This window comes from Scomber scombrus, chromosome 11 (genome assembly GCF_963691925.1).
Source record: "Scomber scombrus chromosome 11, fScoSco1.1, whole genome shotgun sequence".
NCBI classification, from domain to species: Eukaryota; Metazoa; Chordata; class Actinopteri; order Scombriformes; family Scombridae; genus Scomber; species Scomber scombrus.
Window position 1 is genome coordinate 5,846,622 of NC_084980.1, and position 70,447 is coordinate 5,917,068.

Genomic DNA, 70,447 nt, shown 5'->3' on the forward strand with positions numbered 1-70,447 from the left:
GTCATTTCAGAAAAATGTGTTTTTGTTTATTTTTGGAGAATTTTATTGTGAAAAATCGTCAATAGCGTTAATATTATACACTGTATACTCACCAAAATCATGCTACACAACAAGGGTCACCTGATAATCATACTACAACAGTTATTTCAGGAGAAACAAAAATTGCATATTTTTGGGGAATTTTATTGTGAAAAATCGTCAATAGCGTTAATATTATACAGTGTAGGATGACCAAAATCATGCTACACAACAATGGTCACCTGATAATCATACTACAACAGTTATTTCAGGAGAAACAAAAATTGCATATTTTTGGGGAATTTTATTGTGAAAAATCATCAATAGCGTTAATATTATACACTGTATACTCACCAAAATCATGCTACACAACAATGGTCACCTGATAATCGTACTACAACAGTTATTTCAGAAAAATGTGTTTTTGCATATTTTTGGGGAATTTTATTGTGAAAAATCATCAATAGCGTTAATATTATACAGCGTAGGATGACCAAAATCATGCTACACAACAATGGTCACCTGATAATCATACTACAACAGTTATTTCAGGAGAAACAAAAATTGCATATTTTTGGGGAATTTTATTGTGAAAAATCGTCAATAGCGTTAATATTATACAGTGTAGGATGACCAAAATTATGCTACACAACAATGGTCACCTGATAATCGTACTACAACAGTCATTTCACAAAAATGTGTTTTTGTATATTTTTGGTGAATTTTATTGTGAAAAATCGTCAATAGCGTTAATATTATACTGTGGAGGATGACCAAAATCATGCTACACAACAATGGTCACCTGATAATCGTACTACAACAGTCATTTCAGAAAAATGTGTTTTTGTTTATTTTTGGGTAATTTTATTGTGAAAAATCGTCAATAGCGTTAATATTATACAGTGTAGGATGACCAAAATCATGATACACAACAAGGGTCACCTGATAATCATACTACAACAGTCATTTCAGAAAAATGTGTTTTTGTTTATTTTTGGAGAATTTTAGTGGGAAAAATCGTCAATAGCGTCAATATTATACAGTGTAGGATGACCAAAATCATGCTACACAACAATGGTCACCTGATAATCGTACTACAACAGTCATTTCAGAAAAAAATCTTTTTGCATGTTTTTGGGGAATTTTATTGTGAAAAATCGTCCATAGCGTTAATATTATACAGTGGAGGATGACCAAAATCATGCTACACAGCAATGGTCACCTGATAATCGTACTACAACAGTCATTTCAGAAAAATGTGTTTTTGTTTATTTTTGGGGAATTTTATTGTGAAAAATCGTCAATAGCGTTAATATTATACACAGTATACTCACCCAAATCATGCTACACAGCAAGGGTCACCTAATAATCATACTACAACAGTTATTTCAGAAAAATGTGTTTTTGTTTATTTTTGGGTAATTTTAATGTGAAAAATCGTCAATAGCGTTAATATTATACAGTGTAGGATGACCAAAATCATGATACACAACAAGGGTCACCTGATAATCATACTACAACAGTCATTTCAGAAAAATGTGTTTTTGTTTATTTTTGGAGAATTTTATTGTGAAAAATCGTCAATAGCGTTAATATTATACAGTGTAGGATGACCAAAATTATGCTACACAACAATGGTCACCTGATAATCGTACTACAACAGTCATTTCGCAAAAATTTGTTTTTGTATATTTTTGGGGAATTTTATTGTGAAAAATCATCAATAGCGTTAATATTATACAGTGGAGGATGACCAAAATCATGCTACACAACAATGGTCACCTGATAATCGTACTACAACAGTCATTTCAGAAAAAAAAAACCTTTTGCATATTTTTGGGGAATTTTATTGTGAAAAATCGTCAATAGCGTTAATATTATACACTTTATACTCACCCAAATCATGCTACACAGCAAGGGTCACCTGATAATCATACTACAACAGTTATTTCAGGAGAAACAAAAATTGCATATTTTTGGGAATTTTATTGTGAAAAATTGTCAATAGCGTTAATATTAAACACTGTATACTCACCGAAATCATGCTACACAGCAAGGGTACCTGATAATCATACTACAACAGTTATTTCAGAAAAATGTGTTTTTGTTTATTTTTGGGTAATTTTATTGTGAAAAATCATCAATAGCGTTAATATTATACAGTGTAGGATGACCAAAATCATGATACACAACAAGGGTCACCTCATAATCATACTACAACAGTCATTTCAGAAAAATGTGTTTTTGTTTATTTTTGGAGAATTTTATTGTGAAAAATCGTCAATAGCGTTAATATTATACACTGTATACTCACCAAAATCATGCTACACAACAAGGGTCATCTGATAATCATACTACAACAGTTATTTCAGAAAAATGTGTTTTTGCATATTTTTGGGGAATTTTATTGTGAAAAATCATCAATAGCGTTAATATTATACAGTGTAGGATGACCAAAATTATGCTACACAACAATGGTCACCTGATAATCGTACTACAACAGTTATTTAAGAAAAATGTGTTTTTGCATATTTTTGGGGAATTTTATTGTGAAAAATCGTCAATAGCGTTAATATTATACAGTGTAGGATGACCAAAATTATGCTACACAACAATGGTCACCTGATAATCGTACCACAACAGTCATTTCAGAAAAAAAACTCTTTTTGCATGTTTTTGGGGAATTTTATTGTGAAAAATCGTCAATAGCGTTAATATTATACAGTGTAGGATGACCAAAATTATGCTACACAACAATGGTCACCTGATAATCGTATTACAACAGTCATTTCAGAAAAAAAAACTTTTTGCATATTTTTGGGGAATTTTATTGTGAAAAATCGCCAATAGCGTTAATATTATACAGTGTAGGATGACCAAAATCATGCTACACAACAAGGGTCACCTGATAATCATACTACAACAGTCATTTCAGAAAAATGTGTTTTTGTTTATTTTTGGATAATTTTATTGTGAAAAATCGTCAATAGCGTTAATATTATACACTGTATACTCACCAAAATCATGCTACACAACAAGGGTCACCTGATAATCATACTACAACAGTTATTTCAGGAAAATGTGTTTTTGCATATTTTTGGGGAAATTTATTGTGAAAAATCGGCAATAGCATTAATATTATACAGTGTAGGATGACCAAAATTATGCTACACAACAATGGTCACCTGATAATCGTACTACAACAGTCATTTCACAAAAATTTGTTTTTGTATATTTTTGGGGAATTTTATTGTGAGAAATCGTCAATAGCGTTAATATTATACACAGTATACTCATCCAAATCATGCTACACAGCCAGGGTCACCTAATAATCATACTACAACAGTTATTTCAGAAAAATGTGTTTTTGTTTATTTTTGGGGAATTTTATTGTGAAAAATCGTCAATAGCGTTAGTATTATACAGTGTAGGATGACCAAAATCATGATACACAACAAGGGTCACCTGATAATCATACTACAACAGTCATTTCAGAAAAATGTGTTTTTGTTTATTTTTGGAGAATTTTATTGTGAAAAATCGTCAATAGCGTTAATAATATACAGTGTAGGATGACCAAAATCATGCTACACAACAATGGTCACCTGATAATCGTACTACAAAAGTCATTTCAGAAAAAAAATCTTTTTGCATTTTTTTGTGGAATTTTATTGTGAAAAATCGTCAATAGCGTTAATATTATACAGTGTAGGATGACCAAAATTATGCTACACAACAATGGTCACCTGATAATCGTACTACAACAGTCATTTCAGAAAAAAAAACTTTTTGCATATTTTTGGGGAATTTTATTGTGAAAAATCGTCAATAGCGTTAATATTATACAGTGTAGGATGACCAAAATCATGCTACACAACAAGGGTCACCTGATAATCATACTACAACAGTCATTTCAGAAAAATGTGTTTTTGTTTATTTTTGGAGAATTTAATTGTGAAAAATCGTCAATAGCGTTAATATTATACACTGTATACTCACCAAAATCATGCTACACAACAAGGGTCACCTGATAATCATACTACAACAGTTATTTCAGGAAAATGTGTTTTTGCATATTTTTGGGGAATTTTATTGTGAAAAATCGTCAATAGCGTTAATATTATACAGTGGAGGATGACCAAAATCATGCTACACAACAATGGTCACTTGATAATCGTACTACAACAGTTATTTCTGAAAAAAAATATTTTTGCATGTTTTTGGGGAATTTTATTGTGAAAAATCGTCAATAGCGTTAATATTATACACTGTATACTCACCAAAATAATGCTACACAACAAGGGTCATCTGATAATCGTACTACAACAGTTATTTCAGAAAAATGTGTTTTTGCATATTTTTGGGGAATTTTATTGGGAAAAATCGTCAATAGCGTTAATATTATACAGTGTAGGATGACCAAAATTATGCTACACAACAATGGTCACCTGATAATCGTACTACAACAGTTATTTAAGAAAAATGTGTTTTTGCATATTTTTGGGGAATTTTATTGTGAAAAATCGTCAATAGCGTTAATATTATACGGTGTAGGATGACCAAAATCATGCTACACAACAAGGGTCACCTGATAATCATACTACAATAGTTATTTCAGAAAAATGTGTTTTTGCATATTTTTGGGGAATTTTATTGGGAAAAATCATCAATAGCGTTAATATTATACAGTGTAGGATGACCAAAATCATGCTACACAACAATGGTCACCTGATAATCATACTACAACAGTTATTTCAGGAGAAACAAAAATTGATTATTTTTGGGGAATTTTATTGTGAAAAATCGTCAATTGCGTTAATATTATACACTGTATACTCACCAAAATCATGCTACACAACAATGGTCACCTGATAATCGTACTACAACAGTTTTTTCAGAAAAATGTGTTTTTGCATATTTTTGGGGAATTTTATTGTGAAAAATCGTCAATAGCGTTAATATTATACAGTGTAGGATGACCAAAATCATGCTACACAACAATAGTCACCTGATAATCATACTACAACAGTTATTTCAGGAGAAACAAAAATTGCATATTTTTGGGGAATTTTATTGTGAAAAATTGTCAATAGCGTTAATATTATACACTGTATACTCACCGAAATCATGCTACACAGCAAGGGTCACCTGATAATCATACTACAACAGTTATTTCAAAAAATGTGGTTTTGTTTATTTTTGGGTAATTTTATTGTGAAAAATCGTCAATAGCGTTAATATTATACAGTGTAGGATGACCAAAATCATGATACACAACAAGGGTCACCTGATAATCATACTACAACAGTCATTTCAGAAAAATGTGTTTTTGTTTATTTTTGGAGAATTTTATTGTGAAAAATCGTCAATAGCGTTAATATTATACACTGTATACTCACCAAAATCATGCTACACAACAAGGGTCACCTGATAATCATACTACAACAGTTATTTCAGGAAAATGTGTTTTTGCATATTTTTGGGGAATTTTATTGTGAAAAATCGTCAATAGCGTTAATATTATACAGTGGAGGATGACCAAAATCATGCTACACAACAATGGTCACTTGATAATCGTACTACAACAGTTATTTCTGAAAAAAAATCTTATTGCATGTTTTTGGGGAATTTTATTGTGAAAAATCGTCAATAGCGTTAATATCATACACTGTATACTCACCAAAATAATGCTACACAACAATGGTCACCTGATAATCGTACTACAACAGTTATTTCAGAAAAATGTGTTTTTGCATATTTTTGGGGAATTTTATTGTGAAAAATCGTCAATAGCGTTAATATTATACAGTGTAGGATGACCAAAATCATGCTACACAACAATGGTCACCTGATAATCATACTACAACAGTTATTTCAGGAGAAACAAAAATTGCATATTTTTGGGGAATTTTATTGGGAAAAATCGTCAATAGCGTTAATATTATACAGTGTAGGATGACCAAAATTATGCTACACAACAATGGTCACCTGATAATCGTACTACAACAGTTATTTAAGAAAAATTTGTTTTTGCATATTTTTGGGGAATTTTATTGTGAAAAATCGTCAATAGCGTTAATATTATACAGTGTAGGATGACCAAAATCATGCTACACAACAATGGTCACCTGATAATCATACTACAACAGTTATTTCAGGAGAAACAAAAATTGCATATTTTTCGGGAATTTTATTGTGAAAAATCGTCAATTGCGTTAATATTATACACTGTATACTCACCAAAATCATGCTACACAACAATGGTCACCTGATAATCGTACTACAACAGTTATTTCAGAAAAATGTGTTTTTGCATATTTTTGGGGAATTTTATTGTGAAAAATCGTCAATAGCGTTAATATTATACAGTGTAGGATGACCAAAATCATGCTACACAACAATGGTCACCTGATAATCATACCACAACAGTTATTTCAGGAGAAACAAAAATTGCATATTTTTTTGGAATTTTATTGTGAAAAATTGTCAATAGCGTTAATATTATACACTGTATACTCACCGAAATCATGCTACACAGCAAGGGTCACCTGATAATCATACTACAACAGTTATTTCAAAAAATGTGTTTTTGTTTATTTTTGGGTAATTTTATTGTGAAAAATCGTCAATAGCGTTAATATTATACAGTGTAGGATGACCAAAATCATGATACACAACAAGGGTCACCTGATAATCATACTACAACAGTCATTTCAGAAAAATGTGTTTTTGTTTATTTTTGGAGAATTTTATTGTGAAAAATCGTCAATAGCGTTAATATTATACACTGTATACTCACCAAAATCATGCTACACAACAAGGGTCACCTGATAATCATACTACAACAGTTATTTCAGGAAAATGTGTTTTTGCATATTTTTGGGGAATTTTATTGTGAAAAATCGTCAATAGCGTTAATATTATACAGTGGAGGATGACCAAAATCATGCTACACAACAATGGTCACCTGATAATCGTACTACAACAGTCATTTCACAAAAATGTGTTTTTGTTTATTTTTGGGGAATTTTATTGTGAGAAATCGTCAATAGCGTTAATATTATACACAGTATACTCATCCAAATCATGCTACACAGCCAGGGTCACCTAATAATCATACTACAACAGTTATTTCAGAAAAATGTGTTTTTGTTTATTTTTGGGGAATTTTATTGTGAAAAATCGTCAATAGCGTTAATATTATACAGTGTAGGATGACCAAAATCATGATACACAACAAGGGTCACCTGATAATCATACTACAACAGTCATTTCAGAAAAATGTGTTTTTGTTTATTTTTGGAGAATTTAATTGTGAAAAATCGTCAATAGCGTTAATAATATACAGTGTAGGATGACCAAAATCATGCTACACAACAATGGTCACCTGATAATCGTACTACAAAAGTCATTTCAGAAAAAAAATCTTTTTGCATTTTTTTGTGGAATTTTATTGTGAAAAATCGTCAATAGCGTTAATATTATACAGTGTAGGATGACCAAAATTATGCTACACAACAATGGTCACCTGATAATCGTACTACAACAGTCATTTCAGAAAAAAAAACTTTTTGCATATTTTTGGGGAATTTTATTGTGAAAAATCGTCAATAGCGTTAATATTATACAGTGTAGGATGACCAAAATCATGCTACACAACAATGGTCACCTGATAATCGTACTACAACAGTCATTTCAGAAAAAAAAACTTTTTGCATATTTTTGGGGAATTTTATTGTGAAAAATCGTCAATAGCGTTAATATTATACACTGTATACTCACCAAAATCATGCTACACAACAAGGGTCACCTGATAGTCATACTACAACAGTTATTTCAGGAAAATGTGTTTTTGCATATTTTTGGGGAATTTTATTGTGAAAAATCGTCAATAGCGTTAATATTATACAGTGTAGGATGACCAAAATCATGCTACACAACAATGGTCACCTGATAATCGTACTACAACAGTCATTTCAGAAAAAAAATCTTTTTGCATGTTTTTGGGGAATTTTATTGTGAAAAATCGTCAATAGCGTTAATATTATACACTGTATACTCACCAAAATCATGCTACACAACAATGGTCACCTGATAATCATACTACAACAGTTATTTCAGGAGAAACAAAAATTGCATATTTTTGGGGAATTTTATTGTGAAAAATTGTCAATATCGTTAATATTATACACTGTATATTCACCAAAATCATGCTATACAGCAAGGGTCACCTGATAATCATACTACAACAGTTATTTCTGAAAAAAAATCTTTTTGCATGTTTTTGGGGAATTTTATTGTGAAAAATCGTCAATAGCGTTAATATTATACACTGTATACTCACCAAAATAATGCTACACAACAAGGGTCATCTGATAATCGTACTACAACAGTTATTTCAGAAAAATGTGTTTTTGCATATTTTTGGGGAATTTTATTGTGAAAAATCGTCAATAGCGTTAATATTATACAGTGGAGGATGACCAAAATCATGCTACACAACAATGGTCACTTGATAATCGTACTACAACAGTTATTTCTGAAAAAAAATATTTTTGCATGTTTTTGGGGAATTTTATTGTGAAAAATCGTCAATAGCGTTAATATTATACACTGTATACTCACCAAAATAATGCTACACAACAAGGGTCATCTGATAATCGTACTACAACAGTTATTTCAGAAAAATGTGTTTTTGCATATTTTTGGGGAATTTTATTGGGAAAAATCGTCAATAGCGTTAATATTATACAGTGTAGGATGACCAAAATTATGCTACACAACAATGGTCACCTGATAATCGTACTACAACAGTTATTTAAGAAAAATGTGTTTTTGCATATTTTTGGGGAATTTTATTGTGAAAAATCGTCAATAGCGTTAATATTATACGGTGTAGGATGACCAAAATCATGCTACACAACAAGGGTCACCTGATAATCATACTACAATAGTTATTTCAGAAAAATGTGTTTTTGCATATTTTTGGGGAATTTTATTGGGAAAAATCATCAATAGCGTTAATATTATACAGTGTAGGATGACCAAAATCATGCTACACAACAATGGTCACCTGATAATCATACTACAACAGTTATTTCAGGAGAAAAAAAAATTTATTATTTTTGGGGAATTTTATTGTGAAAAATCGTCAATTGCGTTAATATTATACACTGTATACTCACCAAAATCATGCTACACAACAATGGTCACCTGATAATCGTACTACAACAGTTTTTTCAGAAAAATGTGTTTTTGCATATTTTTGGGGAATTTTATTGTGAAAAATCGTCAATAGCGTTAATATTATACAGTGTAGGATGACCAAAATCATGCTACACAACAATAGTCACCTGATAATCATACTACAACAGTTATTTCAGGAGAAACAAAAATTGCATATTTTTGGGGAATTTTATTGTGAAAAATTGTCAATAGCGTTAATATTATACACTGTATACTCACCGAAATCATGCTACACAGCAAGGGTCACCTGATAATCATACTACAACAGTTATTTCAAAAAATGTGGTTTTGTTTATTTTTGGGTAATTTTATTGTGAAAAATCGTCAATAGCGTTAATATTATACAGTGTAGGATGACCAAAATCATGATACACAACAAGGGTCACCTGATAATCATACTACAACAGTCATTTCAGAAAAATGTGTTTTTGTTTATTTTTGGAGAATTTTATTGTGAAAAATCGTCAATAGCGTTAATATTATACACTGTATACTCACCAAAATCATGCTACACAACAAGGGTCACCTGATAATCATACTACAACAGTTATTTCAGGAAAATGTGTTTTTGCATATTTTTGGGGAATTTTATTGTGAAAAATCGTCAATAGCGTTAATATTATACAGTGGAGGATGACCAAAATCATGCTACACAACAATGGTCACTTGATAATCGTACTACAACAGTTATTTCTGAAAAAAAATCTTATTGCATGTTTTTGGGGAATTTTATTGTGAAAAATCGTCAATAGCGTTAATATTATACACTGTATACTCACCAAAATAATGCTACACAACAATGGTCACCTGATAATCGTACTACAACAGTTATTTCAGAAAAATGTGTTTTTGCATATTTTTGGGGAATTTTATTGTGAAAAATCGTCAATAGCGTTAATATTATACAGTGTAGGATGACCAAAATCATGCTACACAACAATGGTCACCTGATAATCATACTACAACAGTTATTTCAGGAGAAACAAAAATTGCATATTTTTGGGGAATTTTATTGGGAAAAATCGTCAATAGCGTTAATATTATACAGTGTAGGATGACCAAAATCATGCTACACAACAATAGTCACCTGATAATCATACTACAACAGTTATTTCAGGAGAAACAAAAATTGCATATTTTTGGGGAATTTTATTGTGAAAAATTGTCAATAGCGTTAATATTATACACTGTATACTCACCGAAATCATGCTACACAGCAAGGGTCACCTGATAATCATACTACAACAGTTATTTCAAAAAATGTGGTTTTGTTTATTTTTGGGTAATTTTATTGTGAAAAATCGCCAATAGCGTTAATATTATACAGTGTAGGATGACCAAAATCATGATACACAACAAGGGTCACCTGATAATCATACTACAACAGTCATTTCAGAAAAATGTGTTTTTGTTTATTTTTGGAGAATTTTATTGTGAAAAATCGTCAATAGCGTTAATATTATACACTGTATACTCACCAAAATCATGCTACACAACAAGGGTCACCTGATAATCATACTACAACAGTTATTTCAGGAAAATGTGTTTTTGCATATTTTTGGGGAATTTTATTGTGAAAAATCGTCAATAGCGTTAATATTATACAGTGGAGGATGACCAAAATCATGCTACACAACAATGGTCACTTGATAATCGTACTACAACAGTTATTTCTGAAAAAAAATCTTATTGCATGTTTTTGGGGAATTTTATTGTGAAAAATCGTCAATAGCGTTAATATTATACACTGTATACTCACCAAAATAATGCTACACAACAATGGTCACCTGATAATCGTACTACAACAGTTATTTCAGAAAAATGTGTTTTTGCATATTTTTGGGGAATTTTATTGTGAAAAATCGTCAATAGCGTTAATATTATACAGTGTAGGATGACCAAAATCATGCTACACAACAATGGTCACCTGATAATCATACTACAACAGTTATTTCAGGAGAAACAAAAATTGCATATTTTTGGGGAATTTTATTGGGAAAAATCGTCAATAGCGTTAATATTATACAGTGTAGGATGACCAAAATCATGCTACACAACAATAGTCACCTGATAATCATACTACAACAGTTATTTCAGGAGAAACAAAAATTGCATATTTTTGGGGAATTTTATTGTGAAAAATTGTCAATAGCGTTAATATTATACACTGTATACTCACCGAAATCATGCTACACAGCAAGGGTCACCTGATAATCATACTACAACAGTTATTTCAAAAAATGTGGTTTTGTTTATTTTTGGGTAATTTTATTGTGAAAAATCGTCAATAGCGTTAATATTATACAGTGTAGGATGACCAAAATCATGATACACAACAAGGGTCACCTGATAATCATACTACAACAGTCATTTCAGAAAAATGTGTTTTTGTTTATTTTTGGAGAATTTTATTGTGAAAAATCGTCAATAGCGTTAATATTATACACTGTATACTCACCAAAATCATGCTACACAACAAGGGTCACCTGATAATCATACTACAACAGTTATTTCAGGAAAATGTGTTTTTGCATATTTTTGGGGAATTTTATTGTGAAAAATCGTCAATAGCGTTAATATTATACAGTGGAGGATGACCAAAATCATGCTACACAACAATGGTCACTTGATAATCGTACTACAACAGTTATTTCTGAAAAAAAATCTTATTGCATGTTTTTGGGGAATTTTATTGTGAAAAATCGTCAATAGCGTTAATATTATACACTGTATACTCACCAAAATAATGCTACACAACAATGGTCACCTGATAATCGTACTACAACAGTTATTTCAGAAAAATGTGTTTTTGCATATTTTTGGGGAATTTTATTGTGAAAAATCGTCAATAGCGTTAATATTATACAGTGTAGGATGACCAAAATCATGCTACACAACAATGGTCACCTGATAATCATACTACAACAGTTATTTCAGGAGAAACAAAAATTGCATATTTTTGGGGAATTTTATTGGGAAAAATCGTCAATAGCGTTAATATTATACAGTGTAGGATGACCAAAATTATGCTACACAACAATGGTCACCTGATAATCGTACTACAACAGTTATTTAAGAAAAATTTGTTTTTGCATATTTTTGGGGAATTTTATTGTGAAAAATCGTCAATAGCGTTAATATTATACAGTGTAGGATGACCAAAATCATGCTACACAACAATGGTCACCTGATAATCATACTACAACAGTTATTTCAGGAGAAACAAAAATTGCATATTTTTCGGGAATTTTATTGTGAAAAATCGTCAATTGCGTTAATATTATACACTGTATACTCACCAAAATCATGCTACACAACAATGGTCACCTGATAATCGTACTACAACAGTTATTTCAGAAAAATGTGTTTTTGCATATTTTTGGGGAATTTTATTGTGAAAAATCGTCAATAGCGTTAATATTATACAGTGTAGGATGACCAAAATCATGCTACACAACAATGGTCACCTGATAATCATACCACAACAGTTATTTCAGGAGAAACAAAAATTGCATATTTTTTTGGAATTTTATTGTGAAAAATTGTCAATAGCGTTAATATTATACACTGTATACTCACCGAAATCATGCTACACAGCAAGGGTCACCTGATAATCATACTACAACAGTTATTTCAAAAAATGTGTTTTTGTTTATTTTTGGGGAATTTTATTGTGAAAAATCGTCAATAGCGTTAATATTATACAGTGTAGGATGACCAAAATCATGATACACAACAAGGGTCACCTGATAATCATACTACAACAGTCATTTCAGAAAAATGTGTTTTTGTTTATTTTTGGAGAATTTTATTGTGAAAAATCGTCAATAGCGTTAATATTATACACTGTATACTCACCAAAATCATGCTACACAACAAGGGTCACCTGATAATCATACTACAACAGTTATTTCAGGAAAATGTGTTTTTGCATATTTTTGGGGAATTTTATTGTGAAAAATCGTCAATAGCGTTAATATTATACAGTGGAGGATGACCAAAATCATGCTACACAACAATGGTCACCTGATAATCGTACTACAACAGTCATTTCACAAAAATGTGTTTTTGTTTATTTTTGGGGAATTTTATTGTGAGAAATCGTCAATAGCGTTAATATTATACACAGTATACTCATCCAAATCATGCTACACAGCCAGGGTCACCTAATAATCATACTACAACAGTTATTTCAGAAAAATGTGTTTTTGTTTATTTTTGGGGAATTTTATTGTGAAAAATCGTCAATAGCGTTAATATTATACAGTGTAGGATGACCAAAATCATGATACACAACAAGGGTCACCTGATAATCATACTACAACAGTCATTTCAGAAAAATGTGTTTTTGTTTATTTTTGGAGAATTTTATTGTGAAAAATCGTCAATAGCGTTAATAATATACAGTGTAGGATGACCAAAATCATGCTACACAACAATGGTCACCTGATAATCGTACTACAAAAGTCATTTCAGAAAAAAAATCTTTTTGCATTTTTTTGTGGAATTTTATTGTGAAAAATCGTCAATAGCGTTAATATTATACAGTGTAGGATGACCAAAATTATGCTACACAACAATGGTCACCTGATAATCGTACTACAACAGTCATTTCAGAAAAAAAAACTTTTTGCATATTTTTGGGGAATTTTATTGTGAAAAATCGTCAATAGCGTTAATATTATACAGTGTAGGATGACCAAAATCATGCTACACAACAAGGGTCACCTGATAATCATACTTCAACAGTCATTTCAGAAAAATGTGTTTTTGTTTATTTTTGGAGAATTTAATTGTGAAAAATCGTCAATAGCGTTAATATTATACACTGTATACTCACCAAAATCATGCTACACAACAAGGGTCACCTGATAATCATACTACAACAGTTATTTCAGGAAAATGTGTTTTTGCATATTTTTGGGGAATTTTATTGTGAAAAATCGTCAATAGCGTTAATAATATACAGTGTAGGATGACCAAAATCATGCTACACAACAATGGTCACCTGATAATCGTACTACAACAGTCATTTCAGAAAAAAAAACTTTTTGCATATTTTTGGGGAATTTTATTGTGAAAAATCGTCAATAGCGTTAATATTATACACTGTATACTCACCAAAATCATGCTACACAACAAGGGTCACCTGATAGTCATACTACAACAGTTATTTCAGGAAAATGTGTTTTTGCATATTTTTGGGGAATTTTATTGTGAAAAATCGTCAATAGCGTTAATATTATACAGTGTAGGATGACCAAAATCATGCTACACAACAATGGTCACCTGATAATCGTACTACAACAGTCATTTCAGAAAAAAAATCTTTTTGCATGTTTTTGGGGAATTTTATTGTGAAAAATCGTCAATAGCGTTAATATTATACACTGTATACTCACCAAAATCATGCTACACAACAATGGTCACCTGATAATCATACTACAACAGTTATTTCAGGAGAAACAAAAATTGCATATTTTTGGGGAATTTTATTGTGAAAAATTGTCAATATCGTTAATATTATACACTGTATATTCACCAAAATCATGCTACACAGCAAGGGTCACCTGATAATCATACTACAACAGTTATTTCTGAAAAAAAATCTTTTTGCATGTTTTTGGGGAATTTTATTGTGAAAAATCGTCAATAGCGTTAATATTATACACTGTATACTCACCAAAATAATGCTACACAACAAGGGTCATCTGATAATCGTACTACAACAGTTATTTCAGAAAAATGTGTTTTTGCATATTTTTGGGGAATTTTATTGGGAAAAATCGTCAATAGCGTTAATATTATACAGTGTAGGATGACCAAAATTATGCTACACAACAATGGTCACCTGATAATCGTACTACAACAGTTATTTAAGAAAAATGTGTTTTTGCATATTTTTGGGGAATTTTATTGTGAAAAATCGTCAATAGCGTTAATATTATACGGTGTAGGATGACCAAAATCATGCTACACAACAAGGGTCACCTGATAATCATACTACAATAGTTATTTCAGAAAAATGTGTTTTTGCATATTTTTGGGGAATTTTATTGGGAAAAATCATCAATAGCGTTAATATTATACAGTGTAGGATGACCAAAATCATGCTACACAACAATGGTCACCTGATAATCATACTACAACAGTTATTTCAGGAGAAACAAAAATTTATTATTTTTGGGGAATTTTATTGTGAAAAATCGTCAATTGCGTTAATATTATACACTGTATACTCACCAAAATCATGCTACACAACAATGGTCACCTGATAATCGTACTACAACAGTTTTTTCAGAAAAATGTGTTTTTGCATATTTTTGGGGAATTTTATTGTGAAAAATCGTCAATAGCGTTAATATTATACAGTGTAGGATGACCAAAATCATGCTACACAACAATAGTCACCTGATAATCATACTACAACAGTTATTTCAGGAGAAACAAAAATTGCATATTTTTGGGGAATTTTATTGTGAAAAATCGTCAATAGCGTTAATATTATACACTGTATACTCACCGAAATCATGCTACACAGCAAGGGTCACCTGATAATCATACTACAACAGTTATTTCAAAAAATGTGGTTTTGTTTATTTTTGGGTAATTTTATTGTGAAAAATCGTCAATAGCGTTAATATTATACAGTGTAGGATGACCAAAATCATGATACACAACAAGGGTCACCTGATAATCATACTACAACAGTCATTTCAGAAAAATGTGTTTTTGTTTATTTTTGGAGAATTTTATTGTGAAAAATCGTCAATAGCGTTAATATTATACACTGTATACTCACCAAAATCATGCTACACAACAAGGGTCACCTGATAATCATACTACAACAGTTATTTCAGGAAAATGTGTTTTTGCATATTTTTGGGGAATTTTATTGTGAAAAATCGTCAATAGCGTTAATATTATACAGTGGAGGATGACCAAAATCATGCTACACAACAATGGTCACTTGATAATCGTACTACAACAGTTATTTCTGAAAAAAAATCTTATTGCATGTTTTTGGGGAATTTTATTGTGAAAAATCGTCAATAGCGTTAATATTATACACTGTATACTCACCAAAATAATGCTACACAACAATGGTCACCTGATAATCGTACTACAACAGTTATTTCAGAAAAATGTGTTTTTGCATATTTTTGGGGAATTTTATTGTGAAAAATCGTCAATAGCGTTAATATTATACAGTGTAGGATGACCAAAATCATGCTACACAACAATGGTCACCTGATAATCATACTACAACAGTTATTTCAGGAGAAACAAAAATTGCATATTTTTGGGGAATTTTATTGGGAAAAATCGTCAATAGCGTTAATATTATACAGTGTAGGATGACCAAAATTATGCTACACAACAATGGTCACCTGATAATCGTACTACAACAGTTATTTAAGAAAAATTTGTTTTTGCATATTTTTGGGGAATTTTATTGTGAAAAATCGTCAATAGCGTTAATATTATACAGTGTAGGATGACCAAAATCATGCTACACAACAATGGTCACCTGATAATCATACTACAACAGTTATTTCAGGAGAAACAAAAATTGCATATTTTTCGGGAATTTTATTGTGAAAAATCGTCAATTGCGTTAATATTATACACTGTATACTCACCAAAATCATGCTACACAACAATGGTCACCTGATAATCGTACTACAACAGTTATTTCAGAAAAATGTGTTTTTGCATATTTTTGGGGAATTTTATTGTGAAAAATCGTCAATAGCGTTAATATTATACAGTGTAGGATGACCAAAATCATGCTACACAACAATGGTCACCTGATAATCATACCACAACAGTTATTTCAGGAGAAACAAAAATTGCATATTTTTTTGGAATTTTATTGTGAAAAATTGTCAATAGCGTTAATATTATACACTGTATACTCACCGAAATCATGCTACACAGCAAGGGTCACCTGATAATCATACTACAACAGTTATTTCAAAAAATGTGTTTTTGTTTATTTTTGGGTAATTTTATTGTGAAAAATCGTCAATAGCGTTAATATTATACAGTGTAGGATGACCAAAATCATGATACACAACAAGGGTCACCTGATAATCATACTACAACAGTCATTTCAGAAAAATGTGTTTTTGTTTATTTTTGGAGAATTTTATTGTGAAAAATCGTCAATAGCGTTAATATTATACACTGTATACTCACCAAAATCATGCTACACAACAAGGGTCACCTGATAATCATACTACAACAGTTATTTCAGGAAAATGTGTTTTTGCATATTTTTGGGGAATTTTATTGTGAAAAATCGTCAATAGCGTTAATATTATACAGTGGAGGATGACCAAAATCATGCTACACAACAATGGTCACTTGATAATCGTACTACAACAGTTATTTCTGAAAAAAAATCTTATTGCATGTTTTTGGGGAATTTTATTGTGAAAAATCGTCAATAGCGTTAATATTATACACTGTATACTCACCAAAATAATGCTACACAACAATGGTCACCTGATAATCGTACTACAACAGTTATTTCAGAAAAATGTGTTTTTGCATATTTTTGGGGAATTTTATTGTGAAAAATCGTCAATAGCGTTAATATTATACAGTGTAGGATGACCAAAATCATGCTACACAACAATGGTCACCTGATAATCATACTACAACAGTTATTTCAGGAGAAACAAAAATTGCATATTTTTGGGGAATTTTATTGGGAAAAATCGTCAATAGCGTTAATATTATACAGTGTAGGATGACCAAAATTATGCTACACAACAATGGTCACCTGATAATCGTACTACAACAGTTATTTAAGAAAAATTTGTTTTTGCATATTTTTGGGGAATTTTATTGTGAAAAATCGTCAATAGCGTTAATATTATACAGTGTAGGATGACCAAAATCATGCTACACAACAATGGTCACCTGATAATCATACTACAACAGTTATTTCAGGAGAAACAAAAATTGCATATTTTTCGGGAATTTTATTGTGAAAAATCGTCAATTGCGTTAATATTATACACTGTATACTCACCAAAATCATGCTACACAACAATGGTCACCTGATAATCGTACTACAACAGTTATTTCAGAAAAATGTGTTTTTGCATATTTTTGGGGAATTTTATTGTGAAAAATCGTCAATAGCGTTAATATTATACAGTGTAGGATGACCAAAATCATGCTACACAACAATGGTCACCTGATAATCATACCACAACAGTTATTTCAGGAGAAACAAAAATTGCATATTTTTTTGGAATTTTATTGTGAAAAATTGTCAATAGCGTTAATATTATACAGTGTAGGATGACCAAAATCATGCTACACAACAATGGTCACCTGATAATCATACTACAACAGTTATTTCAGGAGAAACAAAAATTGCATATTTTTCGGGAATTTTATTGTGAAAAATCGTCAATTGCGTTAATATTATACACTGTATACTCACCAAAATCATGCTACACAACAATGGTCACCTGATAATCGTACTACAACAGTTATTTCAGAAAAATGTGTTTTTGCATATTTTTGGGGAATTTTATTGTGAAAAATCGTCAATAGCGTTAATATTATACAGTGTAGGATGACCAAAATCATGATACACAACAAGGGTCACCTGATAATCATACTACAACAGTCATTTCAGAAAAATGTGTTTTTGTTTATTTTTGGAGAATTTTATTGTGAAAAATCGTCAATAGCGTTAATATTATACACTGTATACTCACCAAAATCATGCTACACAACAAGGGTCACCTGATAATCATACTACAACAGTTATTTCAGGAAAATGTGTTTTTGCATATTTTTGGGGAATTTTATTGTGAAAAATCGTCAATAGCGTTAATATTATACAGTGGAGGATGACCAAAATCATGCTACACAACAATGGTCACTTGATAATCGTACTACAACAGTTATTTCTGAAAAAAAATCTTATTGCATGTTTTTGGGGAATTTTATTGTGAAAAATCGTCAATAGCGTTAATATTATACACTGTATACTCACCAAAATAATGCTACACAACAATGGTCACCTGATAATCGTACTACAACAGTTATTTCAGAAAAATGTGTTTTTGCATATTTTTGGGGAATTTTATTGTGAAAAATCGTCAATAGCGTTAATATTATACAGTGTAGGATGACCAAAATCATGCTACACAACAATGGTCACCTGATAATCATACTACAACAGTTATTTCAGGAGAAACAAAAATTGCATATTTTTGGGGAATTTTATTGGGAAAAATCGTCAATAGCGTTAATATTATACAGTGTAGGATGACCAAAATTATGCTACACAACAATGGTCACCTGATAATCGTACTACAACAGTTATTTAAGAAAAATTTGTTTTTGCATATTTTTGGGGAATTTTATTGTGAAAAATCGTCAATAGCGTTAATATTATACAGTGTAGGATGACCAAAATCATGCTACACAACAATGGTCACCTGATAATCATACTACAACAGTTATTTCAGGAGAAACAAAAATTGCATATTTTTCGGGAATTTTATTGTGAAAAATCGTCAATTGCGTTAATATTATACACTGTATACTCACCAAAATCATGCTACACAACAATGGTCACCTGATAATCGTACTACAACAGTTATTTCAGAAAAATGTGTTTTTGCATATTTTTGGGGAATTTTATTGTGAAAAATCGTCAATAGCGTTAATATTATACAGTGTAGGATGACCAAAATCATGCTACACAACAATGGTCACCTGATAATCATACCACAACAGTTATTTCAGGAGAAACAAAAATTGCATATTTTTTTGGAATTTTATTGTGAAAAATTGTCAATAGCGTTAATATTATACACTGTATACTCACCGAAATCATGCTACACAGCAAGGGTCACCTGATAATCATACTACAACAGTTATTTCAAAAAATGTGTTTTTGTTTATTTTTGGGTAATTTTATTGTGAAAAATCGTCAATAGCGTTAATATTATACAGTGTAGGATGACCAAAATCATGATACACAACAAGGGTCACCTGATAATCATACTACAACAGTCATTTCAGAAAAATGTGTTTTTGTTTATTTTTGGAGAATTTTATTGTGAAAAATCGTCAATAGCGTTAATATTATACACTGTATACTCACCAAAATCATGCTACACAACAAGGGTCACCTGATAATCATACTACAACAGTTATTTCAGGAAAATGTGTTTTTGCATATTTTTGGGGAATTTTATTGTGAAAAATCGTCAATAGCGTTAATATTATACAGTGGAGGATGACCAAAATCATGCTACACAACAATGGTCACTTGATAATCGTACTACAACAGTTATTTCTGAAAAAAAATCTTATTGCATGTTTTTGGGGAATTTTATTGTGAAAAATCGTCAATAGCGTTAATATTATACACTGTATACTCACCAAAATAATGCTACACAACAATGGTCACCTGATAATCGTACTACAACAGTTATTTCAGAAAAATGTGTTTTTGCATATTTTTGGGGAATTTTATTGTGAAAAATCGTCAATAGCGTTAATATTATACAGTGTAGGATGACCAAAATCATGCTACACAACAATGGTCACCTGATAATCATACTACAACAGTTATTTCAGGAGAAACAAAAATTGCATATTTTTGGGGAATTTTATTGGGAAAAATCGTCAATAGCGTTAATATTATACAGTGTAGGATGACCAAAATTATGCTACACAACAATGGTCACCTGATAATCGTACTACAACAGTTATTTAAGAAAAATTTGTTTTTGCATATTTTTGGGGAATTTTATTGTGAAAAATCGTCAATAGCGTTAATATTATACAGTGTAGGATGACCAAAATCATGCTACACAACAATGGTCACCTGATAATCATACTACAACAGTTATTTCAGGAGAAACAAAAATTGCATATTTTTCGGGAATTTTATTGTGAAAAATCGTCAATTGCGTTAATATTATACACTGTATACTCACCAAAATCATGCTACACAACAATGGTCACCTGATAATCGTACTACAACAGTTATTTCAGAAAAATGTGTTTTTGCATATTTTTGGGGAATTTTATTGTGAAAAATCGTCAATAGCGTTAATATTATACAGTGTAGGATGACCAAAATCATGCTACACAACAATGGTCACCTGATAATCATACCACAACAGTTATTTCAGGAGAAACAAAAATTGCATATTTTTTTGGAATTTTATTGTGAAAAATTGTCAATAGCGTTAATATTATACACTGTATACTCACCGAAATCATGCTACACAGCAAGGGTCACCTGATAATCATACTACAACAGTTATTTCAAAAAATGTGTTTTTGTTTATTTTTGGGTAATTTTATTGTGAAAAATCGTCAATAGCGTTAATATTATACAGTGTAGGATGACCAAAATCATGATACACAACAAGGGTCACCTGATAATCATACTACAACAGTCATTTCAGAAAAATGTGTTTTTGTTTATTTTTGGAGAATTTTATTGTGAAAAATCGTCAATAGCGTTAATATTATACACTGTATACTCACCAAAATCATGCTACACAACAAGGGTCACCTGATAATCATACTACAACAGTTATTTCAGGAAAATGTGTTTTTGCATATTTTTGGGGAATTTTATTGTGAAAAATCGTCAATAGCGTTAATATTATACAGTGGAGGATGACCAAAATCATGCTACACAACAATGGTCACTTGATAATCGTACTACAACAGTTATTTCTGAAAAAAAATCTTATTGCATGTTTTTGGGGAATTTTATTGTGAAAAATCGTCAATAGCGTTAATATTATACACTGTATACTCACCAAAATAATGCTACACAACAATGGTCACCTGATAATCGTACTACAACAGTTATTTCAGAAAAATGTGTTTTTGCATATTTTTGGGGAATTTTATTGTGAAAAATCGTCAATAGCGTTAATATTATACAGTGTAGGATGACCAAAATCATGCTACACAACAATGGTCACCTGATAATCATACTACAACAGTTATTTCAGGAGAAACAAAAATTGCATATTTTTGGGGAATTTTATTGGGAAAAATCGTCAATAGCGTTAATATTATACAGTGTAGGATGACCAAAATTATGCTACACAACAATGGTCACCTGATAATCGTACTACAACAGTCATTTCAGAAAAATGTGTTTTTGTTTATTTTTGGAGAATTTTATTGTGAAAAATCGTCAATAGCGTTAATATTATACAGTGTAGGATGACCAAAATTATGCTACACAACAATGGTCACCTGATAATCGTACTACAACAGTTATTTAAGAAAAATTTGTTTTTGCATATTTTTGGGGAATTTTATTGTGAAAAATCGTCAATAGCGTTAATATTATACAGTGTAGGATGACCAAAATCATGCTACACAACAATGGTCACCTGATAATCATACTACAACAGTTATTTCAGGAGAAACAAAAATTGCATATTTTTCGGGAATTTTATTGTGAAAAATCGTCAATTGCGTTAATATTATACACTGTATACTCACCAAAATCATGCTACACAACAATGGTCACCTGATAATCGTACTACAACAGTTATTTCAGAAAAATGTGTTTTTGCATATTTTTGGGGAATTTTATTGTGAAAAATCGTCAATAGCGTTAATATTATACAGTGTAGGATGACCAAAATCATGCTACACAACAATGGTCACCTGATAATCATACCACAACAGTTATTTCAGGAGAAACAAAAATTGCATATTTTTTTGGAATTTTATTGTGAAAAATTGTCAATAGCGTTAATATTATACACTGTATACTCACCGAAATCATGCTACACAGCAAGGGTCACCTGATAATCATACTACAACAGTTATTTCAAAAAATGTGTTTTTGTTTATTTTTGGGTAATTTTATTGTGAAAAATCGTCAATAGCGTTAATATTATACAGTGTAGGATGACCAAAATCATGATACACAACAAGGGTCACCTGATAATCATACTACAACAGTCATTTCAGAAAAATGTGTTTTTGTTTATTTTTGGAGAATTTTATTGTGAAAAATCGTCAATAGTGTTAATATTATACACTGTATACTCACCAAAATCATGCTACACAACAAGGGTCACCTGATAATCATACTACAACAGTTATTTCAGGAAAATGTGTTTTTGCATATTTTTGGGGAATTTTATTGTGAAAAATCGTCAATAGCGTTAATATTATACAGTGGAGGATGACCAAAATCATGCTACACAACAATGGTCACTTGATAATCGTACTACAACAGTTATTTCTGAAAAAAAATCTTATTGCATGTTTTTGGGGAATTTTATTGTGAAAAATCGTCAATAGCGTTAATATTATACACTGTATACTCACCAAAATAATGCTACACAACAATGGTCACCTGATAATCGTACTACAACAGTTATTTCAGAAAAATGTGTTTTTGCATATTTTTGGGGAATTTTATTGTGAAAAATCGTCAATAGCGTTAATATTATACAGTGTAGGATGACCAAAATCATGCTACACAACAATGGTCACCTGATAATCATACTACAACAGTTATTTCAGGAGAAACAAAAATTGCATATTTTTGGGGAATTTTATTGGGAAAAATCGTCAATAGCGTTAATATTATACAGTGTAGGATGACCAAAATTATGCTACACAACAATGGTCACCTGATAATCGTACTACAACAGTTATTTAAGAAAAAGTTGTTTTTGCATATTTTTGGGGAATTTTATTGTGAAAAATCGTCAATAGCGTTAATATTATACAGTGTAGGATGACCAAAATCATGCTACACAACAATGGTAAACCTGATAATCATACTACAACAGTTATTTCAGGAGAAACAAAAATTGCATATTTTTGGGGAATTTTATTGGGAAAAATCGTCAATAGCGTTAATATTATACAGTGTAGGATGACCAAAATTATGCTACACAACAATGGTCACCTGATAATCGTACTACAACAGTCATTTCAGAAAAATGTGTTTTTGTTTATTTTTGGAGAATTTTATTGTGAAAAATCGTCAATAGCGTTAATATTATACACTGTATACTCACCAAAATCATGCTACACAACAAGGGTCACCTGATAATCATACTACAACAGTTATTTCAGGAGAAACAAAAATTGCATATTTTTGGGGAATTTTATTGTGAAAAATCGTCAATAGCGTTAATATTATACAGTGTAGGATGACCAAAATCATGCTACACAACAATGGTCACCTGATAATCATACTACAACAGTTATTTCAGGAGAAACAAAAATTGCATATTTTTGGGGAATTTTATTGTGAAAAATCATCAATAGCGTTAATATTATACACTGTATACTCACCAAAATCATGCTACACAACAATGGTCACCTGATAATCGTACTACAACAGTTATTTCAGAAAAATGTGTTTTTGCATATTTTTGGGGAATTTTATTGTGAAAAATCATCAATAGCGTTAATATTATACAGCGTAGGATGACCAAAATCATGCTACACAACAATGGTCACCTGATAATCATACTACAACAGTTATTTCAGGAGAAACAAAAATTGCATATTTTTGGGGAATTTTATTGTGAAAAATCGTCAATAGCGTTAATATTATACAGTGTAGGATGACCAAAATTATGCTACACAACAATGGTCACCTGATAATCGTACTACAACAGTCATTTCACAAAAATGTGTTTTTGTATATTTTTGGTGAATTTTATTGTGAAAAATCGTCAATAGCGTTAATATTATACTGTGGAGGATGACCAAAATCATGCTACACAACAATGGTCACCTGATAATCGTACTACAACAGTCATTTCAGAAAAATGTGTTTTTGTTTATTTTTGGGTAATTTTATTGTGAAAAATCGTCAATAGCGTTAATATTATACAGTGTAGGATGACCAAAATCATGATACACAACAAGGGTCACCTGATAATCATACTACAACAGTCATTTCAGAAAAATGTGTTTTTGTTTATTTTTGGAGAATTTTAGTGGGAAAAATCGTCAATAGCGTCAATATTATACAGTGTAGGATGACCAAAATCATGCTACACAACAATGGTCACCTGATAATCGTACTACAACAGTCATTTCAGAAAAAAAATCTTTTTGCATGTTTTTGGGGAATTTTATTGTGAAAAATCGTCAATAGCGTTAATATTATACAGTGTAGGATTACCAAAATTATTCTACACAACAATGGTCACCTGATAATCGTACTACAACAGTTATTTCAGAAAAAAAATCTTTTTGCATGTTTTTTGGGGAATTTTATTGTGAAAAATCGTCAATAGCGTTAATATTATACAGTGTAGGATGACCAAAATTATGCTACACAACAATGGTCACCTGATAATCGTACTACAACAGTTATTTCAGAAAAAAAATCTTTTTGCATATTTTTGGGGAATTTTATTGTGAAAAATCGTCAATAGCGTTAATAATATACAGTGTAGGATGACCAAAATCATGCTACACAACAAGGGTCACCTGATAATCATACTACAACAGTCATTTCAGAAAAATGTGTTTTTGTTTATTTTTGGAGAATTTTATTGTGAAAAATCGTCAATAGCGTTAATATTATACACTGTATACTCACCAAAATCATGCTACACAACAAGGGTCACCTGATAATCATACTACAACAGTTATTTCAGGAGAAACAAAAATTGCATATTTTTGGGGAATTTTATTGTGAAAAATCGTCAATAGCGTTAATATTATACAGTGTAGGATGACCAAAATCATGCTACACAACAATGGTCACCTGATAATCATACTACAACAGTTATTTCAGGAGAAACAAAAATTGCATATTTTTGGGGAATTTTATTGTGAAAAATCATCAATAGCGTTAATATTATACACTGTATACTCACCCAAATCATGCTACACAGCAAGGGTCACCTGATAATCATACTACAACAGTTATTTCAGAAAAATTTGTTTTTGTTTATTTTTGGGGAATTTTATTGTGAAAAATCGTCAATAGCGTTAATATTTTACAGTGTAGGATGACCACAATTATGCTACACAACAAGAGTCACCTGATAATCGTACTACAACAGTCATTTCAGAAAAATGTGTTTTTGCATATTTTTGGGGAATTTTATTGTGAAAAATCATCAATAGCGTAATATTATACAGTGTAGGATGACCAAAATCATGCTACACAACAATGGTCACCTGATAATCGTACTACAACAGTCATTTCAGAAAAAAAATCTTTTTGCATGTTTTTGGGGAATTTTATTGGGAAAAATCGTCAATAGCGTTAATATTATACACTGTATACTCACCAAAATCATGCTACACAACAATGGTCACCTGATAATCGTACTACAACAGTTATTTCAGAAAAATGTGTTTTTGCATATTTTTGGGGAATTTTATTTTGAAAAATCATCAATAGCGTTAATATTATACAGCGTAGGATGACCAAAATCATGCTACACAACAATGGTCACCTGATAATCATACTACAACAGTTATTTCAGGATAAACAAAAATTACATATTTTTGGGGAATTTTATTGTGAAAAATCGTCAATAGCGTTAATATTATACACTGTATACTCACCAAAATCATGCTACACAACAAGGGTCACCTGATAATCATACTACAACAGTTATTTCAGGAAAATGTGTTTTTGCATATTTTTGGGATTATCAGGTGACCATTGTTGTGTAGCATGATTTTGGTCATCCTACACTGTATAATATTAACGCTATTGACGATATTTCACAATAAAAATCCCCAAAAATATGCAAGAACACATTTTTCTGAAATAACTGTTGTAGTACGATTATCAGGTGACCATTGTTGTTTAGCATGATTTTGGTCATCCTACACTGTATAATATTAACGCTATTGACGATTTTTCACAATAAAATTCCCCAAAAATATGCAAAAACAAATTTTTCTGAAATAACTGTTGCAGTATGATTATCAGGTGACCATTGTTGTGTAGCATGATTTTGGTGAGTATACAGTGTATAATATTAACGTTATTACCGACTTTTCACAATAAAATTCCCCAAAAATATGCAAAAACTCATTTTTTTGAAATAACTTTTGTAGTACGATTATCAGGTGACCCTTGTTGTGTATCATGATTTTGGTCATCCTACACTGTATAATATTAACGCTATTGCCGATTTTTCCCAATAAAATTCTCCAAAAATAAACAAAAACACATTTTTCTGAAATAACTGTTGTAGTGTGATTATCAGGTGACTTAAGTTGTGTAGCATGATTTTGGTGAGTATACAGTGTATAATATTAACGCTATTGACAATTTTTCACAATAAAATTCCCCAAAAATATGCAAAGACGAATTTTTCTGAAATAACTGTTGTAGTACAATTATCAGGTGACGCTTTTTGTGTAGCATGATTTTGGTCATCCTACATTGTATAATATTAACGCTATTGACGATTTTTCACAATAAAATTCCCCAAAAATATGCAAAAACAAATTTTTCTGAAATAACTGTTGTACTACGATTATCAGTTGACCTTTGTTGTGTAGCATGATTTTGGTCATCCTACACTGTATAATATTAACGCTATTGACGATTTTTCACAATAAAATTCTCCAAAAATAAACAAAAACACATTTTTCTGAAATGACTGTTGTAGTATGATTATCAGTTGACCTTTGTTGTGTATCATGATTTTGGTGAGTATACAGTGTATAATATTGACAATATTTAAGATTTTTGAATATAAAAAATCCCCAAAATTATATCAAAACTAATTTTCCTAAACTAAATGTTGTAGTATGATTATCAGGTGACTTTTGTTGTGTAGCATGATTTTGGTGAGTATACAGTGTATAATATTAACGCTATTGACGATTTTTCACAATAAAATTCCCCAAAAATATGCAAAAACACATTTTTCTGAAATAACTCTTGTAGTATGATTATCAGGTGACCCTTGTTGTGTAGCATGATTTTGGTGAGTATACAGTGTATAATATTGACGATATTTAAGATTTTTGAATATAAAAAATCCCCAAATTTATATCAAAACTAATTTTCCTAAACTAAATGTTGTAGTATGATTATCAGGTGACTTTTGTTGTGTAGCATGATTTTGGTGAGTATACAGTGTATAATATTAACGCTATTGACAATTTTTCACAATAAAATTCCCCAAAAATATGCAAAAACACATTTTTCTGAAATAACTCTTGTAGTATTATTATCAGGTGACTTTTTTGTGTAGCATGATTTTGGTGAGTATACAGTGTATAATATTAACGCTATTGACGATTTTTCATAATAAAATTCTCCAAAAATAAACAAAAACACATTTTTCTGAAATGACTGTTGTAGTATGATTATCAGGTGACCCTTGTTGTGTATCATGATTTTGGTCATCCTACACTGTATAATATTAACGCTATTGCCGATTTTTCACAATAGAATTCCCCAAAAATATGCAAAGACACATTTTTCTGAAATAACTGTTGTAGTACAATTATCAGGTGACCCTTTTTGTGTAGCATGATTTAGGTCATCCTACACTGTATAATATTAACGCTATTGACGATTTTTCACAATAGAATTCCCCAAAAATATGCAAGAACAAATGTTTCTGAAATAACTGTTGTAGTACGATTATCAGGTGACCCTTGTTGTGTAGCATGATTTTGGTCATCCTACACTGTATAATATTAACGCTATTGACGATTTTTCACAATAAAATTCTCCAAAAATAAACAAAAACACATTTTTCTGAAATGACTGTTGTAGTATGATTATCAGTTGACCCTTGTTGTGTAGCATGATTTTGGTCATCCTACACTGTACAATATTAACGCTATTGATGATTTTTCACAATAAAATTCTCCAAAAACTAAACAAAAACACATTTTTCTGAAATGACTGTTGTAGTATGATTATCAGTTGACCCTTGTTGTGTATCATGATTTTGGTCATCCTACACTGTATAATATTAACGCTATTGACAATTTTTCACAATAAAATTCCCCAAAAATAAGCAAAAACACATTTTTCTGAAGTAACTGTTGTAGTACGATTATCAGGTGACCCTGGATGTGTAGCATGATTTTGTTGAGTATACAGTGTTTAATATTAACGCTATTGACGATTTTTCACAATAAAATTCCCCAAAAATATGCAAAAATAAATTTTTCTGAAATAAGTGTTGTAGTACGATTATCAGGTGACCCTTGTTGTGTAGCATTATTTTGGTCATATTACACTGTATAATATTGACGATATTGAAGATTTTTGAATATAAAAAATCTCCAAAATTATATCAAAACTAATTTTCCTAAACTAAATGTTGTAGTATGATTATTAGGTGACCCTTGTTGTGTAGCATGATTTTGGTCATCCTACACTGTATAATATTAACGCTATTGACGATTTTTCACAATAAAATTCTCCAAAAATAAACAAAAACACATTTTTCTGAAATAACTGTTGTAGTATGTTTATCAGGTGACCCTTGTTGTGTAGCATGATTTTGGTGAGTATACAGTGTTTAATATTAACGCTATTGACGATTTTTCACAATAAAATTCCCCAAAAATATGCAAAACCAATTTTTCTGAAATAAGTGTTGTAGTACGATTATCAGGTGATCCTTGTTGTGTAGCATGATTTTGGTCATCCTACACTGTATAATATTGACGATATTGAAGATTTTTGAATATAAAAAATCTCCAAAATTATATCAAAACTAATTTCCCCAAAATAAATGTTGTAGTATAATTATCAGCTGACCCTTGTTGTGTAGCATGATTTTGGTCATCTTACTCTGTATAATATTAACACTATTGACGATATTTCAGGATAAAATTCTTCAAAAATATGCAAACCTTTTTTTTTCTTGAAATAACTGTTGTAGTATGATTATCAGGTGACTTTTGTTGTGTAGCATGATTTTGGTGAGTATACACTGTATAATATTAACGCTATTGACAATTTTTCACAATAAAATTCCCCAAAAATATGCAAAAATACATTTTTCTGAAATAACTGTTGTAGTATGATTATCAGGTGACCCTTGTTGTGTATCATGATTTTGGTCATCGTACACTGTATAATATTAACGCTATTGCTGATTTTTCACAATAGAATTCCCCAAAAATATGCAAAGACAAATTTTTCTGAAATAACTGTTGTAGTACAATTATCAGGTGACCATTTTTGTGTTGCATGATTTTGGTCATCCTACACTGTATAATATTAACGCTATTGACGATTTTTCACAATAAAATTCTCCAAAAATAAACAAAAACACATTTTTCTGAAATGACTGTTGTAGTATGATTATCAGTTGACCTTTGTTGTGTATCATGATTTTGGTGAGTATACAGTGTATAATATTGACGATATTGAAGGATTTTGAATATAAAAAATCCCCAAAATTATATCAAAACTAATTTTCCTAAACTAAATGTTGTAGTATGATTATTAGATGACCCTTGTTGTGTAGCATGATTTTGGTCATCCTACACTGTATAATATTAACGCTATTGACGATTTTTCACAATAAAATTCTCTAACAATATGCAAAAAGATTTTTTATGAAATAACTGTTGTAGTGTGATTACCAGGTGACCGTTGGTGTGTGGAGTGAATTTGGTGAGACTACAGTGAATAAAAGTGGAGATATTGAATATTTTTTGCTTTGGTTCTGCACCTTGTAGACGGTCCCTAAGCGCTCGCCTCTCCGCCCGCAGCGCATAGAGAGCAATATATTTCCTGCAGCCTGGACGTTTCGTTTTGGCGAAAATGAGCTTGTAGTCAATAGTCTACCTTACTACGATAGAAAAGAGACATTTTTTATGTTTTAACAATGTTTCGTTTATGAGCTATTGATCGCTAAAGCTCGAATCTGCCAATCTCTTTCTAACTTTACCCAAGTGGCCACATGTGGACCTCCGCTATGCCAAGCTCCAGAAGAGGAACATAGATTCAGACAGTGGCTGCATCCAGCAGCTCCAACAGGACATATAAAAGATCAGGTAGTAGCTGCATTCCTGTTATTAATATTGTAAAGTGTTAAATAATACTTTATAAAAGACATAACTATGAAGTGTAAAAAACTAAAATGCATAAATGCAGGATAAGAAATGATGGAAGTAATGTTGACTATTACAGTTGATTTGGGGTACATTGTATTATTAAAATAAGTTAAATAAATTATGCTTAATCACAGCAGTGTATAGTGCTTAATGCGCCATCTATTGTCATGTTTAGGTATTGCAACAACTAAAAGATTACAGTGAAATCAGGACTGAAGACACAATAACTAAAATATAGGTGGTGTCTCTTTTTAAGCATATTACCTTATTGGTAACTCTGCTTTCACTGCTGGTATCTTTAGATGATGTGAGTGAAATGGGCATTTTATCATGTCTAATTATAATTTTTTATTCCTCTCTCTTTGGGTCTGATATACCATACAGGGACAAACCAGGGGACATTATAGTGTGTTGTGTTATTTTTAGATTGGTTTTCCTTTCTTATTTTTATTTTTTGCTGCGGTATGAAGTGGTGCTACGGCTTGTTTGAAACGGCATCAAACTGCGCCCCCCCAAACATTTTTGTCACCAGCTGCCACTGATAAACACGTCTGATTTGATTACAAGACTTGTAGTGCAACACACTTTTCAAAAACAGTGAAGACCGTGGATGTTGGCAAGATCTCAGTCTGTAATATTAAAACATAAATGACATAAATACGCTGTATGTTTCTATCAGGTTTTGATGGACATAAAATAAAATGAAAGGAGGCGACACTTTACAAAAACAAAATAAGACATTTATTCAGTGAGCACCAGTCAGTCAGTACAAACGTTCTTTTTCCTCAGATGCTCAAGTTTTGTTTGAACAGAAACATCATAAAGAGACATCAGGAAAATCTTAACACTTCAAACATGTTGTGTCTATCATCTTTACAGGCACAACACTGGAACTACATCTCAATCAATACTTGGTGGGAGAAAATCTTCAGTCATTTAGTGCGCATCATACAAAAGCTACGTCTACAGAGTAAAAAACAAAACCATTTGGACAATAACAACACACATATATATGTACACATGTTCCAACTTCATCAAAATCTGAAAGTGAACTTGCTAGATTTTCCGACTATGTCCTGCTACAGTATAAATTAATGAAAATCACACATTGATTTAAACTCTAATACTAACGCTAAAGCACTGATGTTAATGTTCGGATCACTCTATTGCAAGCAGCGGGACTTCACTTCAGCAGAAAAACATATTTATCTGTAATATCCTGAATTTGTAGGGTCAATTTGTGAGAAATGAAACACAAAGTAAACAAACCTGGTTGTAAGTCTACAAATTTCCAACAGGGGGCGCCATTCTGCAATTAAGAATTGAGACTTCAATATAATCCAAGTACTCTCTCCAACATTGGACACAATTTAAGGTTGTTTAGGCTTTCAACAAACCTTTAATATTGCATCGTTAATGATTAATCTCATTAATTTGACAGAAGGTTAAGGTTTTTGGGAAGATTGAGCAAGTAAGGAAGAGGACATCTGTAGGAAGTGATCTCCATGCAATACATTTACATTTAAAAGATTCCAGTAATTATTGAACACCGATGTCTAACATTAGAAGATATAACAGTCACTTAAAATAGTCTGATGGATGAATTACCTCATTATGTGTGTATACAGTAACAGTGTTTTTTTTCAAATTGTCACATTCTGCTCATACTTAAAGGATGGGTCTGCTGATATTATTTTCTTATTGTCAATAAATCTCATAAAAACTTAAAACCATCAATAAATAGATCCTACTAACTAGTGCTGGGTATCGGTACTCGACCGAAATAAAACGATACCAAGCAGTATTGAAAGATCTCCTGTCAAATGATACCTGTAGTTGATCCTTTTTGCACTCAGAGCTGGAAAATATCACTATTTGTATGGACTTGCTCACAGCCAATCAACACAAGCGTTCTTTGACTTAATGCCACTTATTGACCCACTGCCACAGCAGCTACAATTCGTCTGGTGGTAAAGTCACAGTGAATTTGAGTTAGCGCGCTTATCAGTTCAGCAGCCAATATGCCACCCAAACGCTCTAAAGTGTGTCTACACTGCTCGCCTGTTACACCAGATAAAAGCAAGTGTACAAAATGTGTAATGGGACTGAAATAAAGTACTCATTTGGTATCAGTATCACTTTAAGGGTACTGGGATTGGTACTGGTATTGTAATTTTTTTAATGATACCCAGACCTACTACTAACATATATTGTGTGTGTATCAAACTCTTATTTATTTTATTCTTCTGTGCTGTAGAGCTCAATTTTTCTCCCAAAAACTATTAAAAACAAATCAGTAGCCCACACTGTTGCACTGGCTGACATGTTCCTTCACTACCATGAACACACACTCTGTAGTTTATTTGGATTCAATCCCACACACACTGTCCTGCTGCTAGAAATACTCTCTAAAGCAACACATGTGTATTAATCCGCTGCTGAAAATAGTCCCAAACAAATGTACTATTTCCACCTGTTTGAGTAACATTTGCTAAAAAACTGCAGTGGCCAGCTGTTTTAAGGAATAACTGAGCCCTTGAAAAAAATATAGTATATATAGTCATAGTATATATTTGTGACTTTTTTCTTCATTAGTAATCAATGGGCTGGGACTGAGACTGGGAGCCACAAAGACAGTGAGTAAGTTGGTAGGGACAGTTGGTTTTAGTCTTCTCATGGGATTTGATGACAATAAGAAAAATGCTGAATATTGCAGCCTTATTCTTTAAAGAGAAATCATAATTCTAATTTACTCATACCTGATTATTTTACTTCTTTACTTCTTCATTCATTACCTGAAAACTGAGTCACATTCTGCAGTGTAAATGTTCCTTCTCTTAAGAAACAGCTTGGGTCTAAACTACAACACTGTCGTGGCATTTTAAAATGTGTACATGGAGCATGTTTACCTTTATTCCTATTTCCATTTAAAAAAAAGAGATGTTAACTGGATCAGTTCTAGTAATGTGATCCACTGATTTGCCTGGAACCAATGGCTGAATGGAAGTGTTGGGGGGGGGGGGGGAAACAACCCAAACATATGTAACTCAGTTTGTGTCAGTGCCTGATATGCCAAAACAACAAATAGGTCCACCTCTGTAAACTATAAGATGCACTGTTAAACGTGTGCTAAATATAAATAATTGAAATTTAAACTTGGACGGATGCGTGGCAACATTATGGGTTCAAGTGTGAAGTAAAGATTAAACTGAACAAAGTGTGTGTGTTATGTTTGTGTAGGCGCCTGCTTCTGCACATTAACGTGTGAGTTTATCTGCATGTTTGCACGTGTGAAACAAAAGTGCCCTTTGTCTGTGTACTCGTACATTTCTATGCAAACAGTGATGATGATCATAACGTGTGTATGTGCCTGTGTGTGTGTGTGTGTGTGTGTGTGTGTTTCCATTCATGTGCGCCGTGTCACGCTTTCTGCTCTGCCTGCATTTGTGTTTATGTGTTAAAGTGTGAGTGTGTGTGTGTGTTTCCTCTGTCTATTCAGGTCCTCTTTTGATGTGTGTTCCCGACGTATGTGTTCTCTATACACAGCACTATGTAGTGGTTGGAGCAAGAGCGCGTGTGTTGTCCTAACAGGCGTCCCGTCTGCAGCAGAGCAGCCTGACCCGTCACCGCCATATCAGCCGTCCTCCACGCCTCGCAGTAGTTAGTGGTCAGACGGATTCCCACCCCGCTGGAGCCGTGCCAGACCAGCTTCTCTGGCCTGGGAGGGATGGAGAGACACACACACACACACACACACACACACACACACACACAAGCAGAGCCAATGAGAGGTACTGAAAAGTGAGTGGAGGCTATATTGGCTGTTTCTACACAAAGTTGGTGTAGGGAAGGAGGGATGGAAGGTGGGGAGATGATAATTTTTGTCAGAAATAAAGGCAGGGAGTTGGAAAGGTAGATCAGTGATCAGCACTAGCAGAATGGTTTTTCCTCTGTTTGCAGGTACGGTCAAAGTGGGCCAATGTCCCCGGTTGACCGCAACCTGATTTAAATTCATTTGAGATTGTTATTACAAAAATACAATATAAATTCAGGCAGGTCGGACTGTGTCATATATAGAAGCCCTGTCTGCAAAAACTAGTTTGACGAGCTTGAATAAGAGTTTACATTGAGCAAGCATGGTGCTCGTTCCTTAATAATATTGTCTTTAATCATATCACCTCAATTTAACACTGTGGAGCTACTGCCCTGCATTTTTTAGGTATCTCCCTAATCTAACACACCTGATTCTACGAATTGGCTCATATCAAGAAGCTGAAGCTCATCAAGGGCTTGACAATGAGTTCATTATTAGAATCAGGTGTGTTATGGCGCTTTTCCACTACACATTTCCATCATTATGGGAATTTGGAGGCAACAGAGTACAGACACATTGTAAAGATATTGATGGGGTGGGTGGGTTCCTTGTCCCTGTTGGTTTCTTATTATATTTTCATACTTTGCCAGATATGCTGATGACAGCGGTTTGTATTTGAACTCTATGCAGTATTAAAAAGGTCTTAAAATGCCTTATTTTAACTTGGTGAACCCTGCCGAAACCCCAGTTGTGCTAATCTTGCTGGATTTCTCTTGATGACAGCCTCTCTGTGACTTTATTAGCTATGTGAACATGAAAGTATCAAGTATCAGGTTGCTGTAGGTTTTGCTATTAGGTCTGAGAGGGGTTATAGGAAAATGGGACTTGGTCTGTCTGTAATGTACAGTGTACACAAACACACACTCACCAAGCTGAGTCAGTCATCACGTTGCGTCCGTCGAAGGAGTAGATAGGTGTGGATGGGTTGAACACGCCTCCATCACCAGAGAAGATGGACATCCAGCTACTGAACAACACCTCACCCTGAGAAGAGAGGACACAATGAATCAAACGGGACGGTAGTACTTTTAAAAAAATGATGTTCACAGTAAACACATCACTCAGAGGGCTGGGTATCAGTACTCTACCTCTAAGGTATCGACTGAAATAAATCCATACCAAGTAGTATCAAATTATATCACAGCCAATCAGCACAAGCGTTCTTCGTTTTAATGCAACATGTGATTGGCCCACTGCCAAAGCAGCTACAACAGTCTGTGGTGGTGAAATCACGGTTAATTTGATGGGTATAGAATGAAGTACTCAATTGGTATCAGTGTCACTTTGAAGGTACTTGGATTGGTACTGGTATCATAATTTTGATCGATACCCTGCCCTAATCACTCATCAGGATTTCCAGGCATCTCCCCACCTTGAGATTAACCACGGGCAGTTCTGCGCGGTCCGACTTCCTCACGATGGTTGCCAGGTCCTGGAGGTGTGAGGACAGGAAGGCCCTATAGGTGGTTGTTAGCCCCATGGCGCGAGCCTGCTGGTAGCACTGGAAGTCTGCCCCACGGATGCCTCGCATGTCTCCTTTCAGTGGGGTGTTCAGAGCTACCATATGGAGCTAAAGAAGAGAAAAAACACAGATGACTTCAGCAAAGTAGTTTTGGGTTACTGGTAAAGAGTTTATGATGTATGTGTGTGTACATGTGTTTATTATTATTATTACTCACCCCAGGGACAGAGTTGACGGTCTGGGGCAGCACATTATTGCTGGGTTGATATCCTCTATTGCCTTCCTGCAGCTCCTGAGCAACAAATACATCAATTACAATTCCTTCAGCACAGGGATTTTAAATTTAACACATTTATAAAGGCAATTCAAAAGGTCTGGTCTTACTTGATTTAATATGCATTTTCTGCTGTGGCTCTTGTGTGTGTATGTATGTTTGTGTGCACCTGGCTGTGGCTCCTGTGTGGTCTGCTCCATTCTCCAGGTCTGCTGAGGGATTGAGATGCTGCTGAGGCTGACGCTCCATGTTGGATCAACTCTCCAAGCTGAAGGAAAGACACACACTCACATACTCACACATTCATAATACACAAAAATCTGATTGAAGTCCAACTAGAGTCACATTTAGCCACCCCTTTTTGTATATACGTATTTAAAGATGTTCATATTAACTGTTTGTATGTTGGTAATAAATGATGTGTGATAATCAGAGGGACTGTAAAAATCTAACCAAACACACGAGCAATACATACCTGAATCTTACGCCAGCCACTCTGTGTTCTGATGTACAGCTCTCCTCCAGCCTCAGGCACGTACGCCAAAGTTCCCTCTGCAGCGCGATGAGTCTCTCTGTACAGAGCATGACTCGTCCTATAGGTGGTCACCTGAACACACACCACAGCATCAGTGTGTGTGTCTTAATTACACTTTGAGATGTTATTCACTTATTGTCAATAGTAACCGTATACATTTCTTTCCAGTAGAGTTACAAAGATCAGGAAAGGTCTTGCGATGGGGATCTTACCGGGTTGGAATAGCCTGGAGATCCTTGAGGGCCAGGAGGACCTGGAGGGCCAGGTACACTGACAACTGATAACAACACATAAAACACAACAGCACCAGTCAACTACCTCTGTATTTATGTTAAGCTTTTCTTTAAAGAAGCTGTGGGAAATTATTTCTCAATGTCTCTCACACACATACCTGATCCATATGCAGGTGCAGGTCCTGGGGGTCCAGCAGGGCCTGGTTGCCCTCGGGGACCAGGGCGTCCAAACCCAGAGGGTCCAGGCTGGCCAGGAGCACCACTAGGACCTGGAGGACCCACGACGGACTCACCTTTTGGACCCTAGAGGAACACATACAGTAAGTAATTCCTCAATGTATCTTCAAAGTCGTATTTAATTTAAGTGGAACATTTTACTCTCTGGTAATATTAGCAGAACTGGAGATCTCCTGTCATTAGCAGCATTAATGCCTTCCTCTTGCTTTCACAATTTATCATTTTAAATATTAAGTAATTATGTCTCCAATCCAGGACTGAGATTGGAGAAGTACTAACAGGATGTAGTTTATGAAAATCAGAACTCACCACAAGTCCTGACCTTCCTGGCAGTCCTGGAGGACCAGTTATGCCTGATTCACCCCTTTCTCCCTTCTGACCTTTGTATCCCTGATCACCTTTAGCACCCTGAGAGATCCACAAAAAGAGACAGACATACACACAGTCCCAAGTAAGATAAGTTTAGAAGTGTCAAGATGCTTATTTCATTGTCAGTACTGAGTAACCTATTGGATATTTTTATATATTTTATTAGCAGTTGGCAAGTAAAGGAGACTTCAATAAAGTTATACAGTGTATAGACTAGTAGCAGTAGTAACACAGATACTTTAAACAGCATTAACATGTTTTGGCCACTTGGGGGCAGCAGAACAAGCTGTAAACACAACACTAATATTATGACCTTGTAAAGTTGTTGTGGTGAAATATTAGCAAAGTGCTGCCTTTTTACACATCCAGTAGACTGAATAACATTAGCATTCATTAAGAGTTGTGTTTTTGAAATTGTTTCCGATGACTATGTGATCTGTGTGTGTGTGTGTGTGTGTGTGTGTGTGTGTGTGTGTGTGTGTGGATAGGTGAGTATAGAACCATTGTGGGGCACTTTGAATAGGAAGCGCTGTATCACTCCTGATAAGCAAGTTGGCACCTTGCACTTTGAGTGGTTGACAAGACTAGAGGGGCTTTATAAATGGAGCCCATTTACTACAGTATGTAATGAGTGGTACTGGTCTGTGTTTTAAACTGAACTGATAGCCTTATATTCTATTATCTCAACCTGTTTGCATGAGATGTACTGTGTGTGATAAATATGTACTCACCACAACTCCATCTGGAAACCCAGGTGCTAAGAAGAAAGATGAAATAACATGACACAAGTTTTAGTTGTCGTTTAACATCATACAATGAGTTTTAAGCAATTCGGTTTAAATCAAATGGGAACCCGGGTGTTGGGTGAGAAAGTCAGCCAATGGTTTGTAGAGATCTTACCAGGTGTGCCTGGCTCTCCAGGTATTCCTATTTCTCCTTTGTCTCCTTTAGTTCCAGTTGAATCCCCTGACTCCTACACACATACACACACACACACACACACACCCATTAACATAACACATACACCACCACAGTTGTGACCACATGGAAACACATACAGACTGAACACGCAGTACATATGCAGCATATACAGACTGTTGAGCACAAACATTGAATTCATTGTTAAAGTCAAACATTGACAAAAAAGGGGAAAAAATTGGTTTAATATAAAAAGACAGATGGCGTTAAAACTTGGCTGTCAGCACTGCAAAAATAAAGCTGTTAAATACAAGGGATGCATGCTTATAGAGAGCAGCACATACAACCTTCTCTCCACTGTAACAGTTAAATACAAAAAGTTAAGAATTAGGGTTAAAGTAAGCACTTTAAAAAAGTTTTACAATGTGGATCAGTGTTAATGGAATGATAATGAGTTTAAACTGTTCCAGCTTTTGTCCTGGTACATTGTGTTTAACAGTGAGTTACACACAGTGACTGCTTTGAAGCCCTTGCTAGACTACTTTGAGTTAAAGTGGCAGCAGACACTATGTCCAGGGAATAAATTACTGTTCCACGTAGATTGGTGTACATAAAATATTGCAGATAGTGCCAAAAAAGTGAGTGTGAGGTGGCGTGTATGTATTTGTATCTGTGCATATGCCGTGCAGAAGTGGCTCTCAAATTTTTTTCACATCAAGGACCCCTAAACAAGGGGTCAAGGCAGATGGTCGCCTTCCTAAAACTGGGTTCTGCCTGAGGTTTCTTCCCGTTAAAGGGTTTTTCTTCGCCACTTTCTCCAAGTGCTACTCATGGGGGAATGTTGGGTCTCTTTAAATTAAATTACAGAGTACGTTCTGGACCTGCTCTATTTGTAAAGTTCCTTGAGATGACTTTTGTTTTGATTTGGCGCTATATAAATAAAGATTGATTGGTTGATTGATTGATAAACTGACATATTAGACCACAGACCCCCATCTGATAAGGTTTTGTCCCCAGAGCCCCCTATCTGTTGTTTTATTAGTGTATGAAAACCCATTGCCACAATAGTCACACATTCTGCCACTGTGTTACTTATGGATAGAATTATATTGAAAATAATCAATCTTATTAAATCAACATTAGCAACAGCAGACATCAGGAGAAGAGACATCTATAAATCTTCAGCATTTACAATAAAAAGACAATATAATATGATGATGGTAATGTCTGCTAAAAAGTACGGGTCACAGACACATTATCCAAGAGGGTCACATTGAGTAAAATTCCCCAATACACTCCACACAGTAAAGAAACAGTTTAGAGATTCTAATTCAGATACATTTAAGGAGGAGGCCGTCACCACAACCAAAGCCTAAGAAGTGATATTAGAATAAATAGGAGCCAAATTCCAATCAGAATTCTTCCACTATGTGTCTAACAAGCTGTGATTAGACTTCTTCTACGATCCCTTTTTTTTTTTTTAGCTGATTGGAATTCAGCCACATAGGAACTGTGGCATCACCAGAAGCTACAGGAAACACTTTAAACTGTTTGAATAACAGATCCCACACACCCAACACCATGAAAGAAGTGACTTTCCATTTCAGGAGCCTCATTTAACTACTGAATGCAGAGCAGAGTTGAATGCAATCAATAAAGGTGATTGACTTTGGAATAATTGCCAACTTTTTCAGAAATAACTGAGAATAAATGGTGTAGTTTCCTTTTTATTTGATTATATTGAAAAGTGATTTGGCACCAACTCTGATGTACATACAGTAGAAGGATGAGTATCAACAGTGTCCATCACTTTTCCTTCTCCCTCTTCACCCAGCTTCTTCTTCCCTGAGATGATGAGGAGGGTAAGGACAGACGAGGCAAGCAGGATTCAGATTCTGACCCCTTTAACACCTGGCATTAACATTTGTCCTGAGTGATCAGACTCAATATGCAGATAAAATCTGGGTGTAAATGCACCCCAAAATACTTACGTCATATACTGTATATAACAATTTAGCAACTAAAAATGTAATTAAAACCAAAAGGAATGATAACACCTGGCGAAAGAGGTCAGAAACACGGACATGTAGTCTTTTTAAAGAGAGGAGAAGAAGGGGGGGGAGGTAGGGGGTTTATTGTTTGTAGCCCAGAACAGAGAGCTGCCATGCTGCTACACCCACACACCAACAGAACCACCGGATGGTCCCATTTCAAGCTGAAACAGCCCAGTCAGATGGTCCGACTCAAACTTACTCGTCCCTTTTTGCAGTGCGGTCTGGGGCGCACCGGAAACACTGTCTTTAAGATTCAAAGAAGAGCAGCATCATCAGACTAGGTGATTCAAATGAATTAAAGATCACTTGGAATGAATCAAATACTGGAGATGAGCTTTACAGACATGGATATATTTAAAAACATTCAAATGATAGTGGCAATACTTACACTGATACTTAATTTCAATTCTATTATCCACTGGGGAGAAGGCACAGTTGGAACTATCACCATGAGTTGCCAAAGTGAGAAATCTTCTTATTATAGACATAGCGGCTTTAAGTAGTTATAATTGATGCTCAGTGATGTGAAAGCTGCAAATGCCGAACCTGATTAAGTATCGTAGGTCATAAATGACAATGCATTTTCATGGACTTGATCATAAGTTTTGTTTTAAATTGGGCAGACACTGTGTTTTTAGTCATCTTATATGTTCGTGTCTTTCGAGAGAAGCCGTCTGAAACTGATCAAACTGCAGACAACCAATCAAAACTTCAGAGCTGCCAGAAATAAAACTGATCTTCTGACAGCCAGATTGATAATCATTCAGGTTGATCAGGTGTCATGCCCTCAAACATCACATCAAACCACAACCAATCTGGCAGAAATTGGGTCCAATTCTGAGTCAGTCAATTCAACCAGTTTGTCAAATTTGGTTTAATCTGTACAGTGTCTGCCTGTTAAACCTATCTCTGTAAAAGAAGACATTGAAGTAATTCAATCTGAAGTATTGGCTGTTCATCACTATCATCTCTGTCTAACAACTGAAAATGAAAAATCTGAGAAATCTACCAGAAATCCTCAGATTAATACTTACTCCATTCAGTCCGAGAATTCTTCCTGGAAGTCCAGGTGGACCCGGTGGACCTGGAGGTCCCTGAGAATGAGAGAGAAAGACTCATACAGAGAAAATGTACAGTATTATGCACATTAAAGACACAGGCCCTGTGTATAGTAGAGTATAGTGCACCATCTCTATCAAGACAAAGTCTTACCTGCCGGCCAACAGAATCTCCTTTGTCTCCTTTCCTCCCGGCCATACCAGGTCGTCCCTGCCGAAAGAAAAACATTTATATTTGTATTTATTTAAATAACCAAGCCAGCCACATCCTTAATTAGAGAAGTTTCCAGAGGGACAAGTTACTTTAAATCAGTATATGAATAGATAGGTAAAATTATATAGAAATGAATAAATATGTATTATTTTGCTTGGCACTGGCTTATAATATACCAATACTAACCTGAGTGTTAATTGTCCTGACAAACAAATTACAATACATGGTACTCACCGGGCGACCAGGGAAGCCATATTCTCCTTTTTGTCCAGTAGGTCCCATTGGGCCCTGAAACAACCAAACACACATTGTTTTTAAACACAAAAAGATGAATACATTTGTGTATGGCTTTTTCAGATTATAATAAGTTTGTAGATATTAATGTTCTATTTTTTATGAACTCACCATAAGTCCAAGAGGTCCAGGGAAGCCACGCTCACCCTGTAAAAATACCACACAGAGCAAAAATACTGAGCTTCATTGTACTGAATTAGACTACAGACCTGCAGTCACAGTTAGATTTGTAGTACTGTGTCACCATGTGGCTTTCAGTGGTCACATTAAATTAATGACTTCAACTTCTGTAGTATGACTCAGCATCAGTTAGTGGGTAAGGTACTAAAGAGTCACATAGGGGTGAAGGGTCACTTGTCTGATACCTTAATGCCTTTGGGCCCCTGAGGGCCTCTTGGTGCTGATAAGAGGGATCCATCAGCAGCAATTGTCACCCCTGGCTCTCCCTTCTCCCCCTGTTAGCACAAAGAAATGGAAATGAAACATCTGCAACTTTAATGTTTTTAACTCTGATTAGTAATAATCATATAAGTTCATGAGCTAGTCGTGATATTTTCCTGCATGTGACTTTTTATCTCAACTGTTACATGTAAGGAAAATGTTCATAGAGGTTAAATGATATTAATTCACTCTGATGCGCACTGTGCTGTTCTCACCTTAAGCCCTGATGGCCCCTGGTTACCTTGAGGACCTGTGTCTCCCTTTGGTCCTCTGGGGCCCTGGGGAGGGAAGAACAGATAGTAAGGCAGAGTTGGAAGTTGTAGTTTTAATGAATGATAACATTTCTAAAGGAAGGTTATGGGTCTGTAAATTCTAGGATTATTGGGATTTTCATGAGTCCCAGATTGATGAGGACTTTAAAACCATACGTTTGAAATAACATACAATGAAAATTCATTCTATGACTGAAACATTGCTGTATTTACATACCCTGTTTAGCCAAATGACAGCAAAAGCAAAATTGGGAAAAAAGTGTTACATTGCTTTCAAATAGCCATTGCATCTTTGTTCATAACGTGCACAATACTCATGTAGATATTCATGTCAACAGGTGATACACATGCTCAACGTGAGGCGGTGTTGCAAAATGTTCTTACAGGAAATCCAGCTCTGCCAGGCAAGCCTTCAGGGCCCTGCAATACGCAGACAAACACACGCATTCATGCACACACATGCATGTGAATACATACGCACACATAAAAGCAAAAGCAGTGGGGTTGGGTTAACAATCTTTTTTTTCGACAAAGCCAAAAATCACATGCTCATACACAACATCATCAAACAAAACTGCAGCCAGTTCACAAATGTAATGATGATGCTACAGTGCAGAATGTGGATGAGAAAGAGGAGAGCATTCAACAGCACAAGTTCAAATACTGAGCCATATAAGCCATAGGTTAAACTTCAGTGTATCATAGTTCAAATCTAATTGTAGCGAATGTTACTATCTGCATTTTCATAGATGTCAGCAGTGGTGAAACATTACTTTCCTTCCTTTTATCCTTTTACTTGTCGTTAAATTGCCTGCTTGCGTTTTTAAAATTGCTCCTTATAAAACATTTTAACTTTGAATAAATAGCTCACTACTACGCACAATGGGTCCTGGTGGTCCCCTGATTCCTGTGAAGTTGAAGATGCCATCTGTAACATTGAAGAGCAGCTGGAGATAGAACATACAATGTTAAAAGTACATTTGGGCAGATTAAGCATATTTTTCATATTTAGAAATGTGTCATATTCACTAAATAGGGTTTGGACAGAAAGAAATGGCCAGACAATTTAAAGAAGGCCTCAGACTAAATTAAATGATTTAATGTCATTGTGTGTGTGGGAGTGCATACATCTTGCAGATTAACGGTGGGTCCAGGAGGTCCAGGAAGTCCAGGAGGTCCTGGGACACTAAGTCCATCAACACCACGATCACCCTGCAGGACACAAATTAGTCAGTATTAATAATTTATTTGAATTAATCTGTAAATAAAGGTTTAAACAGCAAGATACAATAAAGACAAGTCAGACATTATCAAAATGTATCAAATTTTGTTCAGCAACCATACCTTAGGTCCTTCACTGCCTTTTTCTCCTTTGGCTCCCTGTTCATAGGGGAAAATAGACAACAGTCATTAATGCATTGGTGAAGGGAGATTTTAATAAAGAGAGTTATTAGTTCACACTCCATGTGAAACAGGGAACTTCTTAATGAACAGTTTAGTGTATAGCCATATTAGTGCTGTAGCCTGTATTTGTTAAAACAAACCACACAAAAATGTACCTCAACATCAACATCAACATCCCTCATTAAAAAACCAGTGGATATGAATAACTCACCAGTATACTGGTTTACATTTAGTTAATTTTTATATTATCTTGACTTTAATGTTAGCTTAATTCGAGACGTTGTAAGTGACTATTATCTGAAGTAACTTGAATAACTTGAATAACCCCCCCCCCCTGAAAGCAATGCTTTTGCGTCATTCGGTGAGGCTAGCTGTTTGAACTACCTACTAGTTTTCGTGATAAGCTAACATTAAGTTAACCACACCCTGGACATCTAATGTTATACTTACAGTACCAGTAAGAAGTCTAGATACACTTTCTCATTCAAGAGAATGGGAAGATGTGTCCAAACTTTAGACTACTGTAACTATAAATGCAACGCAGACAGTTGATTCTAGTAGGACAGCAAACAAGCTTAGTTCCCAAAGTATCAAAGTAAGTTAGAGCATTATTGAGATTCATATGTCATATAATTACAGAATTAAACAGTAACAGTAAACCTCGATGCTATTTGTTACTAAAATTGTAATCTGCTCAACACTGATTGGTGCCTATGAAAGTGTCAACATTAGCCTATATCTACCCAATATGATGTTAAAACGGACAGTAACTGTCAACTTGCCTTTGATACTATTTTGCAAGTGTGCCAAATGTCATTGAATGTAACAGTGAAAAGTGAACAGCAAAACCATCATTTTAAATATAAGTAGGCTATAATCACCAAATAAGTTAATTTTAATTTGACTTCTTATAGAGCTATATCAGCTCTATTATCGTAGAAATTAGTATGCAATCATTGTTAACACTGGGACATTTTTTGTGTAAATACATGATAGTTACTTACCCTTGCACCTGGTAGTCCAGCAGGACCCTGAAGACCCTCTGGTCCTGGGTCCCCTGGTTCACCCTGCAAACACAGCACAGACAATTAATACAGAAGTTGTACGGACAGTTGCTTTCACTGCTATATGTTTACTGTAGTTGCATACATAAAACATTCCATTTCTTAACATTTAAATGTATATGCCAGTTTACAGGACTTAATTCTTATTTCTAATAAATGATGAGAAATGCTTTTCAAATACTCACTAACTCACTTTATATCTGCACTTTAATGTCTACTGACCAGTAAATAAGAGTGAAGATGACAGAAAAGTTGAAGCTGTGACATCTATAAGTCTTACCTTGACAGAGAGCCCTGGAGCTCCTGTGTCTCCATCCTCACCCTACAGAGGACATAAAATAGATGATCAACCAATCAGCTACCAGGAACAATACAGAAGTACAGTATATATGGGGGGACCCAGTCCTCATATAGGTAGTATTCATACATTTTCATCAGCTGTTAAAAACAGATAACTAAGTTTACTTCTGCAGATATCATGCATACATTTAAGAAATACACATAAGTTACCTTAGGGCCCTGGGGGCCAGGAAGGCCAGGGCGACCCTAGAAAAGACAAAAACATAACATTTTATGAATCTGTATATGAAAAAGTAAATTCACATAAACACATGCACTATCACACTGACCTGTGGGCCTCTGACTCCACCTCTAATGAGTGCATCACTCTTGCCAGATCCCTCCATATCCTGAAAACAAAAGTCAGATGTTACACATCAAATTGAAACCTTGGTGACATGGTGAGGGTGATGTGATTGAATGAAATGGGGTTCTCAAAGACCTCTACAAAGAATTTGGTTCCTGGAAGTCCGGGAGGACCGGGGGGTCCAGGTTGACCTGCTTGGCCTCTCTTTCCCGGTGGACCGCTGGGCCCTTGCGGCCCTTGAGACCCCATTGTGCCCTCAGATCCACTTTCACCCTGTAGAAATAAAGTGGAATAGAAAGCTCCTATTACCTGCTTCACTAACATTAATCTCTCTCTCTGTCTATCATAAGTAAGATGAACTACCTTTGATCCAGGTGATCCAGGTAACCCTTGATCACCCTAAAGATGTGATGAAAGAAGAAAAAAGGGATTACTTCTGCAGTAAGGACATCATGAAACTTATTGACTTACTTACTTATGTGGAAACACAATATTAGTATAATTGAGGTAGTCCACACATGGCGGGACATCAATATCAAAGTAAGTTGAATGTGCACATGGGATATTATCAGAAAATGTAACCACCTGTAATCAGAATCTTAAAAGTGAGTGACTTCTCTACCTTATTACATAATCACATATAGCAGATATGATGTGTAACCCAGTGGAGTACTAATGGGATAATTGAAAGCAGTGCTTCTCAAACTTTTTCATTAAAAGGACTACTGAACGGACACAAATTAGACCATAGACCCCCATTTGATAACATTTTGTCACACAAAGCCCCATATAAGATTTTGGCTTTTAGCTGTTTTTATTACAGAACGTGTATGAAACCCATTACCTAAATAGTCAAACATGTTGTCATTGTGTTACTTGTGGATGAAATTATAATGGGAATGTTGGAACCTTCTAACCCCATTTGAGAACCACTCACTTAACCCTCCTGTTGTCCTCCCGGGTCAAATTGACCCCATCTCTTTTGACTGTTCCTTCTTTCCTACCTTCCTCCCTCTTTCTTAAATTTTTCCTTCATTCTTCCCCTCCTTCCCTCTTCCTTTGCTCCCTCCTCCTTCCATACTTTTTCCTCACTTCCTTCTTTCCTTCCTTCCTTCCTCCCTCCCTCCCTTCCTTCCTTCCTTCCTTCCTTCCTGCCTTCCTCCTTTCCTTCCTCCCATCCTTCTCTCTTTCCTTCCTTCCTTCCTTCCTTCCTTCCTTCCTTCCTTCCTTCCTCCCTCCTTACTCCTTTCCTTCCTTCCTTCCTTCCTTCCTTCCTTCCTCCCTCCCTCCTTACTCCTTTCCTTCCTCCCTCCTTACTCCTTTCCTTCCTTCCTTCCTTCCTTCCTTCCTTCCTTCCTTCCTTCCTTCCTTCCTTCCTTCCTCCTCCCTTCCTCCTGTCCTTCCTTGACCTGAGGACAACAGGAGGGTTAAAGACTGCCTGGTAAAATTAAGAATAGGAAGATTCACTTTGTTTCTTGATTCCAGAACCATCCCCCTTTGCACTGAATCACAGGAAACGATTAGGGGGGGGTATATGTGTACATGGGAGACTGTGACACTGAGCCACCAGGACTCAATCTGTCTTAAAGATTGTACCTTCTCCCCCACAGCTCCTGGTAAACCTGGCGTCCCATCTTCTCCCGCTGGACCCTTAACAAACAAATGCACATAGACACAAGCATTGATAGACCGTTCAGTGATAAGTCACAGAAAAAATGCCAGTAATAGCAAAATGATGCTAAGCTGTTTGTTGACCCCTTAGCCATTCCAATAAGGGGCCAAACCAAATCCAAAGGTGACAGTCAGTTTAAAGGAATATTCAACTTCCTTGTCAAAGTGATGAGATCATACATGCCAACATTGTTCTGTGTCGGTTAGCTTCAGTGCTTCATGCTAACACTAGCATAGACAGTATTTAGAGATGGACAATTGAGTTACTAGCTTTACTGTCAAACATTTTTTTCTTGTTTTATGAAAGTTTCTAATTTCTGCATAAGATTTGACTACATTTGATACATTTGACCCATTTAGTTTCTTTCTCTTAAGATTGAGACTATTTTGGTTGTTGACTTTCTTCCAGCTAAAATGTAGCATGAAGCAGTGAAGTCGGCAACCAACAGGTGAAGCATGGATGATTTTGTAGTTTTCTTATCACAACAGGAAAGTTGACAAGCCTTAATTAAAATATTCAATGTATTCCTTTAACCAAGCAGCACTGGATCAAAGTACAGCAATGTTTCTGTACCATTATGTTTAGTACAGACCGACAACATATTGTACCACAGGCCTCAAAAGTTTTTGGTAAAACGCTAAATTCCAAGGCAGACTTAATTGTACATTGGATGCAAAAACATGAGTCAAAAGGCTTAAAATCAAATACTGGAAAATATTGGTGAAAGGATGTTGATGTTGTTGGTTGGTCTGCTGATCCATCTAGCACTTTAATCTGCCATCACATTTGGTGAAGATATTCATGATCCACAGAAGATGAATTAATACTTGTCAAAATACTGTCAGGTCAAAATCTCTACTTTGTAAAGTGATGGCTGGATTTAATTTATTTTAAAATACCTACATTTAAAATAGTTAAATTTAGAAATACACTTATGGACCCCAAAGAATGAACCAATTTAGCTTATAATAATAGCAAAATGATTATGTTATTTATTCTGTCCAACTCCTCAACTATGTGAGGAAGCCTCTATGGCATGGTGGAAGCAATAAGCTGCTGTTGTAATAACTAGTATGTATGCCTTGGAACTTTGCATTAGCTGAGAACAGCAGCAACAAAACAATGGATGGATCAGTACAAATGGAAACTTTGTTCTCTAACCATGTTGGATGACAGAAGCAAAATGGCAGCTTAAACTGAGGTTATACCAGTTTGTTTTCAGTTACCTTCAGTTCAGTCTCTTAAAAATGAAGTGACACTTTCCTGAACTCAAAGCACTGAAAGTAACCAAAACTAACTGACAAAATTTTAAGGCGGTTATATGTAAGCAGTAATATAGCGCGCACGCACACATACGCACACTTACACACATAGCACTTTAGATAGCGATGTACAATTTCAGTTTAGCCAGCTGCCGGCCAGCAGTTAAGACAACATGGTTGGAGATAATGTACAGTCATTAGCCTGAGCACTGAGGCAGTGAGCTACAGTCACTCTGCATCATAGGTATTGCAATTTTTACACAAAAAAAGCAGAACTTAAAATGAAATGTATTCAAATAATACTAAGAGATTAAGATTGTCTCAAATACAAGATAAGCGTGATGCTGCCTCAGTAGACTGGCTTTTGACTGTAATTCTGCCTTTTTGTTGTTTGCTGGTTTACCAAGCAAACCAGGACAATATACCTCGCCTGATACCCAAGCAGACCCGAGGTCGAGCCCAAACCCGGAGGCAATACCGGCCTCAGAAATGAATCCAGAACTGAACCCTGAGCCAAGGCCAGAGTACAGCTCTGAGCTCAAACCTGAACCTTCAGCCCCAGAACCACTAAACAAATCCTCAAACATCTGGAACAGAGTGGAGAGGAGGAGGAGATGGTGGGAGTGGAGAGTAGAATTGAGGGTGATCATAATTAAAGAGGGGGGTGACATAAGGGAACAGAGATAGGATAAAAAACAGGTCATTGGCCAAGACAGACATTAATATTGATCAGTGCATTATAGTTTGAGGAGGAATTACCATTTAAGGTAAATTGTATGTAGAAATGAGAAAAACTATTTAAATCAATTTTGATAAAAGCATATAAGATTAAAAAAAATCTTATATAAGAAAATAAAAGGTGTAAAAGAAGAGAGATAGAAAACACAAACTGATAATAAAGACAGAAATACAGAAACCACCACAAGTCCACAAAAAAGTATTAACACATAAATATCAGAACTGAAAAGTACAAATAGAAATTCTTACAAACTATGCTACAACATTTTTACAGTATTTAAACTTGTTAATACTAAATTTAACACAAACAGCTTTTATCTGTGATTTATGATTAATAACTCCAGTCAGCACGGTAGCCTTAAAATCCTCCAGGCTAGAGGACACAGATGATTCAGAACTATTATATTTCAGAAAATCTGTCCAAGTCAGATTTAATTAGTCTTTGTGGCTGAAGTGAATATTAAATTGAAAACTGTCTGTGCAACATTAAAAATTCAATACACCTTTCTGGGCTTTTTAAAACAAACACAGACAACAATATCTGTAGATTACATTTTTAATACAGATATATTTAAATTTGACCACTGTCATACTGTCTTTTAACCCACATTTTGTATTACTTAAAATACTTAGGTACTAAAATTGTGTACTACAACCCAAACTAATGAGTTATTTGTGTGTACAGTGTTGTTACATGAATAAACATTTGCAATGAAAATGAAACACTTCAGCTAAGCAGGTCTCACTTCATGTCTTATATTTGTAAAAAAAAAAAAAAAAAAATGTATTGAAAGCTAAATACTGTCATCTGGGAAACTTACTGGTATTCCAGGTTTGCCTTGGAGCCCGTCTTTGCCAGGGGGGCCAGGTGGTCCAGCGAACCCAGGAGAGTGGCCCTCAGCTCTGTCAGATGATGACAAATGGGGTCCAGGGGGACCAGGAGGTCCTGGAGGCCCTGGTGGACCAGGAACACCCTGCATGAAAGAGAGTTGTCACTTTGTCAGGTCTGTCAACTCAACCAGCAAACTATTCCAACCATCTACTGTATGTCAGAGGTCTGTCTCTCACCCTGATGAGCACATTGTCACTGTCCAGGTCTTCAAACCCAGAACCCAGGGCATCCGCTCCATACTAAAACACAGAACACACACACACACACACATAAATTACACACTGAGATGATTGTGGTTCCACTAAAATCAAGCTTCAAACCAAATAGTCTTGACTCTGATCTTTAATTACTGTCAATTGCATCACAAAACAGGATAATTCCCCTAGTGAATGTGAATGTTATTGGCACAACAAAAACGAAATTATTAGATACTAACGGGTACGCTGCGTGATCTGGGGGGTCCAGGAGGCCCAGGGAGGCCAGGGGGGCCAGGTGAACCAACTCCTGGGTCTCCCTGCATAGCGGGAAGACAAGAGGAAGAGGACAGGAGAAGTAGATTTGACATAACATTAAAAGTTCAATTTAACTTGAACAAAGAGTAACAATTGTAAAATCTGCTACATGGGTGCATGTATTGGCTGTACCTTCTCTCCTTTGGTTCCAGGATCTCCAGCTAAACCTTGATATCCGTGCGTTCCTCTCTGACCCTGCAGGCCAAAACATAGTTTAGTTATTACGAGTGATGTAAAGCATAGCAGTGAAGACATCGGAAGAAATGAAGAGAGAAATGACTTACTGGATCTCCTCTATCACCCTTGCTTCCCTGTGAACAAAGAGTGTAGACATATTTAATTGAAAGTTAAACAGGAGATCAGTGCAGGATTTAGGATTAACACTTTGATTTAAAAGCATGCTCTCTGCCTGAAGATCTGAAAAACACACACCTGCGGTCCATCTCTCCCTGGTTTTCCTGAGGGTCCAGGGGCCCCCGTTGGTCCTTGTGGCCCTCTTGGTCCAGGCTGAACTTGTCCAGGTGCAATGGTGGAACCTGGGCGACCGGGGGGGCCAGGGTATCCTCTGGGTCCGGGTTCCCCTCGCTCTCCTTTCAACCCGTGCTTGACAGGACCCTGGAAATAAAAACCTCTGGTATCACTGATGTATTGTATATAGAGAACACACACAGTAATAAAATGTTACTGTGTAGTATATTTAAAATATTTCATAATGTTTTGAATGACACTGACAGCAAAGTAATAAAATAAAAGGGATGTGAGAAAATGAACGTACCTCTCCTGATCTCTCCCCTGGTTCCTCTGTCCGGTGTGACCCTGTAACAAACACATGATGTCATCAACAAGTTTGACCAATCAGAGTCCTCTGAGGTCACACTGATAACCTGACACTTGGCAAGGCCGGGTGACCAGATTCATACAAGCGCATTGTTCACTGAAGGCTGTAAAGAGATGATTTTTTTTTTTTTAATCATGGAGACATGGAGGCACCAAACTGAATAAACATACAATTATAATAGTTGGCTGCATTAATCTCAGTTTCTCCATCTGTTTATCTTAGTGTTTTTTTGCTGCATCTTATTACATGTTGCTCCAATAACAAATCATTTTTCCGACCAGATCTTATCAGAGCGGATAGTTTAAACAGTATGTAAATGTTTATTCAACTCGATTATTGTAGATTTGCTGACCATAAATGCTCTATGAGTTGTATATTTACACCTAAAACCACAGGTCAACCATACTATGATCAGTCTGCAAACATCTTGCTCAAGGCCACTTCATATCCAACAACAAGATTGATCTTAACAAACTGGTCACTATGTCCTTCTCCAACCAGACCGCTTAGACCACTGCTGGCACCAACTACCTAAAACACTTGATTTGTATTAGAATGTCAGTTTCGTTGAAACATAACCTTCTACTATGAATCAATCATCATGACCTCCAAGAAACTGTTACTATGAATTAAGATTCATTCTGACCTCTTGCCATCATTTCTTTAGAGGCCTCCGTTGGGGTGTGATGACCTGAATACTCATCAAACTCCACCTCCGGAGCCTCAGTGGGCGGCGCTCGGACTGGAACGCTGTCCTCCCCCTACAAGACATGAGAAAGATTCATGGGGAAAGGTAAGAGTCTCACCAAAACTACAACGGGTTCTCCTGTGAGGACCAGACATATACTTGATAAAGATATTATGGCCATATGGTTTGTCTTCTGCAGGCCACAGTTCCATGGGAAATAGTTTAATCCAGTTAATTGTTTTTGTGGTTTCCTGTTATTGAGAAAGATATTAAACATGTTTGTTTTTATTCTGGTGGCGCTTGACAATAAGTTAGAGATTACTAAAATAATTTGGGTTCATCCTCTGAGGACCATGAATTTTTGACAGATCATCTAAACAACAGACTGGCATCACTATCTGTACATTCTCATTATTTTACCACTGTAAGATAATGAGATATGGTTACATAAGGAAATGGCACATTACAGAATCCATAGGAACAGATCTAACCCATAATAATAAATAATATTACATTGTCAGTGTTTCTAATGAAAGTCTAGAGACTAGAGAAGAAAGTGTCCATCATGACTTCAATGTCTGGTAACAGTTATTCAGCTTCTGAAGGACCATTTCCTTTGAAGCCTCACAGATAGTGTTGATTATGGGACGTTTGGGTCAGAGTGACTTCCTGGTTGTGGGAGGATGAAAGATGGTACCGGAACAGAGAAGAAACACTAAGAGCGCTGTATCTGGGTTGTATTGATGAAAAACAAGGGTGTGCATCATACACAGCAGCAGCAGAAGACATAACAAATGGACACGAACATATATGTACACACGCACACAAATGCCATGTAACACTGAATGCGTGAATCCGCTTCTTTTTACATCACTATCTTCTAAAACTACCATTTTAACTAACATCCCTTGTGCAGTAGTTTCTAAAGCCAACTGAACAGTTCACATTTAATTCACACAATTCAAAAAGATCTATATGAAATGTTAAAGAGTCCTCTAGAGATTTGGCAGTTGATGTTATGATGCAGCCATGAAGGTATGATGCATATGGTAAAAGAAATTAAGTGAAATTAAATTGCAGTCTGATTATAAGGTAAGGTAGTGCTGTGGGTATGTCAAATGGTTGTTGCGTCATACATTGGCATACACTAGGTCAAACTACGCCTTGAGGTCATTGTAAAGCTGCACCACTGTGAGACACTGTTTCCCCTTGAGACAGTAGTAGACAGTAAGTGTGCTCCTTTTGCGGAAAACAGGAGGACACCCTGATGGTGTTGCTATAGCAACCAAGGTCAGAGGTGTGTTTGCCTGTCTCTCTGAACAGAGTAGAGGTAACTGTAGTCAGAGGTTGGATATTGTGGACCCTGAGGAATGCGTCTCAGACACTGTTCTTATCTGTAGAACAATAGACTAAATTCTATATGCTGTAGATGTGTTGGATCTGCCCATATTTGGGCATTGTTCAACTATGGCATTATCTGTTTAAGACTAATCCTGCAGGACTGAAACTCCAGAATTTAAGGGAACATCAGGACAGAGCGTGTACTGATTATTCTTTCATTCTCCTTGATCAAGTCTCGATAAACATTTTCAGCTGAAGACATCTTGAATCTGGGTTGTTTTTTTCCCAGCACTTGTATCCGACACTTTATCCAGCCAGCCTACCTGTGCTGTGCCGTGTTTTCCCTCCTGTGTGTTCTTCATCATCTCCTCCTCTGACTCTCTGTCGTCCAGAGCATCATCTCCGCTGGCGTATCCCGAGGCCTTTATCAAATATCACATCATGTGTGGACATAAGAAAACAAGCTTGTGCTAAAATATGAGCTCAACATATCGGTGTAGTGTTCCACATGCCATTTATTGATCCCATCACAAAGGTAGGAATGAATAAATAAAGGAAAAAAGAAAGGAAACTCCACTGCCAACATTGAAGTTCTGTATTTCTAGCTAAATCAAATCACTTGCTGAGGAGTTTTTAGAAACATCCTGTAGAAATTACAGTTAGTACGTAACATAGTCCATATGACACTCACTCAGGGCTGGAAGAAAGTTTAAAAAAAATTCAAATTACTATTGTTCTTATCAACTTTTTCAATACACTGGGAGAATTTACTAGATACAGTAGTTGAACTGGACAGCAGCCACTAGGTTGGTATTTTTGATCAATGACGTTCTTTGATCACTAGGGGGTGCTGCTGAGCCATGTGCCTCTTATTTGTACAGCACTTTGAATTGTACTAATCTGTATGAAAGGCTGTACAAATTAAGTTTGATTTATTGATATGAATGAACGGTACTGTATGTGTTTCTTACATAAGGATCGTCGTCTTCACACTGTTCCTCAGCTGCTCTGGGATCATCTTTTATCACCAGCTGCTGAATGGATCCCTAGAGAGAGAGAGAGAGAGAGAGAGAGAGAGAGAGAGAGAGAGAGAGAGAGAGAGAGAGAGAGAGAGAGAGAGAGAGAGAGAGAGAGAGAGAGAGAGAGAGAGAGAGAGAGAGAGAGAGAGAGAGAGAGAGAGAGAGAGAGAGAGAGAGAGAGAGAGAGAGAGAGTTAACGTGCTCTTTAAGTTGTAAAAGTCTTATTAACCCTTGAACAGGGTTACTTGAGAATGCTGACTCAGTTTTGCAGACCTTGGCTACTCTATAATGTTTTAAATTACTCTCAGGATATAAACATGAGTTGGATGTCACGCAAATTCATAAAAAATCACATATCCACTCAACCTGGCTTGTTGACTTTAGCTTATTTTCTACATGTTCAAAAATTCTTAACACACAACAGGCTTGGTTTTGTTAAATTTAACTTTAGTAAAAGCAAAAACGAGTACAATTTCATCTACATTTATCTCTATAAAACCTCTGCAAAACTGTCAAATGTTAGTGAATCACACACACTGACACAAGGCTTCCTTCTTTTTATTTCAGGTGTTTCTGATTTCTATATTTTCCAAATAAAATCAATTATAAATAGACAAATGTGACAATCAAACATCTTGACATCAATACATCACATTAGGCTACTAAATAATTTCTCTAAGTACTCTTTTTCACTCAAGATTCAAAGATTTATACACTTTTTTTTGTCTGAGAAAGTTTAAATAGTCAAAAAAGTGCTTTCTGTCTTCAAGCAGATAACTTTAAAGTGTGAATGATTGTGTTATAGCCTCTTTCTCTCTTTATAGACAGAAAACTAGCACACACACAATGAAGTACAGTCCGCTGGCTGATATCACCATAGAGACCAGTTTTCCAAAGACACACATACACACACACACAGTGTGCACGGCACTCACACTCACAGCATGGTGCTAACTGATTTTTACAGGAGCATGGAGAGAGCTGTCCATTCCTTTGGCCAATACTCATAACATTTACAACATTCGCACACAAACACATGCTGATTAAAAAGGGCCCCATGCCATGACTGCTCTCCTTTGAAGCCCCAAGACAACAAACACAAGGACATATGGACACACACACACACACACACACACACACACACACACACACACACACACACACACACACACACACACACACACACACACACACACACACACACACACACACACACACACACACACACACACACACACACAGTGACCCAAATATTTCGGACTGGACATGACCGCAGTCGCACATGCACATATTGTGTCGTCATGCTTGAGATAACCTGTTCATAAAGTCAGGCTACGCTGCACAAAGCAGAATGAAATGAGAATGACTGCATCCCCTCGCCATGGCAACGGCAAGTCATTTACAGCTTGTATTTATCGTTGTGAGCATTGTAGAGTTCAAAATGGACTGACAGCAGTTCCCGTAGTAATTTCAGTCTCAAGAGAGTTTTAGTATCTGACTCTATAAATCAAGTCTATTATACAGTATGTTGTCATTCCTATTGACCACGGAACAACATTTATATAGTCTGCAAGACCTTAGAATGACACTTCACACCTATTTCATGAACATGTCTGTATTTACTTTTCTTTACAGCTTGGTGCTGACTGAGGTAATGTTGAATTAAAGGTTTATCATAAAAAAGTAATTACCATGCAATTAAAGCATTTTTTGGACCTGTAAGTATTAAAGACCTTTTACTATTGTAGGTTTTCCACATTTTTCCTCTTTTTGGTTACAGGCTATAATTATCAGCTCTTACAAATAAACTCCAGGGGGCTGAAGGTACTAATTAAAGACTTTTTCCCATTGGGTAGATGAGTGTTCTTCTGTAGTGCATAGTAAAGGATCTTAGTCGCCCACAAGGTGTCACTAAAAATGCAGGCAGTATATGTATACTATAATGTGTCCATGGTTTTCCTCAAGATGTAAATGTGTCTTGTTGGACTTAACAGTATTAGTTTGAGTATTCATGCAGAAATATATTTTTTTTTAAAACAACAACCAAAAACCCCAAAAAAGAAAAAACCCACAACAGTGAAACCTATTTTCGAATTATTATTATTTATTTATTTTGTTATTTTGCTTGTATTATATAGTTTTTGGTTATTTCAGTTCTTATTTAAGTATGTATACCGACATTGCAGGTTTAAAGTACACTGTGGCATTTTTCCCACTAGTCCACAAGAACATCCCATAATATAACCCTTGATCTGACCACAAGTAGGCCTTGTTGATATGTCTGACTTCCTCATTTGCCATCAACTTACTCCCTGTCCCTCCCTTCTTTGCCCTCTCTCCTCTTTCTTCCCCCCTTACTTCCTCTCTGTCTCTGATCCTCAAAGTTTTATTCAGCCAAATTTGTGCAGACCACGTGTTCTTCAGGATGCAGGACTAGAGCTGGCCATGATATTCTGACCCTGCATAGACCCGACTGTATCCAATTTGTGTCGATGTGGGATTAGCCAGTTAAAAGACAATGTCAGCTTGCTCCTAAATTAATGGGGGAAAGTTTGGGATGTTTGATTTTCTTGTTTGGATAGAGCTGCCATTGACTCCTAGCTCTAGTCACATATAATGGACAGACTTGAATGGTTTCATCATGTCTTATTGTCAAGATCTTGATCTTATTGTTGAACTATTCCTTTATTATTAAAAGAATCATTTTAGAAATCCTGCAAAAAATTTACTGGATGAGGCCACCATAGTTTAATTAAGTCGAAACAAAGAGGAAAGTCAAGTAGAAGAGGAAGAAATATAGTGTCTTTTTTTGTAATTGAATCAAGCCTTTGATACCCTGTTTGCATTAATGGCATGCTATTTCTCTGCTCGTTGAAAGATCTCACCACGGATGTTGTGGTTATGTGGCATGCATTTTAATGAGTAGCAGTTATTCTATCTGTACTGATGCACACAATCCTATAAATACAGCCTACAGTAAAACATAGTGTACATGCACATTTTGCTATCTTTCATTTGTCCTTTTTCAGCATGTCCTGAGGACAGCACCCGAGGCTTTTTTACTGTATGTTCTCCTTGTTGTTATGCAACAACATTCATGAGGCAGCAGATAACATTCAGTTCTTTTACATGGTAATGAGAGGCCAAAACACACATGCACATACCTACACAGACACACACACTAAAGAATTTAATCCTAAACTCTGCTACAGAGACAAACTACACATTGATATTGACACAGGCAGAATCTCATTCTTTCTTGTTCCTTTTGCTCTTCTGGCAAACACTCCTTTTCCCCCACCAGATACAAAAACCACCCACATACACACCAACTTTTTTCACTTACCACAAACTTGTCGAGCCCTGTGCTTCCTGCATTGGCGACGAAGATGCCCGAGTTGTGTGAGAAAGTGAGTTTCTCTGGTTTTCGATGGAAGGTAGTCCTCTCGGCCTCGCCACAGTCCATGTATAGACGCACCTCTTCATGCTCCACCACCACCTGACAGATAAATACATCTATTAAGTACAGTCTTTCCCATTGATGTCAGCTTACATCCTCCATTCACCAGAGAGGGAAAACTTCCAGAAGTATGATTCATTTCCTCAGAAGTCAGGGTCAGCAATCACATTACTCTGGCAATGAAGATGATTGAGTCGAGAGCTATCACTCTATCAAACCTACAAATATACAACTCTGATATTGTGATTCTTTGCTATATGTCTAATTACTGAAAAAATACATAAACAAGTCACTCCAAGGTATTTTTACTTTTGACTGTATCACAATTAATGTAAAAACAAAGCTACAAATGTACAGTAGTAGTAGCTGTTTTTTCTCCAAAAGTGAGTGGTGTAAAACCTAAAAAATACACTCTCTCTGCTCTCAGAATCATTAATCAAGGTTTAATCACACATTTATTGATCAGTCAGATTGGGTATTGATGCATTTTAAATAGATCTGTACTTCAAATTGGTATAGATACTTTTTATGAGTGGAGCAAACTGCAAGGGTGTAGAATATGGACAGTATGTACGGATTAATAAACAAATTGACTTTTTTTTTTTGCACTTTTTTGACAATTTATTGTCAAAAAACACTTTTTAAGTGTTAAAAATATGTAAAATCTATTAACTCCAAAATTGTATGGATTTACAAAATGACATTTTGATGTCTCACTTAATGTGGCAAGACTGTGTTAGTTATAGAAATAATTTATATAGTGTTAGAAATAAAGAGCTGACATCAATATTATCCCTTATGAACTGTTAAGTAAATACAGGTAAGAAATTTTAAAAAACAAAAACAAAAAAAACATTAATTGCATATTTTACTGTATTGTATCTAAGCCAGATGCAGTGTGCTGCTTACTGTGAATCGTGTCCACTGGTCGGTCATGTCTGGGACACTGAAGGCAGCAGCCTTGTGGCTGTGGGAGGCTTGCTCTCTGTCAGTATAGTACAATAAGATGCTCTGGAGGCCCCCACGGACCGGAGTGAGGGCCAACCCCAGCTCCACCACCTTCTGCTGGGCATCTGTGATGGAAAAGAGAATACCTCCTTGCTGATTGGCTGGACGCACCTGAGGAAAGGCAAAGGTAGAAGACACTAGAGGCTTATTACTTTAGCACAGCATCCCGTTATAATGAATATTACATAGCATACCATCGTCCTGCACGCATATAAGTGCAGTAGTGTATATGAAGGCCACTGAAGTTCAAGTACATATGAAAACAATCATTCCTATCTTTAAAAAAAAAAATAAAATAAAATTGCTAACTGATGCCTGTGCAGGCTGGGGAAAGGGAAAATGAGAAAAAGACAAAAAGTGGAACTTCAGAAAATCCGGAACCTGAACATGTATTTTGTTTTATTTTCAGAATTCCACAAGATGGCAAAAGACCCTCACTAGAGCCAGTGTGGTTTGTCCATTCTGGGCTACCGTAGAAACATAGCGGTGCAACGTGGCGGGCTCTGTGGAAGAGGACCCACTCCCTATGTAGACATAAAGGTTTCATTCTAAGGTAATGAAAACACTATTGTTATTTTCAGGTGATTATACACTAAGGGCCTGATTTACTAAGATCCCCAATAGTGGGTACTAAATTGCGTGCACAGTGCAATAGATTGCAAACTCGTTTTGCGGGTGATCTACTAAGAATAACTGCGTAAATGAAAACAGGTGCAACAGGGTGGAGACAGCAGTATTTAAATGAGGGGTTTGCGTGTCTTTATGGAGAGTTTGGACGAGCAGAAAGCTGCAAGCGCAAAATGAAATGTGATCAGGTTCTAGTGGAAGAGGTTAACTAATATATTGAGTTATAACAAAAACAGATATTACCAGAAAAACCGACATATGGGAGAGTATTTGTGACGAAGTCAATGCTGTTAGTAACCAAAAATATTCCACTCCAAAATAATTAACACAGGTGGAAAAACTCCGTCCTGTGTGTATTCTGTCATTGTGTCTCCGTCTCCTCCTCTCCACAGTGACAAAAGTCATCTGTGCCCAGTACACAGCCGGTTAATACCTGCCCTTCAAAGGTATTATTTATAGACGCAGTTAGCGTCAGAAAAAATACCTTCAGGTTTGGTAAATCACAATGCGCGTGCTAAATAACATATTTGCATTTTCTCCTCCCTGTATTTTGCACACTGGGGTTGAAACTCCTCATATTACATATTCATTATGGCAAACGTACTAAATGGAAAGCACGTATTATCTTGCACAGTTGAAAGACGCAAACCTCAGTGCGCTGCGTTAGTAGATCAGCTTGCACATTTTTTGCAGGTGATGTAAATTTTGGACACGTTTCTACACACGCAAGTGTGTAAATCAGGCCCTTAGTTCGTTCTGCTAGATGCCACTAAGTTTTACACATTGCACCTTTAAAATAAAACTTCTGTTTTGTACTTATTCCTGACTTGATAAACCTGCTCCTGTATGTGTCTCTAGAGACACATACAGGACCACATGATGACAGTTTGAGGAGGTTTAAAAGCCACAGGTTGCAGGTTAAACTGTGTAGTCTCATGTTACCGTGACAATGATGGCAAAGTCCCTGTAAAACGACCCTGGCACGAAGGTCTTGGTGAGCCGGCCAATGTTGGCATCGGGCCCGAAGTTGTAGGCTGGAAAACCCTCGTAGCCAGGAGTGAAGGAGACCGAAGGAGGGAGGGGGACGCCAATCAACTCCGTCAGGTCCAGGTGACCCCCTGAGCCTCGTTCTGATAGAGACAGACACAATGTTAAAAACTGAGAAAGAGGAAGGAACCGGTAGGGGCAGGACGGAAAAAAGCTTTTCTTTTTAGACTTTTTTAATATGACTTATTCTGAGAATGTGTCTTTTTAGTTGGATTCATATTTTTGAGGTTCCATTCACCAAAATGAAGCAGATGCCTCCCATCTTCCCTCATTCCTACACCACATTAGACTAAGAGACAGAGGTGCTTGTGAATCATCTTGACATGACTTTAATTCGACTTGATTTGATCCCGACTCATCCCACGCCTCGCTGCTCTGCCTCACATGGACATAATCCTCCGAAACAGATAAGCACACACAATGTGAGGCAATTAAGAGTGTGTACGTATTGTGAAGAGATGGCTTCACATTCCCTTGATTCCCCCCACTTTGGAAATCGTCTCCCGTAGCGACATACTTTCACCTCAGCATTCCAGCTGGGCTCACCCCTGCCTGGTATATCTCTGTCATACACTCGCGCACACATCAAACACACACCTCACCCACGTGAACCCACACACACTAAAGCCCAGACCAGACTGGACAGGCCGACATTTGGGGGTCTCTAATTCATGAGTCTGACCAACTGGAAAGATACCTGATTAGAGGGTTTAGTGTGTGTGAGTTTGTGGGGGTGGGCTTCTGTGCACATTTACACATTTATTGTTGCAAACACAGGTGGTGAGGTGGGCACTCAAGATGCACACACACACACACACACACACACACACACACACACACACACACACACACACACACACACACACACACACACACACACACACACACACACACACACACACACACACACACACACACACACACAAACTAAAGCCATCACACCTCCAGTCCAGATGTGCGGTCATTAGTGCTCTGTAATGACTGAGAGAACTCCAGCTACTACCAGTATGTTGTCCAGAGGTTTCTTCTTCATCCCTGCACTTTAACAACAGAGATTAGAAAATAATACCCAGTCTTCCCAGAGACTGGTTGAGACTGACTTGGCAGCAACGGCCTGTTGGTGATTACCAGTCATTATTTGGACAGCGGCCATTTCCAGATACAGAGGCACCTTTTCACCTTAGTGCTGTGAAGAGTTCTCAAGGTCTGAGTTGGCCAGAGAAGAAGACAAAGGAGGAGCAAAAGACTGAGCAGCAATACTAGAAATCTCTCAGCACACTTTTATGGAGTCAGTTAAGAGACTGACAGAGATAATGGACTAAATGACAATATGCTTTCATACAACAAAACATGTCATGTCTAAATAAGTTTTACATTTACAATTAGTCATTTAGCAAGTGGCTCTCAGATGAGGCAAGACTAATAAACAAGAGGACACTGACTCAAAAAGAGCCATGGTAAAAAATTCTCAGCTGATACAAGCACAATGATGAAGAGCATTAGATGGAAGTATTTTGTTGTTGTTGTTTCATCCCTTTCACACTACAGTGGACAGCTATTCAAAAGCTGTTGTCTTATATATGCATGGCTTTTGATGGCATAGTTGCACTAAAAGCCACCACAGTGGGCACTAGTGCATCATCCAATACACTGCCACTTCATCTGCAGTTACCTTTTTGGTTTTAAATCAGTTGATTTATGTTATTGTAATGTAATGTAATGTGATGGAGGGGAAAAAACACTTAGAGAAAAAAAACTGGTTTGGAAACACACACACACACACACACACACACACACACACACACACACACACACACACACACACACACACACACACACACACACACACACACACACACACACACACACTCACACTCACACACACACAAAGAATGTGTCAAATCCCATTCTAATGATCATGTGATGTGGTTTTAGGAGTAGATACTTCGACAATATTCATATTCAAAACAGATTTAATACAGATCTCTAACACATATCTCAATGATTTCTTTTTATTAATTAGGCCAGTGATTTAGTACTGCAGTGACCAGCTTCAGATACTCGATCAGTAAATTGTTCATTCTTTAACCAGCCAGTCAAACAGTTGAGTTACTCAGGTGGACATACAGGCTATAAACCAGTCAACCAATCCAACGGCACATCAGTCGTTTAGTCAGTTCCATTCATTTCTTTAGTCAAGCAGTCTATCAGTCATCTAATCACCCAGTCATTTTGCATCACATTTTTCCACTCTACCTCCCTCCTCCTTAACCTAATCCTCGTCATGTCGACCACATGGATGCTTGATCAGCTTGTGGAGACTTATAAAACCAATATTAACAACCCCCCCGATGTTGCCACGGATAACCTTTTAAACCCACCTTAACCTTGCCATGCCACACAAAAGCTTCCCACTGAAGCTTTTGTGTAGCTAACTCTCCTTAGATTTCAGACTCTAAAAGATTTAGAGCAGAGCACATCAGGGTACGACACATACCAGCACGCTACATAAACAACTAAGGCTTCTGTTCTGCTTCCTGACATTCACGGAAACATGATACAAACTTACATACAAGATGCAATTTACAGCTTAACTAATGTAGATGAGGGACTGAACCACTGACCAATCAACACAACCTGAACAAATGAGATGGAATTAGGTTAGTAAATGTGATGGACCTGTTAAACTAAACAAGGGGATGGTATTGACAATTAGAAGTCCAATTTCCTCTGCAACCATTCAACAGTAGTAAATCATTTTGCATTTTATTTAAAAAAATCCTTGAATTGGTGAACAAAGAGGCATTCAGAGTGAGAGGACAATGTACAGTAGGTCTTATTTGGAAAAATTGGCTTTTTGTCAATAAGACTGTTACAGAATGATATAACCCAGTGGTTCCCAAACTGGGGTCAATAAACTGATAAATCTGAGGGCCTGTGAGATGGTGAAGAAGATTGAACATTTCTGACGCACAAATTATATTTAGTTTTGTTAACTTTCTTCTTAAAAAAAGGAGTTCTGAAATATAGTTTTGCACTTTGATTTATTCAGGAAACTTGTGAGAAATTTAAATAAAAAATAAAACAATGATGCGGGAGAGTTAAGAAGATAACTCTGAATCCAACACTTCCCATAATGCAACAGAGATGGCGTCTTTGTTAGAGTCTCTGTGCCTGCTACAAACTGTAAAAAAAAAAAAACTCCATGACATCCTTTAAAATGTATAGCTCGCAGACTTGGGAAAGCTCCTCCAGAGAGCCTCAGAGAACATTATACAACTGTTTTCACTTCTCATGATGAGGGTGATACTGAGGTTCATGTAACTTCATAAAACTTCATAAAATCAAAGTTCTCCTCTAATATTTACTCACTATTTCAAATCTATTCAAATGTAGAGAAGGGAACAGGACAATCAATCAGAAGGGAGTATAATAATTCAAAAAGTTTGAGGACCACTAACTATTTGCATACTAAATATGGATAAATTAGTAATTTCTGTCCCAAACGACTCTGAACTAGAAATCAGCCAATGGGAGAGCTGGAGCTGCAAATCTGTTGCAAATCCCTCAAACACTCTTTGTGCCTCCCCTCCTCTCTTCACCTCCCCTGTTACACTCACCAGTCTTCCAGTGTTTCAGTGGTTTGAACTGAGATCTGCCGTTGCTGTTTCCACCTGTGTTCTCATCTGGAGATGGAGTCCCAGGTGCCGTTTTGCTGTGGCCAGGAACTGACACTGCAGGGTGGGGCGTGGGTTTTCGAGTGCTACTCTCTGGAGCTTTCTCCTTCATCCCCCCGTCCTCCTTTCCCACCCACTTGGTTGTACCCGGGATGTCAGAAGGGCCCGGTGAGGTGATGGATGGAAAAGAGATGGAGGGGCGAGCAGACAGAGGAGAAGGAGTAGGACTGCTTTTTGGGTTTGCCCAGAGGAAACTCCACCACTGAGATCTCACAGGAGAGGAGAGGAGCAGGAGGAGAGCGAGAGAGAAGCGAAGGGTTCCCATCCTCTTTTTGTGTCTGGATGTACAAACACGCAGATTCTCTTAACTGCAGCTACTAAATACTACACATATGTAAGACACAGTGTTAAGTCTCCAGCTATGAGAGGATGCACACAGTGTTACTGGTGCATGCAGAGTCCTGCAGGGTGTGCCAAAAGAAAATCTCAAGTAATCCAGGAGGAGATCAGGCACAACAAAAAAATATTCAAGGAACAAACTTTCAGCCTCTTACTGTCTTCTTTTCGTCTCCTCTCCCTGTTATGTCCTTCTTTCTCTGTCAGTCTCTCTCGCTCTGTTTCTCTCTGACATCTCTCTCTTTTCCCGTCTCCCTCTCCCTCCCCTCCTCTCTCTCCCTGTGTAATTACCAACTCCCCCTCCTCTGGCACTCAACAGCACAGCAAACTTGATTTTCTCTCCCTCTTTCTCTCCCTCACTCAGACAGGCAGATTAGAGAGTTAGTTCACTACTCCTCCTCCCTCCACCTCCTCCTCCTTCTCCTCCTTTGCTCTCTCTACTTTCTTCCCATCTCTGTGTGCATGCTGTCTGGATTCAGACCCGAGGTCTTTCGCTCTCCCTTCATGCCACACCAACTGACAGCCTGTCAAGTCTAACAGCACACTGATACAGATTCAGACTCTATCATGTATGATGCTGCAGGTGCAAAACCTTTGCAGTGTATCCTCACCTCCATTTCCCTGTTGCTTTACAGTGTTTACCGGCAAAAAGGGTGGAAATGCCAAAAGGAAATCCCCTTAAGGATCACACCATAATTAATTTAAAATGAGCCACATCTAAACATTTATATAGGTCTCTACTAACAATGAGACTGGTGGTGAGATATACTACATGAAACCACAATAAATGAGCCCAGGAAACACAAAAAGGTATTAATGTACAGTGTTTTATCTGGTCAAAACCAAACATCTGCAAACATGATGCATTTGAAAGGTTGTTTGAAGGACAAAGAAGCCTCCCTCATCTCTTATAAGGCTTTACTGGCTGTTTGGTTTCATTGTTAATACTCATTTTATTGATTCTGGGGTCAGTCGAACCAAAGAGAAAATCGTGAATACTTTCTAAAGTTGTTACTTCTCGTTGACTGACTATTTGTTTAAATGTAATTTGTAAGGCTGCAACTAACTGTTAATTATTTCCTTGATTAATTGCCAAGTCGTTTGGTTTATGAAATGTCAGAAAATGGTGAAAAATGTTTTTTTTGAATCTCAATTGATCCTAGGGAAATTTCAATCAGCCAGACTTTGGTATTCTGTCTCCTCTACTTCAGTTTTTGTCACTATTTTTGTGCCAATATTTTCAAATTCCCTCTATTATCTTGTCAGGTTGTCTGAGTGCTAACTCATTCTGATTCACCTGCTTCACACCATTTGGACACAACTAAAACTACAGCTCCTCTCTCCTGATCTTCAGAATGCTGTTTGTAACATTCATTTATCACCTAAATTTTAGTTGAAAAAATATAGAAACTAAATAGGATGGAAGCAATTCTCTCTGCTGCAGCTCATTGAACAGGAAGAGAGGCCCCATATTGATGATGACAAAGGGATGCCTGTTCTGTTGTATTGTGCTTCGGCGAGTGTTTGGTGAGGTCCAGGATGAGGTTGAGACTGTCTCGGGATCATGGAGGTGTTTGTTCGGGCTGATACTTTCACAGTAGGGGTGTGGTCAACCCAAGCATGTTTGACGCCCTTCATTGTCTCGTTAGAAAACCTGGGGAAGACTGAAAACATATAGCTTCTCTCACTAGATAAAGACATTTTAGGGGTTTGTAACCTCAGGCAAATATTGGAAACAACTCAAAAGTGCAAGGGTTTATCATTTGTAAGATGGTAATGGTTGCATCAGTAATATATATAATGCATGCTGTGTAATATGAGAGAAAGAAAGGTTTACTGGTGCATTTGTTCATGTTTTACACATTATCACTTGTCATAGTAAGTAAAGCACAGGTGTTACTAACTATGGCTCAGTTATATTTATGTATAATAAACTTTACCCAAGTATGTCACGAATGAACGTGTGAAAAATAGCCAGTATGAACAATACCAGGACCCTGAAACAGCTCTGCAGTACCTGGTAGCTTTTAAGACACTTGTAGGTCATTGCTTTGGTTTTATGGCCCAAGTTCAGTCTGTACTGCTATTATCAGCATCATAAGCAGCTGTTGTCTGCAAACAAGTCATGACGACCTGACCATCATCAAACAGCTGGCAAAGTTAGCAACTAGCTGGTGTAGAAAGCTGAACATTTAACTAAGGCTAAGTCCTATGACTTTACCTTTGTATGCCATGTGTGCAGCAAATGACAATGTTAGAAATGATTGAAGACAATATGAAGCCTTAACAACTAACGAGCGAAATATTGCCCTCAAGAATTGGTGGAGAACAATGTCGTTGTTGGTTCGCTGGTTGACAATGTTGGCACAAAGTCAACCAGCTAAGTTGTCAGTAGAAAGGTGAGCATTAATGTGTTTGTAGAAGCAACCTTGAAAAGTTTAATCCGACCTATAGGAGCCATGCTGGTCAGAAGACACCAACACATAAACAGTGGTGGGAGAAAAAGGGTGGGTGGACTCTAATGGAGCAGATGACAGGTTTAAAACTTAAAGAGAGGGTGAGGAAACTGCCCGAGGGGGGTAAGGCTTGATTAGATGTGGATTAGCTAGAGATGGGGGTTTTTGGGATGGGATAAGTTGAGAAAGAGTTAGGGGGGCTCAGGAAGTGAGGCATGTGGGGGCAAATCTGATGATACATCCCAGTGAAACTTGTACATTTGTACTGTGTAATCATAGCTTCAACCTCCAACTAAGTGTACTGAGGGGGTATTATTTGATTGTAGTAGTTAGCTATTATACAAGACATATCCAAGAATGAAAAATACAGTGTGTCTTTAAGACAGTATTCACTAACTTTTTCTGGGTCTTTGGGGGAAGCAGAACAAGCTTTGAACCCAACATATTATCATCTTATCAAATTTCCAAGTTGCAAATCCAGTAGACATAGCGCAAAACTAACATGAATGTTTCTGGCCACCTGACAAATGTAAATCCAATATTTATTTTCATTTTAGCTCTTTTTTGTTCTCCACCAACTCCTGAGAGCAATAATCGTTTCATCAGCTTCCCAAGGCTTCACTATAATCACTGTTTTCCAACTTTGTCTGTCGTTTGGTGCTGGAGAAATAGCCTACATTGGGTGTATTTTTTTGTTGTTGTTGTTGTTGCCAAAAACAACAGCAGCCTTTTTGGTAATTGTAAGTAAATGGTGTACGATTAGTAAATCGTTTAAATTAAACCAAATAATGATATTGTTATAATTTGTCTCTGGGCAGAGGTGGAAATCAGAGTTTCAGTAATATAACAACAGGTTGAGATCACTTAGCTGTTACCTTCTAAACTACAACCAGTCATCTGTTTGAGGGTATACATGAAATGACAGGATGAAAGTGATTGTTATCATGGCCTCTACCAGGAATTATCTTGTTATCCTGTCAACAATACAAAGTGGTCACTTTCGTGTGCAGTGGCTGGTAAAAAGCAGCCACATTCTTATATAGAGTATTTTCAGACCCCCCTTTTTTTCTATACATGGTGACCCCATTTAGGGCCTCTGGATTCCAGGAAGAGTAACCCCTCCACCCTTCACCTCTCTCTCACTTCCCGCTCTACCTAGCAACCACCCCAACAATAAACTCTAATTGGTTTACTGTCACAGCCTATCGCACGGGGATGTTATGAATTAATTCAAAGAAATAACCATTTAAGTGGCTGCAAGAGACAGAATGGAAATCACAAGACCCTTAGACATATGTCTATATGGCATTATATCTTAACAGTTTTTAATTATTTGCTTGCTGCTTTGGACACTGAAATATGTCACTTTATTATATTAAATATGTCCTAAAGTTAGGCTTTTTTGAATTTGTGTGTACCAAAGTGTGTACTATATAATTTAATATAATTTTAGCAGAAACATGACTACTATTATTAGAACTTGCAGCAGAAAAACAATATAAAGAAGATACCTTTTTTTTAAACAAAAAGAAAAACTGTAACATAGTCTTGCTCACTAACCAGTACTCTGCCACCATCTAGTGGCCACAGAGAGCAATGCATGCAGAATTGAGTAGGCTTCAAACTCAAACTGTCACTGTAAAAGGTATAATAACATTTGAATAAAGTTGCATACGGAATCTGCACAGTCAGGTGTGTTTCTAGGTCCATGAAGTAAAAGCATTCAATCACCAATTATTTTCAAAATTCCAAAATATGGCTGAAACTACACTTCTCTAATGTCTTAACTGGTAATGTTCTATAAGACTATGAGAATATCTACAACATTTCACTTGGTTGTAGTAACCATGTAGGATTACCCATATAAGGCTTTTGTTTTCTCAAATTAGAGGGTGCACACACAGAAAAGACAAATAAACAGAGGGGGAATAGAAAAACAACTATCTCCTAATAGCTCACTATGTTTGTAAGATGCTCATTATGATCAACACTGTAATTTTAGAATGTGTTCATTCTTCTTTTTGTGTGTTTGTATGCCCAGTGTGTGTGTGTGTGTGTTTGTGTGTGTGTGTGTGTGTGTGTGTGTGTGTGTGTGTGTGTGTGTGTGTGTGACCTGGTTTTGTG

General features: G+C 35.7%; 1 protein-coding gene across 1 annotated transcript; it reads right to left on the reverse strand.

The window, feature by feature from the left end:
- Positions 1-34,826: 34,826 nt before the first annotated feature.
- On the reverse strand, positions 34,827-60,165 carry col15a1b (collagen, type XV, alpha 1b). The gene is made up of 40 exons (XM_062428415.1): positions 60,022-60,165; positions 58,999-59,151; positions 55,605-55,679; positions 54,957-55,055; positions 53,251-53,365; positions 52,542-52,582; positions 52,199-52,381; positions 52,051-52,077; positions 51,899-51,961; positions 51,691-51,768; positions 51,431-51,493; positions 51,184-51,336; positions 48,287-48,340; positions 47,054-47,089; positions 46,826-46,963; positions 46,674-46,733; positions 46,555-46,590; positions 46,325-46,366; positions 45,985-46,047; positions 44,921-44,956; positions 44,705-44,788; positions 44,458-44,523; positions 43,961-43,996; positions 43,520-43,582; positions 43,229-43,318; positions 42,975-43,010; positions 42,804-42,857; positions 42,510-42,566; positions 42,332-42,391; positions 39,226-39,298; positions 39,057-39,082; positions 38,266-38,364; positions 37,878-38,022; positions 37,699-37,763; positions 37,427-37,558; positions 37,121-37,219; positions 36,895-36,969; positions 36,588-36,785; positions 36,084-36,199; positions 34,827-35,059 (listed from the first exon to the last, which is right to left on the reverse strand). Exons 1-40 carry the CDS (start codon positions 60,046-60,048, stop codon positions 34,837-34,839), a joined length of 3,339 nt encoding a protein of 1,112 aa, XP_062284399.1. The 5' UTR covers positions 60,049-60,165; the 3' UTR covers positions 34,827-34,836.
- Positions 60,166-70,447: the final 10,282 nt, after the last annotated feature.

Bases quoted from the DNA above. Each gene is read 5' to 3' on its own strand.
- col15a1b (XM_062428415.1), bottom strand. From the start codon at position 60,048: ATGACCGACCAGTGGACACGATTCACA. The intron at 51,769-51,898 runs GTACAGCCAATA...CCCGCTATGCAG, and splicing joins CTGGAACCAAAGGAGAGAAG to GGAGACCCAGGAGTTGGTTC. The intron at 44,789-44,920 runs GTATGGTTGCTG...TGTGTCCTGCAG, and splicing joins AAGGCAGTGAAGGACCTAAG to GGTGATCGTGGTGTTGATGG.